We start from the raw sequence: 65,709 nt of genomic DNA, 5'->3' as shown, positions 1-65,709 counted from the left end.
CCACCTCGTCCCTGGAGGGTAGCACAGGGTGGAGCCAAGCCTGAGCTGCTCTGCCACATAAGCCAAAAGCCAGTTTCTGGAGAAGGGAATTCTCTGGGGAGATCTTAGAACACCTTCCAGAGCCTAAAGGGGCTCCAGGAGAGCTGGAGAGGGATTTGGGACAAGGGATGGAGGGACAGGACACAGGGAATGGCTGCCCACTGCCAGAGGGCAGGGATAGATAGGATACTGGGAAGGAATTGCTCCCTGTGAGGGTGGGGAGGCCCTGGCACAGGGTGCCCAGAGAAGCTGTGGCTGCCCCTGGATCACTGGAAGTGTCCCAGGCCAGGTTGGATGGGGCTTGGAGCAGCCTGGGACAGTGGGAGGTGTCCCTGCCCATGGCCAGGGTGTGGAACTGGATGATCTTTAAGGTCCCTCCCAACCCAAACCTTTCCATGATTCCCTGATTCTGTACAACAGCCAGAACTACACATTCAAGGCCAGAATTCTCCTCTCTCTGAGTGTCTTGGTGGGATTTTTGTTCATTTCAACTAAAACCCTCCAAAACCTAAACCATTGCAGCAGGGATTCCACCTCTCTCCTGCTGCACTGCAATTCTTGGGAATCACATCATTCCTGACTTGTCCAATGCATGAAAACTCAGAGGTGCAGCAGTTGCCCAACAGATACCACAGTTTATTAATAATATCAACACTGCAATAATGATCCAAGAACGAGGGCTAATTACATGTAAATTTGGCAACATACCTGAGTATTCTTTCCCTGTGCACTGCACTGGATTTCGGCTTGATGATATAATCATTTTCTGATAAAATGAACTTTCATGTCATTGTGCCTTTTACCATTACAGCCTGTGGTGTATTTTCTTGCTTTTCCCCATGGATAAAAAAATGGCACCTTCACCCAGGGTTTCCATTCTGGACAGCATTCCCAGGTGGGTGTGAAGCTGCAGGATGGGTCCAAAATCCAAAGGCAGACTGGATTTCAGCAGACTTAAGGGAGCATCAACTCTGCTTCTCTCTGGTAACACTGGTGCATCAAAAATGGTGCAAAAAAATGGTGCACCAGTGATATTTTTCTTTCCAAACCCAAAAGAGGAGAAGAAGAAGGAGCAGGATATTCCTGATGGTAGAAGGAAATTAGGATCTTTATTTGTGCAGCCATAAGAATCCCAGTGGCATAGTCTGAATTCCTGTTGCCCTGAGAGATGCTGGGGAGGGCTGCAATGTTCGCTTGGCTGGAGAACAGCAGTGCAAGGGGGATTTTCATGGAATATTTCTGGAAAATTGGGTGGATGTTAATTAGGAAATGAAAAAAATCCCATGTTGCTGCCTCAGCTCCAGAAATTGTTGTGTAGATGACACAGAAATTAAACATAATCTGAAGGAACTCTGGCAGCACTTAATAGAACCATGGAATTTCTTAGGTTGGAAAAGCCCTCTAAGACCACTGAGCCAAACCATTCCCCCAGAACTGCCAAGGCCACTGCTGAACCCTGTCCCAGAGTTCCACACCCACACACCTTTTAAATCCCTCCAGGGATGGAGATGCCACCACTGTCCTGGGCAGGGCTGGGCAGACCTTTGAATCCTCCTTTCCTTTGCAAAGTTGAGGCCAGGGGATCTGGGAGAGGCTGAGTTCCAGCCCAGTGTCCAAAGTTCAGGGAATTCGTCTTCTCAGGGGATTCAACCATTTGCAAATCTAGGTGAAGAGAGGAAGATTCCCAAAAATTCCCATCTGTACCTAGTGTCTCTTGCTGGGGGATATTGCCAACCTCAGATCACAAATTCACCCTGCAGCAGGGAGTTTTTTTCCTTTTTGAAAAAGACCAGACATATTTTCACCTTTTTTTTCAAGTTTTCCTTTTTAAAATTGTCAGTATTTTGTGGTTTTTTGACTGGCATCTCGTCCAAGGTCAAACCATCCTTCTGCATTACCACTCAATCCCGCCAGCACTGCCTGCACATGAAACCCTGCTTGTCCTTTGCTCATGTGAGTGCATTTCACACGGATTTCGGCTTGGAAATTCAGTGCTTGGACATTTTGGCATAAAAACTATTTTGGCATAAAAGCTATTTTAGCTTCATGGCTTTGCTTTTATGTGTTTATTCACCTTGCTTTTCTCTCCAGAATAACTGGATTAATTCAACCACCGATACATCAGTGCAGAGAGAGAAACAATTTTTTCAGCCCGCAAGGAACTCAGCCACAAAACCTCTGTCCTCACCCTGAATCTGCCACCCAGGGGCGGAAGATTTGGGTCAGGACTGGCTTTTATTTTATTTTTTTTTTTTTTTCCATCACCACATCCAAGCTCGGCGCTGCATCTCGCAGCAGCCGGCGGTGCGCGATGCTCGGAGGGAGCGCGGGGGCATCTCCTCGGGCTCCGGCCCTGCAGCCCTTCCCTTCCCGGCGGCGGCGGGGCTGCCCGGGGCGCTGACCCCAGCGCCGGGGAGTCTGGAGCGGAGCCGGCGGCCGCCGCTCGCCGCCGTCAGCCCACACCTCATCAATAGGGGCTGACAGCCCCGGCCCCGCCGCCCCGACGGCACCGCCGCCGGCACGGCACGGCTTGGCACGGCCCGCAGCGCGGGCTGCTAGCGGGGAGACCCCCGAAAGGTGGGGATGGAGGCAGCGCCATCCAGCCGGGATGGATTTGGGGAGAGAAGAGGCAGAGTCGGGGTGTAGAAAGCCCCACGGGGGTCAGGCTGCAGGTAACCCCAGAGGATTACCAGGATTATCCAGGGATCCCGGCATGGCCGCATGGGTCTGGGATAGACTCAACATCATTGTGAGGGGCTACAAACATTCCAGAGGGGCAGTTTGAGGGGGTGAAGGGGGCTGGAAGGGGGGTACAGGGGTGTAAGAGACCCCACAGTGACAGGTAAGGGCACCCAGTGAGTGGTACAGGCGAGTAGGAAGGTAAAACACGCTGGTGAGAGAGATGTAGACACGTGGATAAATAGATGGATAAATAAATGGATATTCTGGCAAAGTAGATGGGCACCAAAAAAAGCAAGTAAGACATAGGAATGAGTTACAGACATGCATGGATATAGGGATATATGACTAGATGATGGATATAGAGATATATAGATAAATGATGGATAAATGGATATATGGATAGATGATGGATATGGGGATATATGGACGAATTATGGATATAGGGATATATGGATAAATGGATATATGGATAAATGATGGATATAGGGGTACATGGATAAATGGATAGATTAGGATATATGGACAGATTAGGGATATATGGACAGATGATGGATAAATCGATATATGGATAGATTAGGGATATATGGACAGATTAGGGATATATGGACAGATTAGGGATATATGGGCAGAAGATGGATAAATGGATAGATTAGGATATATGGACAGATTAGGGATATATGGGCAGAAGATGGATAAATGGATAGATTAGGATATATGGACAGATTAGGGATATATGGGCAGAAGATGGATAAATGGATAGATTAGGATATATGGACAGATGATGGATAAATCGATATATGGATAGATTAGGGATATATGGACAGACGATGGATATTAGGGATATATGGACAGAAGATGGATAAATGGATATATGGATAGATGATGGATATAGGAATGTATGGCAACATAATGGATATAGGGATATATTATATGGATAGGTGATGGATAGATGGATATACAGAGAGATGATGGATATAGGGACATACAGATAAATGATGGATAAATGTATATGTGGACAGATGATGGGTGGTGATACTGGCTGTGGTTCCACATTCCCAGGGCTCCATCCCAGGCATTTCCAGGCACAGCAGCCTTCCCCGCCTGATGCGCCAGGCTTTTCCAACCTCTCCAAGAACGGGAAGGGGTTTTCCATCACCGCTGCTCTTCCTTCTAGACACGCGGGGCTCTGCCGGGGCCGGTCAGTCCCCCGCAGCCGGGATGTCACGGCAGGTGCGTTCCGCACGGGTGGCTTCACTGTCACTGCGTCAAAGGGCGGCGACAATGATGACAGCAGGACCGAGTGCCGCGAGTGGGCGACAGGAGCCCGGCTGGTGACGCTCCCCCTTGTCCCCAGCGGGTTCCCCCCACCGCAGGTGATGTTCGCCCGCTCGTCCCCGTGCTGGTGGCCCCGGGGATCCCCCATCCACGGGTGACGTGTGTCCGCAGATGCCACGCAGACTTTGGTCACACCTCCGTGGCACAGCCCCTGTCCCCCCGGGGAAGGTCCCGCTGAGCTGGGCTTTCACGTCTCCCCACTAATCCAGAGAATCCCAGACCGGGAAATTCAGAGCCCTGACGTTTTAGGTTCAGTTCACTCGATTTTGGCAGTAAAGCTGACAGGAACGGGCGCATTGATCGACGGTGAATATTCAGTGTTCTCTGGGACACATCTGTCCCCACACACACACACGCAGGGCACCACATGTCATGTTATTCCCGTTTCCTAGAGATCCCCGTTTCCTAAAAACCTCCGTTCCAGGTGGATTTTGGATTTTCCCTGTCCCCCGGCACTGACCCTCACTTCTCAGCCTCTCCCCTCCTGCTGCTTCACACACCTCTGCATCCCATGGATTTGTCCCTGAAGAAATCACTTGTACTTATTTCCACTGGTAAAAAAAGGGGTGTGTGTGGGGGAAATCTAGGGGAAAAAAAAAGCAATAATATAATATTTGGAGGTAGAGGGGGTGGTCAGAAAGGATTTAGAATTTTCTGAAGCTCCGCTGAGCCGTGATGATGCTTGGCCACCCTCCTGCGAAGGGCAGTACCTGGCCTTTGGGATGGGGGCGGAGGCGGGGGGTTGGTGGCATTTTAGGACCACTGCCGTCCCGTAAACAGATGTGACGTTTGTTTGGGAAAGTGTCTCTGAAAGGCGTGACAAGAGCTCCGGTGAAGCCGGGGCGGGGGTGGCAGCCACAGCAGGGTCCCTCTGCGCGGGGCTGTCCCACTGTCCCTGCCAGCCGGGCTCTCCACAGCGTCCCGTGGGTTTTCCTTGCGCTGGGGTGTCCGCAGAGGGGTCTGCGGACAGCGGGGTGCAGAGGGGTCCCAGAGCGGGGACTCCCAAGAAGAGGGTCCAGGATCTGCCCCCTAGGAGAGCAGGGGGTCCATCTCTCCCCCCGCATAGCTCCAGGAGGGGTCGGCGCTCGGGATTTTCCCCCTTTTTGCTGGACCGGGAGAGGGCTGGAATGGCAGAGCCGGGGGCAGCACCCCCCTGTCCATCCCCGGCCCCCCAAACGAAAGGGAAGAGGGCGGGAGGAGGCGACGCCGTCCCGAGACCCCTCCTGGCTCTCAGGGAGCCTCGTCCCCAACTCCCAGCAATCCCCCACTCCCAAACCACCGCAGTCCTGCCATGCAGCCCCAAAAAATCGGGGGTGCAGCCGTGCCGTGCCCCCGGCTTGGAGCCCCCTTTCCCTTCCCAGTTGCACCGGCTGCTCTAACACAAGGCAGGGACAGCCTAGAGACACCCACAGATAGACACCTATGGATAGACAGCTATAGATACCTATAGATAGATACCTATAGCTGATCCATACCGCCCGCAGATGCCACCCAGCCGTAGGCATCGGATTTTTTGGAGCCGATTTCTCCCCTCTCCGCTGTCCCGGGGTGGCCGATCCCCTCCCAGAGTCTGTAACTCTCAGGTTTCCCCCCAGCCCCCTCCTCCAGACCCTGCCCGGCTGTAGCAAAGCAAGGGATGAATAAAAGAATTAATGTAATACTAATAAAAACTCCAAATAATCCCAAATGCCCAATAGGCAGAAGCCGCCGGCCGCATTTATCCCTTTTGCTCGGCTAAAACCACATTTCCCCCGCTGGTTTTTTCCCCCTATTTTTAACCACTTTTCTTCATGGTTGTTTTAAAAATTCAACTATTATCACAGATAAAAATTTAAATTAACTTCCCCCCTCTTCCCCTCCGCTCCCCGTTCCACTCCAGTTCCTAAAGTGGTTTTGAGTGATTTTTTTTTGTGTGGTTTTTTTTTTTTTTTTTTTTTTTTTTGGAGGGGAAGTTTGTTTTTGTTTTTCCCCCCCATGCATCAGCACCCGGAGCTTTAACTCTAAAATCACCGCGGAGCTAAGTTCGATACGGGGAAATAAAAAAAAGCAAAACAAAAAGAAAACTAAAAAAGCAGCATCATCTCGATAGTTTTCCCTGCCTGGAACAGAAGTGGAGGCTGGAAAGAAGAGAGGCAAGGCCAAAATTTGCTTCTCTGGGTTATTTTCACACAGATTTCGTTAATCGCAAGGGGGGGGGGAAAAAAATCTAAAAAAAAAAAAAAAAAAAGCTTCATGGCGTGTAGAACAGAGTTTTGAGTTTGGTTGGCGTGTAGAACAGAGTTTTGAGTTTGGTTTGGGTTTTTTTGGGGGTTTTTTGGGTTTTTTTTTTTTGTTTTTTTTTTTTTTTTTTTTTTTTTTTTTTTTGGTCGCTGCGCTTTGCTGTGTCCCATCTGCTTTTTCCGGGAGAAATTGTGTCCTAAATCCATCCTCTCCCTGCCGGCTGCTGGGTCACGCCAGGCTGGGCTCTGTGCGGTTCCTCACCTCTCCGAATTTCGGGATGTGCATCCCCGCGATTCCCGGCTCCGCCGACCGATAATTCCTCGAAAAAAAGGAAAGAGACTGGATCCGGCCACACGCAGGCGAAACAATCCATGGGAATTGCTTTTGTACCTTTTTTCCTGCAAGTAGTAAAGCCAAAACAGGTCCTTGAATCTTCTCTGCTCCCGGGATTGCTGCTTTGCTGCTTGGGCGGATTTAATCAGTTTAAATTGGATTTGCGTTTTTTGCGACTTTTTTTTTTTAATTTCTTTTTTTTTCTTTTTTTTTTTTTTTTAATTTTAGTAATGAAAGAGCTGCTTTTCTGTAGGAATTCAACCAATCTTTAGGAAATCGCTGCTTTGAGAGAGAAAACCGTCAGAGATTTTGCAAAGGAAGGAAAGATGAGTGTCCAGAACCTGGCACCTCTGGATAGGCAGCTGCTTCAAAAGAGATATCGATATATTTAATTCTCCTTTCTTTCCCTCTGTGCTGCTAGTCCCGTGTTCATAAGCGTATTTTTATATATACTTGTATTCATGCATATTTTTAAATATACGCGTTTACATGTTTATATATTGTATGTGAATTATTAAACATGATCTGTTTATATGTTATATGTCTTTTTATATATTTCATCATTTACATTTATACAAAACCAATACCACAGGGCGTTATAAACTATAAACAATAAATTATTTCGGTACGACAGTACATCTATGTTTGCATGTAACACACATTCCTGTGAATTATAACATACATTAAGTCCCGTCTATACTTAATTTTTCTATCAATCTGTATGAAATTACACACCTTTCATAAATTATATTTTTTCCCCCGTGTGCTGAAAGAACAAATACACACAGAGACACCGTTGCTGATGTTTATTTCTTATGCATTTCTGTGCCTATAACTTTTATATAGGGCTCTAAATATTTTCGTCCCGATATTTGGGGTTATCTCCAACTGCGTTTTCCCACTTTTGGGGGTTTGGGGAGTCCCTGTGCTCCCTGGGTATTTCAGAAGAACATGAGGGGATCTCACATCGCGGGGATTCATTCCCAACCCTGGAGCACCCCCCAAGCGCTCTCCTCACCCTCCATCCCCCTTCAATAAATCGCCTTCCCCATCCCCTGTTCCCCCTCACCTCGTCTCTTTCAAAAGGAGATCTGAAATTTTAATTCAATATTTTTATTTCCAAGCACCAAAATCCGCTGACATCTCCCCCCCCCCCCAGATTTAGGGTAGGAACCCCAGATTTCCATGGGAAACTCCAGAGTGTAGGAAATGTTAATGGTGTGAGACTTATTCCCGGGAAACAGGGCAGTGGGACCCCCCGATGTCTGGAGAGACTCCAGGGCGAAATGAACCCCTGCGGAGGGGGGGCTGTGGATGGTGGCTGAACCCCAGGTGGGATGGGGACCCCAAATTGCAGAGGGGTGCAGCACCCCCGATGCAATTCATCATTAACCTTTAAACCCATCAGAGCATGGAGGGACAGAAAAGGGGTGTCCATTCTGGGGGGAGCACACCCAAACTGGCTGGGACAGAGAGGAGAGCAGCTGCCACCTCCTCACTCTGCAATTTGGGATCAAATTTGGAGCAGAAGCACGGAAAAGTTTCCCTTGTGCAATATCACCAACGAAAGGGGCTGACTCCAGCGGGATTGGGGGGGTTGAGGGGTGTCTGTACCCCTCAGAAAATCCCTCTAATTTTTTCTGGGAGCCGGGCATGGGCATCCCTGGGGTGCGCAGGCACGCGAGGCTTCCCAGCTGGTGATGCCATGCCCACGGGGCTGGTTTGATTTTATTATTTTGTTTTAATTCTTTTTTCTTTTTTAAATCTTTTTCCCCCTCTCTTCTCCACAGCCATGAAACCTGGCGCCCGGCTGATGGTGCAACAGATACCGGCCACCCCCTTCACCCCCCCTTCCCTCCCTTCGCCGCCCATTTCCACGTGACGTGGGCAAACCAGTCAGCGAGTGGGACTGGGCAGCCTGGCCATACTGGGGAGCCGGGAGGGGGGCAGCGCTGCCCCTAATCCCCCCCCCCCAAGGAAGCAGGAGCCGGGCATCTCTGAGCCCTCTGCCTTCCCCACAGCGAGGGGAGGGGTTCCTGCCCCACGGCCTCGCCCCCCTTCACCCCTGTGCCCCCCCCAGCACTGAAGGTGGGTAGCTCTTCTCTGTCCCCTCGCTCCTCTTCCTCGCTGTCACGCCGGGACCCCAGCGACCTCCCCGAAAGCTTCCTCCTATTGTCTCCTCGGGCTTGAAAAGTGACTAGATTTTGCTTTTTATTTTGGTTATTTTTTTTTTTTTATTATGACCACTACTATTTGTAGGGCAAGAGGGAAGCTCGCTCCTTCTTCCCCTCCTGTGAATCCTGCTCCTTCGTTAGGAAATTCCGTGGAAAAGCTCCATCCTAGGCCGGTTACACGCCAACCATTCCCTGGGAGTCTGAGGGACACAGATCTCCCTTAAAGCCCCTTCTTCCCGGCTCGCTTCCATCCTTACCCCTTCCCAGCGCTGCCTCCGGCTTCTCTCCCTTTCCTCGGCCGCCTACCAGTCTCCCGCTGTCCTCCCAGGGTATCAGTCCTTATCTGCTGGTTATCTCTTCTGCTGCTAAATTCAGCCCAGCGGAGGGGTTCAGCCGGGGGAATCTGTTGGTTAAACCTAAAGCAGTCCCAAGAGCTAAACTCTCCGGCCATAATTCCTCCCCCGCGCCCCATCCAGCTCTTCTCCCGGTGTGAGGTGGTTTTCATGGGATCCTATAATTCCAGAATGGTTTGGGTTAGAAAATACCTAAAGGCTCATCCAGTTCCGAGCCCCCTGCCGTGGGCAGGGACACTCCACCAGACCGGGCTGTTCCAAGCCCTGTCCAAGAGGCTCCCTCCATGATTTGCAGAGAAAACAGCACCTCAACTCCTCTCACCCCCTTCCCGGACCCTCCTTGGGAAATGGGTTTCACCCTGGCCCCTTTCCACAAGTGGGTTTTGGGGTCTTGCCATTGAAAGCCATGCACAAGGCCCCAGTGTCATCCCAAGGCCCAAACCCACTCCAAATTCCCCCAAATTTCCCCAAATTCGAAACCAACCCAACACGAGGTAAAGCACCCCTTTCCCCCACCCTATCCCACGACTCTGGGACATTCCTCCCCACCCAGACCTACAGCATTCCCAATCCCCAGTGAGTCACCCCACTGTGCTTCCAGCTTCTCCCACTTCCCCACACGGCAAAAACGGGGGAGAGGGATAGAAAACACCCGGCAGCGGGAGTTTTGTGGGCGCTGCCAGGGGTCTGCTCCCCACTTTGGGCAGCACTAATGGGGCTGCAGTGGGTAATGTCTGCCCCCTCTCCTTTAACCCCCCTCGGTCACGCGTGGCCGGGCATTAGGGGGTGCGGACACGCGTGGGGCAGGAGCGGGGTGGGAGGATCAAGCCATCCTTCCCCTTTTCCCTCTTTCCCCCCAACTTTTCCCTAATTTAACTCCCCCCCTACCCCAGTCCTCCTCAGCCGCCTCCCGCCGCCCACATCAAACGCCGGCCCCGGGGGCCATTAACAACTTAAAGCACCGATCGTACCTGCGGGACAAAGGTTTTTGCTCCGGGCCAGAGGAGAGAGCATCGCTGTCTCTCACCTTCCCGGCTGTGTCCCCCTTCCTTTCACCTCCCCCCCTTCTCTAACCTCCTTATCTCCCCGCCCGGGGGGGTCCCGGCCCGGCCGCCGCCGCATCCCGCATCCCGGCAGCATCTCCCCCTGCTCCCCCGGGGGGTGTTGGGGGGGCGGGAGGTGATGGATGGAGCCCGGTGGGAGCAGCTAAATCCAGGCGGGAGCTAAATTTCCCCTCCGGAGGGACCTGGACTTCTTGCTCGGGGTCTGCAAGAGGCGGCGGAACCTGCTGAAGGTGGGGGAAGGTGGGCGGTGGGGAAGGGTGGGGGGGTTCGGAGGAAAATCGCATCGCTGGTGGTGTTTTGGTTTTGGCTGGAAGGCTGCGCCCACTGCGAGACCGCTCCGGGGAAAAGTGGAGCCGAGGGTTTTCCAGGCGCTCCCCATCGCTCTGGATCGCGGCCGGGGAGCCGGCTGGGCTTTGGGGAGGCCCCGCACGAGATGTACCAGAGCTTAGCCATGGCAGCCAACCCCGGCCCTCCGGCGTACGAGGGCGCAGGTGGCTTCATGCACAGCGCGGCCGCAGCGTCCCCCGTCTATGTGCCCACCACGAGGGTCACCTCCATGCTCCCCAGCCTGCCCTACCTGCAGAGCAGCGGCTCTTCCCAGCAAGGCAGCCCCGTCTCCAGCCACTCCATCTGGACTCAGCCCGGAGCCGAAAGCGCCGCTTACAACCCTGGATCTTCTCACCCTCCCGTGTCACCTCGGTTCTCCTTCTCCACCAGCACCCCCATCCCGGCCACCTCTTCCCGGGAAGCGGCGGCGGCTTACAGCAGCTCCTTGAACCTTTCTGCTAACGGGAGGGAGCAGTACAGCAGGGGCTTCGGCAGCTCCTATTCCAGCCCCTACCCGGCCTACATGAGCCCCGAAATGGCCACGACCTGGACTTCCTCGCCCTTTGACAGCCCCATGCTGCACAACCTGCAGAGCCGAGGGACGCCCGCGGCCGCCCGACACGCCAACATCGGTGAGCACGGGGCTGGGACACGGGAGGGGAGGTTTCACCCCGTTATCCCTCAGATTTTGGGGCACGCACCCCTCTGTGTGTAGGCACAACGGGCATGTAGTGGTTTTGGTTTTTGGAGGGAGGAATTTGGAGTATTAGTGTTGGCGCTGAGTGGCCTCTCTGGCTGGAAAACTTCGGGGTCCTTATTCTTACTTATTCTGCAAAATCACCGCTCCAAAACATCCTCAAAGGCCACAGTTTCCAAAAAGTAAACGAAATTTAGGGCAGACCCGGAGCGGCAAGGAGTGATGAGCCGAGATCTGGAGCAAAGGCCTGCTGGCTCCTCGAATAGCTCAGAGGGGGTTTAGGGGCTCTGATGGGGATAATTTTGGGGTGCAGGACCACGATGTTCCATGGACACGCAGGCGGCCCCTTCCTGAGCTGGCTTTAGGTGCGAAACTGGGAGCATTAAGAAATCAAAGTTGGGTCCATGAATTCCAAATCTTTCCTTCGGGCTGTTTTACATTCTGGTCTTTTAAAAAATTCTTTTGGAAAGGTCAGTTGGGCTACAAAAAGAGAGAGCAAAGAGAAATTTAGAGCTGAGGTGGGAGAGATGATGGAGAAGGATTAAAAGAAATGCGTCCGCATTTATAACAGTGCTTTTCGGAGAACTCAGGCACATCTGAACTACGCAACCCTGGTATTTCAGAGTCTCCTTACCCAAAAAACTTCACCCTGATCTCTTGTGCCGAGTCCAGTATCTCGGAGCCGTTCATTTAATTGAATGCCTCTGGTTCCTACAATGAAGAATGCGTCCAAATGGCTTAAAATACTGTTTTCATATTTCGTGAGGTGGAAGAGGGATAAAAGGAGAGAGAAATGCAGGCACATCTTTGCATGGTGGTTTCATAAACCCTTTTTTCCTTCCCGCCTCCTCTCCACGAAGGTATTTCTGTCGACTTTGGGGTCGGGATTAACAAACAAAACACCTCAAATTTGTCTGCAGATCTATTTTACGATTGTGTTCTCTGACCCGAATTTTGGAGGGTGATTTTCCCATCGTATCCATCAGGATTTGCCTTGTCTTTAGCATTATTTTAAGATGTTAAAAGAAGGAAAGTTGGGCGTCGGTGAAGGCTTGGCCTTGCCAACACCTTGTGCTTTTCTTTAGGTGCTAGAAAATTTCTGAAGACGAGGAACAGATTAAAGATAAAATTTTAGCTAATCAGGCAATGTTTTTTTGGAAGCCATGAGAAGACAGATCGTAGAGGAAAAAAATCAGGCTGAATTAAACGATCAAATATGAATTGAATATCAGTAAGCACATATGAATATTTGTATTTTACCATGGTGCCATCTCTTCCTTGGGAAAAAAAAAATTTAAAAAAATCACCTTTTTGCGGTGATTTCAGAAGGGCTTTTAATAATAAAAATACCCTAAACCCAAAATAATGCAAATGAAGAATTGCAGTTGCAGAAACATCCATCTGCTTTTAAACTGCCAGGGACTGAGCGTGGAGATTTGGGGGTTTTGAGCATGGTGGTTTGTGCTGCAGCTCCGCATTTTGATGGCAAAAAAAAAAAAAAAAAAAAAAAAAAAAAAAACCAAAAAAAAAAAAACAAAAAAAAAAAAAAAAAAAAAAAAAAAAAAAAAAAAAAAAAGGTTTTAAATAGCACTGGGAAGAAGAGATGAGTTGAGCCAGTGCAGAAAATGTTTTTTAATGAAGGAGGAAAGAGCCGGGACTCCACGGTCCTGACTCGGGTGCCGGATTCTCGGCAGCGCGGCGGAATCCGCGGGATTCATTAGCATGGGGCTAATTACGCCTCTGCCTTAGATATGGAAAAGCGTTCGAATTTTAAAATATGAGTTCTTGGGTTTTGGTTTAAAAAAAAAAAATTAACTGCCTGAGAGCCGGTGACTTTTAAATGGATTTTTGGAAGGCAGCTCCTCCGGGAAGTAGTTTAAGGTCCAGACCTGCCCCGTTCCCGCTTCTCCCTGAGTCGGGACGCGGCCGCTGCCCGGTCCCTCCCTGAAGCCGAGCGATGCTTTGGGCATCGAGGGGGTTGAGTAAAGCATGTAGAGGTTGGCTGTGGAGTTCTGAGCTGGGAAAGGGTTTTATTTGAATGATTTTAAGGGTAAAAATCCCTGAGAAACTGAAGGCACTGAAAGATGTACTGGGCGGGGGGGGGGGGGGACACCGTTGTGGATTATTCCCATCACAGACCCACTTTAATTCCACATCCGAGCCTGGTCAGCACCTGAGAAATCCCTGGAACGGTGGAGTTGACTCCTTGTTTGCCTTTTCTTAGGGCTAAAAGTAATTTTATTCTCTGCACAGCGAGGAACCTCAAGGTGGAAACGCAATCCTTTTAAATGTGTGAGCGGTATTTGCAGCGCTCTCATTTTCTTTTCCCAGAGAAATGCCGACCACCCTCGGGTAACCCTAAATGCGGAGCACCCCTGGGATCGTTACAATTTTAATTACTATGATTTTTTAAAAAGAAAGATCAAGTATAGGCAGCTACAGCCGAATATGCAGACACGAATTCACAGTCTATACAATTGGGCGTGACGTTTTCCTCCCTGTTTTATATAAATATATCCCTGTAAGAATAAAGCAATACACAGGGAAAAGAAGATTAGTGAAAATGTATTCGAAGAAAATAACACTAAAAGAAATACAAATCTTCTTGTTTTCCTCTAAACTGAGGAATTTTTGCTTGGGTTAAACCGTGGTATAAAGCACTGGGAAGGATGGGTAAAACGCACTGGCCCGTTTGGAAAACTTTCCCTGGTGTGAGTTCAAAATGCTAAATTTGGGCTTTTCAGGGTAAGTTTGGTGACTGATTTCATTACCCTGAAGAGCAGGATCAGACCCCGTGGTCGAGGCAGTGAACTTGCCCCAGGCATTGCCTGGGATGGAGTTACTGTGAATTCCCGACTTAATGAGGCATGAAAAGGACCAGCTGCAGAATCCCCTCTCAAAAGACTTCCCCGCCAGCACCAAAAATCTCTTGAAATCGCTCCCAAAATTACCCTAGATGGTCAGTTCGGCTCTGGCCCCTTCCCCAGGCGAAGGGAAGCGGGATGGAGGGCGGCACGGGGATCCGAGCGCATCCATCTCTCAGCTCCTCGCTGCCTCCCGGACCTTTCCAGGCTGGAGAAGGACGCTCGGATCCCAGATTGTCACAACGGGGATTTTACTTTCGCTGTGGCATCGCGAATGTATTGCTGCGGCTGGGGATAAATCGGGGCTGTGGGCATTCCTGGTGGGTGCCTTTTTTTGTTGTTCTTTTTTTTCTTTCTTTTTTTTTTTTTTTTTTTTTTTTTTTTTTTTTTTTGGTGTGTGTGTTTTTTGTTTGTTTGGTTTTTTTTTTGTTTTTGTTTTTGTTTTTGGTTTTGGTTTTTTTGGATAAATTGAAGTCAGGGCTCCTCAAACAGGCGCTGCTGGAACACAGCAGCAGCATCTGGGAAGATCAAAGCCTGGAGCAGACACTGGGTTGGAAAATGTCCTTTCTGCTGCTGGTGGGGGAGAGATTGGGAAACAGATCTTAAGCTTTGCCACAGGGATGCTAAGAGATCTGCCCTGTCGCATCCCGGGGCTGACATTTCCAGTGATTCATTGGCATTTGTTACAACCCTCTGCCCTACAAGCAGCCCCTGACCTTCCCCACGCACCAAGGGACAAGGTGGCTGGTCCCTGTGGGGTGGCAGGCGATGAGGGGGACCCAGCATCGCCCTGTCCCTGATCCTGGAGGGATGGAACCTTAGGACGCAGGGATGGGGCCATAGGACAGAGGGATGCGAGTGGAGGATGGCAGAAAAGGCTGTGGGACACCGGGAAGGGGCTATGGGACAGGGAGCTTGGGTTTTGGTTTATCGGGAAGAGGCTGTGGGACATCGGGATGGGGCTGTGGGACATTGGGAAGGGGCTGTGGGACATCGGGATGGGGTTGTGGGACATCGGGAAGGGGCTGTGGGACATCGGGATGGGGCTGTGGGACATTGGGAAGAGACTGTGGGACATCGGGAAGGGGCTGGGGGACATCGGGATGGGGCTGTTGGACGCCTCTGCCTTTTCCTCCATCCCCCGTTTCGCAAGCGGCCGCATTTCTCACCCCAGCCCCGCCGGCGGGGAAGGTTCGCCCAGGGCTTTGTTCCCCCCTCCGGGTTTGAATCCATCTTCTGCTCTCCCTCCTAATTTAATTGTCACCCGTCAGTCTGGGATTTGGGATGAAACCCACAGAATCAGGGTTTCTAATCTCTGAGCAAGATCAAGCTTGAACACGCAAGTGTTTATTCCCCCCTCCAAGCCCCCAAGCAGTAGAATTTAAATTGTAAATAAATCAGTGATAATAATAAAAATAACATCATCACAGGTACTCTGTCACGCCTATTAATAATTAAATTATTTACCTAAAAATTGCACTGTATTACCAAGTGCAGTTCATTTTGCACAGAACAGCCATAGGGTAGTACATAATATAAATGTTCATAAATTTTAGTAAAGCAGTAAAACTTAAGGCAGTGGATGGTGGTGCTTAATCTAAGACTTTATTAAACCATGATTAATTATTTTTCACCCATCCATGTTCATTTCTTTGTGCCTGTAACAATAACAGCAATGTAATTTTTTTAAGAGACAACTTATATTTTGCTCTCTACTTTTTTTTTTTTTTTTTTTTTTTTTTTTTTTTGCCAGAAATTTTAAGGGAAAGAAGCGAAATTCTTGGAAACAGATGAGGGTTTATCAGGCAGAGTACTCCAAAGGAAACCAGGCCCAATCCTGACATTTCTGTGATCTTCTGATGGTGGGAAAACCTTGGCTTGGCCAGCAGAAAGGGGCTCCCCAAAATTGGTTCTGCCAAATGCAGAGGGGTATTTTGAAAGGGCAAACCATTTCTCTCTGAAAATTTAAGGTGTATGGAAAAAAACACCAACAAAGTGCCAAATATCAAATAAAATTCCAGACTGGGTGAAAAAGTGGCTTTTTATGTGCCTGAAGGTTGGCAGCCTGTTGTTTCTGAGGAAGGATATTAAAATAAATGTGCAATTTTAAGGAAAATTCAATTTAAAAAAATTGTGTTGTCCCAAAACCTTCAGAAGTTTTGTTTCTCATTGGCACAGGGCTCTGGGCTGAAACATTTTGCTCCTTGAGCCCTGCGGAGCTTTGCAAGCATACGGGAAAAAAGGAATGCAAATATATCAACTTTGGGAGCTTTTACTCCCAAATCTGCACACCAGCCTGGTGTGTCCTTCCCTCCCTGCATTTTCCTTATTGGAAAGGAGGTGCAGAAATGGGATTTTCGGGGGTCTCCCCCTGCTGAGCGACGTTCCTGGGGATTCATGGGGCAGAGGAAGCCGAAATCTTGGGTTCTTCAAGGCTTTTGCAACCGAACTATAAAAAACTTAACAAAGAGTCTGCTTCCCCTTTGGGGCTCATTGCTGGCTGCAAAACCAGGTGGGAATCTACCTCAAGATCTCAGTCCATAGGCTTAGGAAAGAAAGTTTTGCTGATGCTGGGAGGGAAAGGCAGAAATGCAGATTTTTGCTGTGCCAGCCGCACATTTCAGGGATGTGGGATCCCGAAAAATACAACTACGCTGCCAAAACCCTTTGGTTGTAATGGCCAGGTTGGGTTGTTACAGGTCTGAGTTGCTTTGGAGTGGAGAATGTGTGTAATTATGCCTGCCGGATTGCAAAAAGGGAGATGGGGATATCTGGAAATGCCAAATATTCACCTTGTCGGCGGGTCGGAATCCTCGCTGCCGTCTGGCAGGAAGGTGTAAATTCGCCTTTGGTGTGTGAGTGTGAAACGCTGCTTAAATAACCAGGGAAATAGGTGAGAATTTTCTCTGACCTCCCAAATTAACCCAAATTATAGAAGCAAATTTCATTATAAGGTCAGATTGAGGGCTTTTTTTTAAAATTTTAAGAAAAACTGGTCTTTCTCCTTCATGGGACAGAACTCTTGCAGCTGTCTAGGATCACATCCCACATTACGGCAAAATATGAAAACTTCTGCCTTCCCAAGGCTTCCCCACATCATCGGTCACGGTGACCGGGCCTGAGCTGTAAATACATCTGTAATAACAAATTAAACCCAATTATCTGCCAGGCCTGAGCACTGAGGTCTTCCCACACACGGGTGCTTGCACTTGTGGGACAGCGCTCGAAAATAATCCCAGCACCGTTGGCATGAGTGGCATTAAATGCTCTTCTGAAAACGCCCGTTTTCAAACCTACTCCAGAATGTTGGGGGTTTTTCCATTTTTTCCCCTTTTCCCCCTTTTTTTAAATTTTTTTCCTTTTCTCCAGGAGCTCTTTGCTGCGGGGTGCGTTGAGTTCGCAGCATTCCCCGCGCTCTTGCGCCTTTCTAAACGCTCGCGGCGCTCGGCGGCGATTTCTTTTTCAATACGATAAGCTCGGGCTGGATTTTCTCATCCCCCAAAAAAAGAACTGGCGGGTGCTGGGTGTGCTCCAAAAGAAGAGCCAGGCAGAGATTTTCCAAGCTGGATGCAGATCTGACCCCGTCATCAGTGCTGAAATGTTTCAGCTTTGGGGTTTTGGCAAGACCTGGATTTTAAAGCCAAATTTGGGGCAGCGTCAACTGGAAGCAAAAATAATTTTTTCTTTTCCAAGAAGTGCCCAGTGATTAATTTTTTTCTCAATTATTTGCTGGCACAGAGGGGTCTTTTTGCTTAATGAGGTGGGTACCTAATTGTAGAATGAAGTCTTTGCTGGGGGGGAGCAAGTTGGGTATTTCCAATCTCTTTTTGCTTTCTCTGTCTTTTTAAGGCCAAACCTGCTCAGGTTTTAGGATCAGCCACCCCCTAAAAAACCAGAAAAAACAGTGACAAAATAAAAAACAACCTCAAAAATACCCATGTTTCTTGCTCAGAGCTGAAGCCATCCCCGAATTAAGGCACAGGGCAGTTTTCTAGGAGCTGGTGCAGGATCAGACCCATGCAAATAGATTCCATAGGGAAGAAACAGCCCACTGAAAATTACATGGGAATTTACATGTGTTCTCAGGGAGGTGAAACCCCAGAATCCAGTGGGACCTTCCTTTTTCTCCTGAGAAGCGGCGACTTCGTTTATATACTGCAGCATGAAGGAATTCATGATTTTTTTTAATTATTTTTAGTCACCCCTAAAGCTTGTGAGACCCTTATCGGAGCCAGCTGGGCTCGAACCCCTCACACCAGACTTGGGAGAGACTTGGAAATTAATTTTGTTTGTGAAAGAGGAAGAGAAATAACTCCTGGAAAGCCAAAAATTAATAATTTTTCCAGCAGAGGTGGGGCGAGGGCAGCCGGATGAGGGATCCCGCAGGGCTGATCTCCCGTCTCCACCAGGGACTGGTACTGGATTGCTTCTGAATCTGGGATAACAAAATCACCGCCTGGAAATGCTTCCTGCTAATCCCTGGGAATTAAGTTGGTGTCTGCTGGGGGAGCATTTCAGGAGAGGTCCCGTGGTGGGACGCCGCTCGCTGCTCCTGCTCTGCTTCCCAGAGCTCAGCCCTTTGCCGCTGGACAATGCTTCCAGCACGGTGGATTTACAGGGAGATGGGATGGGGCTAGGTTCCCATTGCCATCAGACTTTCCTAAAAGATTAAAACCCAAATTTGGGGACAGAGCTGAAGCAGGGAGGGAGGACGAGGCCACACCAGTCCCTCCAAGCAAGACTTTGCCAATTCTTCCTGGTTTTTCCACATGGAGCTCCCTGTGTTCATAATATTTAAGCAAATTTCAGGCTGTCCTCTGACCTCGAGGGCCTCCTTTGGCTCTGCAAACACCTCCAGACTGTTCAGAAGACATCTCCCTCTTGCTGGATTCCCAGCTACCCACCCCTGGCTGTTGCCAGTCCTTGTGCTTTGGTGCACCTAAATTTTCCTTCAAGCTCCAGCTTCCAGAGTCCTGTTATCACATATGCCAGGCTCTGCTCTTTCAGAGAGGGAAAGAACAGCTTCCCTGGGCAAGGGAGAGGCTGGAATACCCTGATTCCTTCATGCTGAAATCCTAGACGAGGCAAAAAAGAAAAAAAAAAAAAAAACCCCAAAAAAAAAAAATCGACCCCCCCAAAAAAACAAAACAAAACAAAAAAACCCCCAAAAAATACCCCAACCTAATATTTATTATTCAAACTCCTACGACTTTCCAAGCCAGACTCTTGGATTTGCAAGTCAGGGAGCCACTATTATTCAACATCCAGGGCTCACAGTGCTGGAGCTGTAAAAAAAAAAAATCAGTGAGGCCCTGAGCCCCAGACATCAGGACTCCTCCAAATGACGTGTGGTCCCAGATGTCTGAGATTATTTTGGGAAAGAAGTGCTGGCCCCAGGGGCTGCCTGCCCGGGGGGCTGGCTGCTGGGAAGGACTCTGGGTTGGGGCATGCCTGGGTGGTGTGGAGCATGAGAGGGGCAGCTGCTTTGGGTGTGGGATGTCTCTTCCTCACACTCCCCTGGGCTGGGATGATGCTCTGGATCCTGGGTATGACTTTTCCCATGTTTCAGTCCTTCATTACTTCCCTGGGACAGATGAGTGATGCTGTAATTTATCCTGCCTCTCTGGACATGAAGATCTGCGCTTGAGGGTCTTTTCACTTCTGAAAATAAGTAGGACCACAAGCAGGAGGGTGAAATCCCCCTTGCACCCCATTCCCTTTGCCTCGAGCCAGGGAAGGGTCTCACTCTTGCCTGCTCTCCCTGAGCACTTCTCTTCCCAAACCCACATCCCAGTCAGGCTCTGGCACCTCCCTCCACACAAATCAATAACAACGGGTGAGCAGGTTAATTATAATCACAGAATAAACGCCGGCAGTCTCAAAGTTCACCCAACTTCAGCAGCATTTCAAAACGAGCGGACGGCGCCAAGAAACTTTCATTGATTCCTCTGGGGCAGGTGTGGGAGTTTGAACCTGTCCCCAGGCTGATCTTGATTCGAGGCTACTCAATTTTCTTCCTTATCTCAACTTTCGCCTATCTTATAATGCCTGTTATTTTAGATAAAAAGTCCAATCAATTGAGTTAGAAAAACTGCAAGTTATATGTGGCCCTGATAAGTTCGGTACCTGCCGTTTTATTGGCCTGGGCCGCGAAGTGACCTTTGCAGATGCTTTATCATCCCCTCCTCCCGCCCCGCTCGGGGGCTGAGTTGACTTAACATCCAGAATAACTAATAAAAGAGGAAAAGAGAAGGGCCAGAGGTTAGACAAACTCACTGTCCCCTCTAACGTGATGAGCCGTAGCAAACACCTTTTTGTTTGTCCCTGGCTGGAGTCCCGCTGGGAGGTTGGGATCTGGCCTGGCTTGTGCTGGTGCAGCTCCTCTGAGGGGGATTTATCAGTGGAACAGCTCAGAGATGGAGGCAGAGCCTGTGTCTAAATCAGTGAAATTAGAACAAAACTGGGACAGGGGTTTGGAGTTCGGATATGTCAGTATTGGTCGGTGCTGTCATGCTCAGGGAGGGACTGGACATGTGGAGCAGTCCAACATATTCCATATATTTCTACACATGGTATAGACAGGTTTTATATTTATAAAGTGAGGTGTTTTAATATATCATATGTGTTTTAGACATATAAAATGAATTTAAAAAAATATATATATGTGTGCACAAATGCACCATTCTGTATAGCTAAGTTTTATACAGTCACAGAATAATAATAATTTTAATAGTAAAACCAGAAAGAATTGATTGGAGATGATTCCTAACTTGCTACAATGGCATTCTCAAGGGCATCCCAGGCATCCCTGCCTACGGAAGAGGGTCTGGAACTAAATGATGTTTAAGATCCTTTCTAACCAAAACTATTCTGTGATTCTAGGACATGCTATGTATATATATACAAATATATATGTTTATATACATGTATACCACATGCCCATAAATACAATAACAATAATAAAATTGTATTATTGCATTTCTACAAGAAAGATTTTGCATGTTTGCTTTAGTTAAATGTCTACCCTGATCTGGGGGAAAAAACCCACCCTAAACTTGGAGTTCCTGGAGTAGTAGGATTGTAGAAATGCATGTTTTAAGATCCCTAGCAGGACAACCAACTCAGCAGTGGCTGAGGGCATGTGGATGAGGCTTTGAAATGCCCAAGGATGGACAATCCCCCATCTCCTAATGAAAACCCAACAGACCATAATCTTCAGTCACTAGTGAAGAATCATCTTAGGGCTGTCCTGTGCAGAGGCAGGAATTGGACTGAATGCTCCTTGTGGATCCCTTCTGGCTGAGGATATTCTGTGATTTTGTGATAATTGTTAGCCCCTGGCATGGTCCAAGCACAGACCTTCTCAGCCTGAGCCCAGCATCTCCTGGTGCAGCTCCTGGGAAGAAGTTTGGATGTGAGTGGGGTCTCAGAACATTTGAACATGGCCAGACTCTGCTGGCTGGGGTTAGGGTCAGGCTTCACCACCTACCCAGGAGCTGGCCCTGGCTCCCTGGTTACCCCGTAGCCATAAGGCCAATTCCCATGGATCAGCCATGGAGCAGCAGCTTGGCAGGACTTCACAGCACACCTGCTTGTGTCCCCTCTGGGGACACCAAGAATGGCTGCACATGATCCATTACCTGGTCCCAACTCAGAGACAGCTGCCCAGGAGGGATCATGGCACGGTAAATCCCAGGTTTTTCTGATCCTCTTCATTTTTCCCCCACTGTCCCTTCGCTGAGGCCATCAAAGAAGAGTCTCAACGGGCACATCCACTTGGAGATGGGCCAGATTTCAAGGAAGGCAAGCCTGTGGCTCTTTTTTCTTTGTCAAAAGAGAGAAAGACCATTTCCAGGTGCCTTCTGCCAAGCAGACCCCAGGCTGTGGCTGACCCCATCTTGCCCATTCCCTGGGCTCTCCATGCTAATCTGAGATTTGTTAAAAAATATTTGGACAGTCGATAAGCGGAGGAATCTTCTGTTTATCAGAGGAGCCTCGGATATTTACAAGTGTAAGAACTGCAAGGAGGAGTAAGGAAGGGGAGGTCACCTTGGTGGGTGGGAGTTCACTCAGGCACAACTTGACAGTCAGCAGAAGCTGCTGTTGGACACCAGGCTGGTCTCAAAAAGGTGGCCAAGAGGCTCCCACCAAAAGACCCTCAGGGATGTCTGCATTCCTGCCTCCTTCAGAGCAGGCTGTGCACCTTTGGGATGTGGGACGTGGTCCTTCAGTGTGTTTGCGTGGACTGTCTCTGCACTCAGCTCTGGGACAACCACAGGGCTGGATTGTTTGGGCTCTGGTGGTTTTTGTGCTGAAGAGCTGTCAGTGCTTTTCCAAGCAACCAGGCTGGCCACCCCCCCCAGCTCCTGCCCCTTCCCAAAGTACTGTTTAGATCTGGTTTGGAGGAATCCAGTTTGTTTCCACCCATCCTTCTTCCATCCATTTCTTATCTCCAGCTCTGGCTTTTGAAAGCCGTCCTCTTGCCCCCCTCCAGTGTCATTCCTTGTCACGGGGAAAGGACAGCGTCACCACGAGATGAAAAGCCTTGTTCAAGGGCATCCTGTTGCAGAGCCAAGACTCAGCTCTAAGCCAGCCCAATATTTGCCCAACCTTCCCATCGTGGCCCTCCTGCACATGATTTCAGCTGGTCCTTTGGCTGCTTCCACCTCCACCGTCCTTCAAAGCGCGCAAAACATATCCACGAAGGAAAAGGAGTATTCCTGGCTGCTGGCAATGGTGTGTGCCACAGACCTTGGCTTGCTGCAGGCAGAGCAGGGAGTGCTGCAGGGGAGGGACACAATGTTCCCTTTGCCTTGACGTGAAACATTTGGCCTGGGAAGGGTTGCACGGGAAATGTCTCGCCGTGGTGTTTCACGAAGCAGGGGAAAAGCAGATTTCTTTGCCTTCTGGAAAGCCAGACTGTAGGGTGAATGTTTCCTCAGCAATAAGTAGGGTCTTTATGTTTTCAGAGGGAAAACTGTTTGGCCTAGGCAGCTGACTGGGTACACAGTTACCATTTTCTCCACCACAGACCTGTCAGACAAACCCTAAAACTTTCTGGGATGGCACCAAGCCATTTCTGTGAGGCTGCACAATGATGCTTTTTGCTTAAAACCATGTTTCTGGCTAAGTGTGGGGAATTTACCTGGTTCCCCACTTCCTGCAGATCCTCAATCACATGGGTGATGCCTTCTGTTGACCCAGACCAGGGGAGAGCAGGGAGCCACATTCCCACAGCACCCACTGCCCAGAGATAGGCACTGTCCTGCTCTCCCTGTGTTTAGATCACATTAATTTCTAAAACCACGGGTGAATTTTCCCCAAATTATGTCTGAGAGGAAACAGGACGAGAAGAGGGAGCAGAGGGGAAAAGCCAATGAGCAAAACCTGTTTTTACAGAAACACCCTTGGCTCCCTTAGCTTCATCCTCACTTTCTGATCCCAGCCTGTGTGCCAGGACAGTGACGTCCCCATGGAAAAAGGAAAGGCTCAATGACAGCTTTCCTTTGGCTACAGAGCTCCCCCATGCATAATTTTGGGGTTTTAAAATTTGTCCAGTCACTCCCTGCCCATTCCCTTTTTGTCTCTCCCTTATTTTTTTTTCTTCTCTGCCACAATCCTGGACCAACCAGCCCTTTTAACCGGGATGTGATCTGACCAGAAACCTTTTGGTGCGTTTTTCCCCTTGAAACTTCAGGTTCTGGAATCATGCCATTCATGGATACACCTCAACCCATTCAAAAGAAATAAAATATGTGACTTTCAGCTCCTCTAGCTGCAGCAAAATGCTGGTTTAAAGGACCCCAAAAGGCTTGAAGAATAGGGAGGATTTCCAAACTGCCACTTTTTGATGGGAACAATTTTGGGATTTGGGACAGAGTGGCTGGGAATGGTAAATCCCGTTTTCCCTGCCATGCTGTTGTGGCTGTCCCTTGAAGCAGAAGGTGAGGGTGTCCTGGGTGGGATTCCAGGGTGTCCATGTCCTTTGCCTCAGCTGCGAGTGCCCCTGAGAGTCCATTTGGGGTTTGTGTATACACAGGATCGTGGCTCTCACCTCTTATCATAACAAATTGTTTTAGGAAACTGCTTCTCTGCTGGGAAAACTGCTCTCAGGCTGTGTTTAGAGCCTCTAAGTGGCCTGGCTGTGTTTGAAGGACAGTTCCTCCTTTGCTGAGTTGCTTCATTGGGTTGAGAAGACACTTCTGCAGGGGGAACTGTTGATATCAAATATCTCTCCAGCTGTAAACAAAACTCCAGTGCTATATTAATGGAAGTCTCTTTCCATCCAGAGAGGGTGAAAGCAGGAGGGGGTTGGAGGGAAGTAGAAGACAACCTCGTTGTTTCTCATGCAGGAGGGTCTGACCCAAACCAGGGTAGGGAGGGCTCTTTGTCCCCTTCCACAGGATGGTTTGGGAAGAGAAATTCATAAATTGGCTGCTGGCTCTGAACTGAAGGATTCAAAATCCTTCCTTTTTCTGTTATCATTCCTTAGGTTCCTGATCCATCAGGTTTAGGCATTCAAAATGATCTCTCCTGTGCAAACAGATTTAACCACAGAATCCCAGAATGGTGTGGGTTGGAAGGGACATTAAAGCTCATCCAGTTCCACCCCATAAGTTTCACTACCCCAGGCTGCTCCAAGCTCAATCCAACCTGGCCTGGACCACTTCCAGGGATGGGTTCCTACAGAAAGCCCAAAGGTCTGGACTTAGGAATGGATGTAGTGCCAGGCTGGCAGAGCTGGGGTTTGCAGAGATGGCAGAAAGAAGCCACTTCAAGCCACACTCTAGGCTCAAGCCTTGGGTTGAGTTGCAAGTGGGTATCTGGTTCTTCTGTTTGGGAAGGAAAAATTCCTCAGACTTTTGGTGAGCCAGATGTCCTGGAGGTGCGTGCTGGCAGGGAAAGCTCCAATCTGCTTTTCTGATCACCTCAGCATTGTCTGTATATGCTGATCTCAGTGGATGTGAAGGACCTCTCCCAACGACCAAGTGTCACCAAGGGCCACATCCAAGAATTATTTTTTCCCTACCAGACCCCTGTGTCCCACTCAAGAGTCACTCCTGGCTCCCTGTGGACTGGATATCCCATTGTGGAAAGTATTTCTGACATGAGAGTACTCAAGGCCTCACCCAAGATTAGCAGGCTGTTGTGCAACACAAAAATGACATTTCCTGCTCTGGGGACCTTGCAGTGCTCATAAACATTAGATGTGAGGGGAAAAAAATCTCATTTTACACAGCAAGTTGATGACCAGGATAGGGATGGGATGCAATTCATCCTCTCCGCTGGTCATTCAGTGAGATTTCACGATCTGCTTTCATGTGAGAAGCTCCTTCATTGACTAAAGGCAGGGTTTTATGAAGAATTAAGTAGAAGGCCATCAGGATTAGCCAACACCAGGGACCCAGCCCATAAAAAGGACTGAATGATCCCAAGATACAAGATAAGGGCTTGGCAAAGGCACGTGGGGAAGCTGAACGTTCAAAGAGGAAGATGAGGCCACTCAGCACACATGAGGCTCCCCCAGCCGTGGGCTGACGTCCTCCTCAGCCTGATCAGCAAATCCTTCCCTCAACCCTGTCCCAGTGCTGGCTGTACCTGGCTTTGGGAGAGGGAGTAAATCTTTCCAGCAGAAAGGCCATTACAGAGGTCACCGGATGGACCCATAAATCTCCATTATCAGGCAGCGGCTCCTGTGCCACAGAACGGAAATTATTGCCCTGAGTGCGACTGGGGGAGCCTTTCCTTCCCCCCTCATTGTTCAGAGCCCTCCAGGAGCCGCTTGGGCCATTTGCTGCCTGAATAAACGTTTCCTTTCCCGGCTGCAAAGTACAAGGAATAAGTGTCAGGGGATCTCATAATGCCAGGATTTAGAGCTCCAGCCCTGAGCCAGAAGCCAAGGAAACATTTTGCTGCTTTTTCCTGGGGAGTCTCCTTAATCCCCATTATTAATAACAGTGACAAATTAAACAATTAGTGCATTTGAAGCCCAGTGACCTCCATGCCCAATTTAGCTCAGCCTGATGGTAGATCCCAGCTCCTGTGGGCTCTGAGCCTTGGGAACATTCTGGTTTCCTGGGTCCTGAACACCCACCCACATCAAACTGCACAGGCTGCGGGTCTTCAGGTGGCCCTTTCTCATTATTTTGTACATCTTCAGGGTTCTTCAGAGCAGGTGAGATGTCTGGCCAGAAGGACAGCTCAGAAAAATCCCTGTGACGACTTAATCCTGGAGTTCAGTGATGTTGTGAAATTATATATATATATATATATATATATATAAAATAATAACTATTAAAATATAATTTCTTCTAGAAAGAAATCCAGTTCCTTGTTTCCCCCCTTCCTTAGGGCCCAAACACCCTTTGTTCAATAAATGACACACACCAAGCCCATACAATCATCTCTAAACCAACTTCCAGCAGTTTCAAGACACCTCCTGTGCCATCCCAAAGCATTCCTTGAAGCAGGTGAGGATATCTCTCCTCCAGGTGATATCTCCCCAGGTCAAGGAGCTCTCCCTGCTCTGTCAGGGCTGCAGGAGTATTTTTAATGAGGTTGAACTCTGCTGGTGTCATCTGACTCAGCACTGGGTGGTGCCTGGAGGGGACACACCCATCTGATAGGGGCTGTGATTAAGGAGAGCCACCCATTGCGTGGAGCCTCAGTGTCCCCTGGGAACAAAGTCTGTCCCTGCCCCGTCTCAAACACCAATGATTCCTGTTTATGAACGTTCACAAGGATCACCTTTGCCTGCTGCTGAGAGGGGAAAGTCTCACAAATGTTATTGCCACGGAAGCAGAAGGAGACTTTTGGAAACTTCAACCAATGAAAGTTTGGATGGGGCTTGGAGCAAGCTGGGGTAGTTTAAGGCGTTCCTGCCCATGGCAGGAGGTTGGAATGAGATGGGCTTTAAGGTCTCTTCCTACCCAAACCATTCTGTGATTCTATGGAAGTCCCTTGAGAGAGATGTTCCAGACCAAATCCCAAGGAAACTGGGAAAAAAACCCAAAAACCAACCCAAAGGCACCAAAGAAAAAGGAAAGACTATCAGTCCAATGCAGATGGGAAAGGAGAGGTCTCGAGGCAAGGTTTGCACTCCTCTTTTGGATGTCGATGAGAAACCAGCACTGAAAATAACGTGGCACGGGAGCTGGAGGTGTCCCCCTCTTGGGAAACAACACTCAACACTTGGCAACTAATTATTTATTGCCAGCAGATAGGAGACTTACATTTTTCTAACAGCAGAAATATATCCATACTTGACATTTTTTTGAGGGACTTTCTTATTCAAGAACTAGTCCAATTCTTAACATTTCTGAAGAACTGTTAGGAATTTTCTCCTTTGTCTTTTATTAAAAAAAACCCAAAACTTTTCTATCTTGGTTTCCTGGTGGAAAAATCTCCAAGAAAGACCATATTTTTTAATTAGTCACAGGCAGATCTAAAATCACTCAAGTTTTAATTGTTACCTTTTGATTACCTCTGCTCTGCTAAATTCTCCCTGGATTATGTCCACAACTCTGTATTTAATTATTTTCGAAGAAGAAGGCATTTTTTACAGGAAAAAAATTACTTCAAAAATACTTTGGCTTTTTCTTTGGAAAATTATAATCAAAAACCTCAACAACTTCTAAGATGAAAAAAAAAAAAAGTGAAATGTTTTCCTTTCTTGAGATTTTTCAAGGAAACGAGTTCTTTCCTGACCAGCTGTTCCAACCCCCTTCTCTTTTCAAAGGAAGTTTATTTGATCTAGATTTTGGCTGTGACTCAATGGTCATTTTAAGGGTGAAAGTGAGGGTTATGGTAGCACTGAATCCATATGGACAAAAGTCACCTGGAGGGATTCCCATCTTTTTGAAACCACCAGAATTGCCCCAGGGTAGTGAGATTTTCCTAAGCTGCTGGGAAGATACTGGATTCCTGCTTTTCTGGCTCCAGAGCTGCTTGGGTACAATAAATTAGTGCTCTCTACCATTTCCCCATGGGCACACGGTGTAATCTCCTGCCATTTTTAGCCTGATTTTCTAGGGAGAATTATGCTCACGTGAATATTTGTCTCTGTTAACTGGCGCCACTTCATTAATTTTTTTGTCCTTTGGCCGCTTCACGGTTATGCAGTTTCCTGCAGAATTTCCAAAAATAGTCTGGGGAAAAGAGAAAATAAGGCCATGTCTGAACATAACCCTTGCTAGACATCAGAGAATTCACATGGGACTGAGGCACAACTCAGCCAGAAGCCAAATTTTGTTGGTTTGCTCCTTGGGGAACAATTGTCTTCCAGCAGGAAGCTGAGATTTTTGTGTAAAAAAGCAGGTGGACGAGCAAAAAATACAGTGAAGTTCTTGGTTTCTGGAAGGGTTTGTATGGAACGGGGAGGGAGCTGTGTCTTTCCAAAGGATGATGTGGTCGAGCTGTGTTGTGCTGACCTTTGAACCTCCTGGTTCTGTCACAGTCAGAGGGATTGGACTGGCCCAGCCCAGGGCAGTTCAGAGAATGACAGAATGGTTTGGGTTGGAAGAGACCTTAGATAGTTCATCTCATTCCATGCCCTTGCCATGGGCAGGGACACCTTCCACCCTCCCAGGTAGCTCCAAGACCCATCCAATCTGGTCTTGGACACTTCCAGGGATGGAACAGCCACAGCTTCTCTGGGCAGCCTATACCAGGGACTCCCCACCCTCACAGAGAAGAATTTCTTCTAACATCTGACCTAACCCTGCTATCTGTCAGTTTAAATGCATTCCCCCTTCTCCTATCACTCCGTGCCCAATTGTTCCTCAAATCCCAGCTGCAGCTGAGCCACAGTGCAGGATGTACCAGGAATGCAGTGGGTGAATGCAGCAGGCCCTGGAGTGTGGCATCGAGCACAATAGAGATTTCCATCAAAAGCTGAGCCTCTAACAAACATAAATTCCCAACAATTCCTGTTATCAGTCAGCCTGAGCTGGGGTTTGAATCCCAGAACCATGGAATGGTTTGGGTTGGAAAGGACCTTAAAGACTACCCCTTTCCAGCCTCCTTCCACTGGGAAGGGAACCTTCATGTGGATTGCTGCAACTTAGGAGATGTTTTCTGTGCAGAAAATTGGGTGAAGGCACACGAACCTCCCCTTGGTTCTCTGCAGCCATTCCCCCCAGCAGAGGGGCTGGGTGAGGAGCATTCCCATGGGGAGCAGGCACATGGAATGGTTTTCCCTACCCAGCTGAGACGCACCTGCCTGACCTCTGGGTAGTTCTGCTCTGTGGGGTTTATGTTTATCCATGGTCTCAGGAATCTGCCTTGATTGTAACCAGGTTGTTCACCTGCCTGGATCTGCTTGCCCTGGCTATGGCCAATCTTGAAAATTGGATAACATCAGAGCAGAAGGGAAAGGTTTCTATTTCTGTCTCCTGGTGTCTGTGTCCCAGCACATCCTTGCTGCCACAGAAGTCCTATAGCCACGGCAAGGAAACGAGTCCCTCTTCCCAATAATCCGGGGGGGCTTCCTTGGGGAAGGAAGACCTGTTTCTTGCAAAAGATTTCTATAAAATCTGAATATTTGTGATTTCTTGAAATACCCCTTCTGGGCTAAACTGAGAAGCAGAGCAGCAATTAAAGGTATAGCCACATAATTAATGGAGTCTTTTCCCTTCTCTCCCATCTTGGCAGCAGAATTTTTTGATGATTATTCCGAGGGGCGAGAATGTGTCAACTGTGGGGCCATGTCCACCCCGCTGTGGAGGAGGGATGGCACGGGGCACTACCTCTGCAACGCCTGCGGACTCTACCACAAGATGAACGGCATCAACCGGCCCCTGTTCAAACCCCAGAGGAGGCTGGTAAGTCAAGATCACACACGTGGGAGGAGGAGGAGGCAAAGAAATCTCGGCCAGCTGGAGATGCCAGGGGTGTTTCAACTCCCATCTCTCCAGCTGAAGTCCAGACTTTCAAAACAAGCCAGATTTTCTCATGCTTGGGTTACTCCAAGCCCTGGTACTGCCTGGAGCAGTTCTCCAGACACTCAGCCAGGCAAGTGTCTGGAGAAAGGGGCTGTAGGACACAGGGTGATTTTGGGATTTGTGGTGTCAGTTCAGCAAAAGCCAGTCTTTGCTTTAGTATCACTGCAGGTATATTTGGAGGAATGGCAACTCTTTCTAGTTCCAGCACAGGACCAGTCCATCTTCTCTTATCCACAGGGGTCACTGCTGGGTGAGCCCCTCACTTCATGGTGACTTTTCTGGATACTTTTTTTTTGGATACTCTGCTCCCAGATCCGTTGGGTGAGGTGAAGCCTCCATTTTAGGGCAGGTCAGGGCATCCCAAAGCCTCTGGGCTCAGGGTGGGGTATGCACAAGGAACCTGGGAGACAGGAACAGGATTGTTCAGCCTGGAAAAGAGAGAGCTTTGGGTTGACCTAATTGCAGCTTTCCTGAAGGAAGCCTGTAGGAAAGATGGGGAGAACACTATTTACAAGGATGACAGGACAACAGGGAATGGTTTCAAACTGAAAGAGCAGGTTTAAATGGGATATTAGGAAGAAATTCTTCCCTGTGAGGGTGCTGAGACCCTGGCACAGGTTGCCCAGAGAAGCTGTGGCTGCCTCTGGATCCCTGGGTGCCCAAGGCAAGTTTGGATGGGGCTTGGAGCAACCTGGGATAGTGGAAGGTGTCCCTTCCCATGGCAGGGGGTGAAACTTGATGATCTTTAAGGTCCCTCCCAACCCAAACCACTCCATGATTCTGTGAGCTCAGTGTTGATAATCTGCTGCTCCCTGTATATTTTAGTGAGGGGTTTTGGGAAGGTCTCTGTGGTTCCAATGACATGAGTCCATCACCACAGGCTGAGAAGGTTGGGACTGTTCAGCCTGGCAAAGAGAAGGTCTTGTGGAGACCTCACAGCCCCCTCCAGTATCTGAAGGGTCCTACAGGGAATCTGTGACTCTTCATCAGGAACTGGAGTGACAGGAAAGGAGCAATGGGTACAACTTTAAAGAGGGGAAATTTAGGTTAGATATTAGGAAGAATTTTTCTCTGTGAGGGTGGTGAGACTCTGGAATAGGTTACTGAGGGAGGCTGTGGATGCTCCAACCCTGAGAGTCAAAGCCAGGATGGGTAAGGCCTTGAGCAACCTGGTCTAGTGAAGGTGTCCCTGCCCATGGCAGGGGACTGGGGCTAGATGAGCTTTAAGATCCCTTCTAACCCCTTAAAATTCTATGATCCTACAACATTCCGTGATTCCATAACATTCTATGATCATGAACCAAAGCTAAAAGCCAGATTTCCACACTCCTTGTTTTCCACGAGGCTCCATCCCCACACTGCCCTGCCCTTTGCATCGCTCAGCCCTGTCTGTGCCCAAACCCAGCCGTCCCCTACGAGTGACAAAAGTGACCCGGGCAGCCCGAGCGCTGCCAGCAGCCACAGGCACCGAGCGCCCTCTTGTGAAACGCCTTTCCAGAGACCGACTGATCCAGGCAGGATCTCACCCCGGCACCCAGGACCTTCCCTCTCTCATTTACTGGCCTCTAAGGCCTGAGCTTTGAAGGATGATAGCAAAAGTCAGGGAGGTGTGGAGGATGTGGCTTTTTCTTCCTCCACCTCCCACTGTTTCCCAGCTCAAAACTTGTATTTTATATGGCTTGAAGCCTGTTGCTTTCTCCTGTTGCCTTCTGAGCCTGACTGAACCAGTTCACCCAGAAAAGGAACTTTGAGTCTGCTCCCTGCACTAATTGATTAGTGAGGCTTCCTATTAATTATCCCTCTTTATCAAGAGGAGGAAAACGCTGCTGGAAGCTTCTCTTTTTTATCTTCCCCTTGAGCTCTATAAACAACATAGCACAAAGCCAGCAAGGAATATGTAACATTTATGGTATTGATGACATTTTATTGGGTAGCCATGATGCCTGGAAGGGCTTGGGAGCAGGAAAAAGCAGGATGGTCAGATCCAGACACCTTAGTGTAGGTGTGTACACGTACAGGGGCTCTCTAAGCTGCCACTTGAGCTGCTGGAGATCTGGGGCTCTGTTCAAGGGATGTGGGATTCTGGAGAAAGGACGCTTAGGAGGGACCTTCTGGCCCTCCACAACTCCCTGACAGGAGGGTGCAGCTGGGTGGGATTTGGGCTCTGCTGCCAGGAAACAGGGACAGGATGAGAGGACAGAACTTTGAGCTGTGTCAGCAGAGGTTCACTTTGGACATCAAGAAGAATTTCTTCACTGAAACAGCAGTCAGGCATTGTCAGGGGCTGCCCAGGGAGGTGCTGGAGTCCCCATCCCTGGAGGTGTCCAAGGAACAACTGGATGTGGCCCTCAGTGCTCTGGGCAGGGTGACAGGGTGGTGATCAGTCACAGGTTGGACTCGATGGTCTTGGAGGTCTTTTCCAGTGATTCTATCTCATGTCCCTGGTGCCATCTGAGATGATGACTCCTGGAGTGAGTGGAAAGGCAAGAGGGGCAGAAAGAGGCAGCTGGACAACTGCAAAGGGGCAAAAAGATAAAAAGCCAGAGAAATACGAGAGGCAAGAGGAGAGGGAACCCTGAGGCGTGGTGGAGCGAGCTGGTTGGGATGTGGGGCACTGCTGGTGAGGGCATTGCAGGGCTCACTGTTTCCTTGCTCTGTTGTCCCCACAGTCAGCATCCCGCCGTGTTGGGCTCTCCTGTGCCAACTGCCACACGACGACCACCACGCTCTGGCGCAGGAATGCCGAGGGGGAGCCCGTCTGCAACGCCTGCGGGCTCTACATGAAGCTCCACGGGGTAAATCCTTGCTGTGGGAGGTTATTCATGGCACCAGGCTGGGGGCTGGGTTCTTTACATAGCTCTGTGCTCTTCTGGAGCTGCTTTTCCTGCTGTCCTTTTGGGTTTAGTCCCCCTCAAGGTTACGTTGTGTTTATACCTTCAAAGGGGTGTACATGCTGGGTATTGCTCACTTACTAATTAGGTCCTCTTTGCAAATAAGTCTTAAAACCTAATAAAAAAAGGCCCAGATTCTTCCCACATAAATTCAGGCACTTTAGCAAGAAAGCCAAGTCTGAAGCACAAACACATGAGCTGTAGTTCCCTTCTGGCCCTAAAACATTCAATACCATGGTGGGATTTGCCTTCTTATCCCCATTTGGATGCACATCTTGAATCTCTTTACCAGGGAATTTGGGCTCCATCCTGTTGTTGCTTTCAATTAAACCAGCTCGACCACAACTCAGAACTGGAATTATGTTCTCTTAGATGATCTTAAGGACATTCAGAAACCCATGTGCTTTTCTCTTTGGACCCACAGGTCCCAAGGCCTTTAGCCATGAGAAAAGAGGGAATTCAGACGAGGAAACGCAAGCCTAAGAACCTTAACAAAACAAAGGCACCAGCAGGTAAGTATTGAATGAAGGAATTAATTTTATTATGTGTATTTGTGTGTGCACTTGTATTTCTGACCCTAGTGCCCTTGAATTAGAGATATCCAATGACAAAATAGGCAAATTTTTAAAAAATGGGGGATGTCTAAATACCTGAATACCCTTCCAACTATTTTAAAACTTATTTTTACCACACACTTCTGTGTGAGTGAGCATAACTCTGTACTGAAAGGTCTTTGGAAAGAGCCTGTTTTACCCTCTGGTTTCTCCTAGGCCCATCCAGCAGCGAGAGTCTTACCCCGACCACCAGCTCCACCAGCAGCAGCAGCAGCAGCACCACGACCACCGAGGAAATGCGCCCCATCAAAACAGAACCTGGGCTCTCATCTCACTATGGGCACCCCAGCCCTGTTTCTCAGGTACTGAGGGGAGGTGTTGGCAATGGGAAAAAAAAAAAGGAAATAGGATGGTAGACATGGGGAGAACATCCTCATAAGTTTATTTAGGCACTTAAAGACAAGCACCTGAAGGGAGGCTGCAGGAAAAGATGGAGAGAGACTATTTACAAGGGTCTGCAGTGATAGGACAAAGGGCAATGGCTTCAAACTGAAAGAGAGAGGTTTGGATTGGATCTAGGGAAGCAATTCTTTCCTGTGAGGGTGGGGAGGCCTGGCACAGGGTGCCCAGAGAAGCTGTGGCTGCCCCTGGATCCCTGGAAGTGTCCAAGGTCAGGCTGGATGGGGCATGGAGCAACCTGGGATAGGGGAAGGTGTCCCTGTCCATGCCAGGGAGTGGGAAGGAGATGATCATTAAGGTCTCTTCAAACCCAAATCGTTCTGTGTTTCTAGAATTACAAAGAAAGGGAGACAGGAAGAAAGAGCCTGCCCAAAGTATCCCACATAGGGTGCAATCTCCAGCCCTGCAGCAAATCCAGACACATTTTTATAACAGCACCAACCCACACTAAAGGAATTTATATGGTCCTCTAAGTTTTGAAGGTTTTTTTTTTTCACATTCTTCTTTTTCCATAGGCATTCTCAGTCTCTGCCATGTCCGGACATGGATCATCCCTTCACCCTGCGATCTCAGCTCTGAAGCTTTCCCCCCAGGCTTACCAGTCAGCCATGAGCCAGTCTCCCCAAACCAGCTCCAAACAGGACTCCTGGAACAGCCTGGTGCTGGCTGAGAACCACGGGGACATCATAACTGCATAACCTGGCCCTTTCCCTATGAACTCCAGGCTGATCTGCTTGAGAGATGAAGAAGATGCCACGTAATCACCAAGTCAATGTTGTCTCCACCTCCCCTGCTCTCCTTCCTTCTCTTCCCTTGTGACATGTTCCGGTAAAGAGAACTTATCCGAGGTGTAGGGGAGCTCTTATGAAATGAACAGAGAAGACTCAAATCTCAGAGTAACTCAAGGATTTGAAGCCTTTTTTCCCCACTTTAAATGAGCCTCTCTATTTGACTGTCACCTCTTACTATGAAACAGCCAGAAACACAGAAATGGACACAGTGCTTGAGTTTTATTTAACAATATCTGGCATTTTAAGGCTCAGACAATGGTGGAACAGAGACTCTTCTTCTGTCACCACCCATTCTTTTCCCAAACAGAAGAAAATGCCGTTGTCTTCTCATGACCTAAATTCAGTGATCTTCCACCAAACAGAGCCAGTTCCAGGACAGTTCGCTGAACAGACTTCACTAGAGATTCTTTAGTGGCTTCAGTGGATTTGACATGATGTAGGGCAGAGAAAAAAAGAGACATCCCCCTTCCTCCTCAGCTCACACATGTAGAGCATTGTCTTCATTTTTCTAGATGGTCTGGAAAGCTCATGAATGTCTGTATTTAATAGTAACTCCTTTCCTATTTATCACTACGAAATCATGGGACTGTGTTTCCAAAAGGTTGTTGGCTGAGCCTGGAGTAGGTCTGTCCAAAGTCAAAGGAGGATTTTGGAAGAAGGAACCTTCTGGAAGAAGGTAGATGAGACCCATGCTGGTCAGCAAATCCTGGAGGAAATGGCTGGGCTCTTCCCTGATGGATAGCGACAAGCCAGGTTTAGAGATGATTCAAGAGCACAGCAAGTGAAAGATGCTCTTCTAACACTGCTGGGCCACTGCTTTGCAGACAGATAATTTAATTATTTTGCCTATTTTTATGTTGGTTTGGATGCCACTGATGAAATCTGACTGTCACTTATTTTTGGCTGTACTGTGAGTGCCCACTTTCCCCCAACAGCTGGCTCGTGACCATTTCCCACATCTAATCCTTTAGGATTTCACTTTTTGCAACAAGCAGTGGCTTCAGCCCCTACTGGAGATGACAGGGGCTGTTTTCCTTATCAAATATGTGCACAGACTTGCTTGCCTGCAAGAGAAGCACAACTCCATTAAACAAGACTCGACTGTTTGCTTGCCCATAAGGCTCTCAGCTACCAGGGAATCCTGGCAAATGGAGTTGGAAGAGATGCTAAGAGCAGGACTCATTCCCTTTTCCCAAAGGGATCAGTCCTGCCTAATCCAGCCCTGACTGCTCTGCCTCTGGTTTAACAAACTCAAACTCCAGCACACCTCCCCTGGGCAGTCCAGGTGCTTCACCAGATGCTTCCCATGATGTTTGCATCAACATTTCCAAGGAAGGACAGCTTTGCCTGTCCACCAGAGAGTTCTTGGGAGACCTCATCCTGCAAGATTCTTCACTCTGGTTTCTGTCTGCTCCCAAGCTCTGTTACCCTCCTTGCCTTCCCAGCTCCTCTCTTTTCCTCCCCCGCATCCAGAACTCGAGTACAGAACCACCAAGTGAAAAATCTCTAATGGGGATTGTGCAACCCTCCCAAATGTGCCACCCTCTGCCTCCCACTGTTTAACACTCCCACAAGGAGTGTTCTTCCACACAAACTAAGGCACATGACTTGGTGAAGAGGAGAGCCATGGACAGGTTTGAAGCAAAAGAATGGCATTGTGTTGTCTTTGCTTGAACTCACCCTTTTCCTCCCTGTGGTGTAAAAGCTTCTCTAAGGAGAAGGATTCAACTGGACTGGTTGTGACTGGAGAGTCCTGGACCCTTCTGCATTCACTGTTCTCTCCATAGCTCATATTTGCAGGGTTTTGTGGGGGTGACAGAGCCTCGACACTCCCCAGAGAAAAACACCATGGCAATGGTGCCATGGGAACAGCTGGGTGGTGTATGCACCAGTTCCCACTGTTTTGTGGAGCTAATGCAGTGTTTAACCTCATTACAGCTAATTACAGATGAGGGAAAGACATTCTTGAAACATGAATATAAAGAAATTAAATTCTGTGATTTAGTTCAGACCTGCTAGGCTTTAGAGAAGAGGCCAGAAATGGCACTGAAAAATATGAATTTGAGGTGAAAACACACAGGTGTTTCTCCATTGGCAGGAAGGTCTTTAACTAAACTCCTCCTTGAAGTAAATCCCTTTGCAAATGGCAGTCTCCGGGGATCTGGCTGTGAATTCCTGGCCATTACACAGCAGCCTGCACCACAAAATGCCACGTAGCTCATGCCAACTTCTGAGACATCCAGAACTACCCTGGAAAGCCCCAAGAGGGAGTGGAGCCTCCTGATGAGGATTAAAAATCCAGACCAACCACACCCCCATTTCTCCTTCCATCTGGAGGCTCACACTGGCTCTACCTTCCCTTCCCTATTGCTGTGCTCCTCCTCCTTCCCTCAAAGCCAAATTCCCTGGTGGGATTTTTCTCCTGCCCTTAAAACCCATTCAGAGATGCCAGAAAGAACTCTGCTTTTATAATGCCAGAAGGAAAAATCCCTGCAGAACATATCTGCCTTATGTCCCCTTGATAGAGATTTATTAACTGGATTTTAGCCTTCCTCAAAGCCTGAAAAACAATTCTTGAAACAGAGTGAGGAGCATTTACAAGTCCCTGATAACAGGCAAAGCTCTGGGGGCTGTGAGGACAGCTTTAGGGGTAGAGGACAACTCTTTAGGGGAAGAAATTAGATTTTTTGTTCCCCTTTCTGCACCAGAAACAGAAGTTTGGATACACCAGGCTCTGTGGTTCTTTTCAATCACCCAAAATTGTTGTAGAGCTGCTAGTGGCCCAGGAGGTTTTGTCTTTTTCAAGCCAGTGCTTATATCAGGATGGTGAGAGACTGACCTCAGATGCAGCATCACCATTTCAGGAGGGGTACAAACACACCATAATTGATAGGTCCCTTTCTTCAGGGCTTCTGAAGATCAAATTACAGAATAATTTAACTCAGAAGGGACAAGATCAAGTCTCTCAAGGCCTTATTCAGGCAACTTCTGAATATTCCCAAGGATGGAAATCCCACCACCTTTCTGGGTACCTAGTCCACTGTTTGACCGCTCTAATGCTGGAAATGTTTTCCCAAGAATCACTGGCTAATTAATTACTCACATTTGGGGATTCCCATGTAAGGAGTCATTGTGGGAGCTGAACGTGGTCTCCAAGGCCAGGAATCACTCAGAGCCATGTCTTGCAGGGTTGGCTAAAGCAGGATGGCAAACTCCAGAGGTGACAGACCAAGGGATACTCACAGGACAAGAGGATTAAAGTGCTGCCACTGTCAGGACACTCAGCTCCTTCCAGCAAGAGGAGCCAATTACAAAACTACAGGTTCCACCTGAGCTCTGCTTTCCTGCCTGTGATGGGGGAGGCAGTTAGAGCCTGCTTTGGTAATGAATTAGATACAATTATTAGAGACCTATTAAGACAAAGTAATTATTGGTTTTGTTACTGCTTTTATTGTTGGAGAACCTAATGAGATCCATACCAGGTTCTACACAAATGCAGGACTGAGAACTATCCCTTCTCTGAGGAGCAAGAGGGAAGGGCCCACTCCTCAGAACACCTCAGCACATTTAAAACTGCATTTGTGGGATGTGTTCCCCTTGAGATCATCCCTAATCAGGAAAATTTGGATGCTGAAGGGTTTATAGCACAAGGTTTGGGCATGTCAAACCAGACCTCGGCACTGGCCAAGTGGCCACTGAAGTGAGATGGGCAGATGAGAACCAGGACAGGGAGCCAAGGAAGGTCATTTAACCACTTCTAAATGTCTTTGCTCTTTGTGCAAGTGCAGTATCTTGATTCACTTCAGATATTCTTTGTAAATCGATCGGACAAGATCCACAGATCACTTGCAATCTTATGGGCTTGGATGGAGAGGGTGCAACCAGGAGGAGCTCAGGAATATTGCAAGGGAGCTTTAAAACCAACCAACAACTCTCAATGTAACATTGAAGCTGTGACTAAGTCAGGGGTGGTGTTTTGTTTTGCCTTTTTTTTTTTTTTTTTTCTCCCCATGTATAAAGTTTGAAGCTTCCCAGGTCTTCTGGGAAGGTCTCACAGAAACAGACACTTATTTGTAAGGGGGAGAGGGAAACCAACCAACTGAACAAGCTGTAATTATTTAAAGATGTAAAAAAATATCTATTATGAAGTAGTATGGCTACCAATCCACGTAACTTCTACACCTTTAGAACTAATGGAAATAAAACAATGATAATAAAACCAGAAGGTTTCTGCTTGATTCTTTTCTGCTTGTCTACCCTTGTAGGCTTATTGGAGAAGGCAGGGGGTAAATGATCAAATACTGAAAACATGAAATGCACCCAGAGAAGAAATGGTGAAGTGGGTCCTGTCCCAGAGAGGTCACAATATAAAAATTACAGGGAATTTAAAGTCAGAAAAGATGAGATCAGTTTTCTCAGAGACCTGTTCAGTCAAGTTTTGAACATATCCCAAGAGGGAAATCTCACCACCTCTCTGGGTTCCTGTTCAGTGTCTGACCACCCTCATGGTGGAAATGTTTTCCCAAATCACAGAATGTTAAGGAGTTGGAAGGAACCTTAGAGCTCATCTAGTCCCACCCCCTGCCATGGGCAGGGGCACCTTCCACTAGACCAGGCTGTTCAAGGTCTTATTGAACCTGGCCTTTGACACTTCCAGGAATGGGGCAGTCACAACCACCTTTGGCAGCCTGTTCCAGTGTCTCACCACCCTCAAAGTTAATAATTTTTTCCTAATATCTAATCTAAATTTCCCCTCCTTCAACTTGCACCCATTACTTCTTGTCCTATATAAAATTCCTATTTAATAAATATTAAGATTATTAATGATAAAAATCTTTGGTAAATTAATTGCCTAGACCTGGGAATTCCCAAGCAATGAGTTATTGCAGGAAAATCAATGTTATCCCCAAGCCCCAGAGCCACACAGGGCCCCCTCCTATACATAAGATTTGGAATGGCCAACACAGGATGAAGAACTCAGAGGTGACAGACCCAGCTTGGAGCAACTCAAAGCCAGGCTGGACAGGGCTTGGAGCAACCTGGTCTAGTAGAAAGTATCCCTGCCCATGGCAGAGAGGTGGAACTGGATGATCTCTAAAGGTCCCTTCCAACCCAAATCAGTCTGTGACTATGATTTTAATATAAACGAGGAAAAGCCTCAGTACATAAGGAAAAGCCCCCAAACACAGCAGAGAGGGGAAAAGCCCTTGGGGGCACTTAAAAACCATCATGACTTAGCTTTTTGGTCTTCTCACTGAGTTTTACTTGGTAGGCCTTGTTTAGCCTGAATGCTTCCAGCCGAAATCAGGCTGTCAGCCAGGGCTGTGCTGAGCCACCTCCCACTCTGCAGGGGCACAGCCCTGCTCTGAGTATCCAATCACCCTGCCAGGTACTGCCCCGCTTCCTTCCCAGTCCAACCGGCTTACAAACCGGTACAGCTGGTGGGGTGAGTGAGGCCAACACCTGGAACCCGCCCACCCCTCCTCCAGCAGCCAACTGGGGAGCTCCCCTGCTTTTTGGGGAGGGGAGGGAGGATCTTCCTCCCTTATAAAAAGAGGTGGGTGGAAGAGATTTGTGTGCAGTCCTGCTGAGGGTGTGTGAAGGTGCTGTGGGAGGTGGCTGAGGGCAGAGGAAGGGCTGTGAGGAACAGGGGGGGAAGGCTGCCTAGGCTGCTCCCCAAATGGATGCGCAGGGTGGGCGTGGGGAGAGCAGTGGATGAGAGGTGGATGCAGGAATGTGGGGCTTGGGGGAAAAGCAGTGGGTGCCTTCATTGCCCTGGGATGATGTGGGTGAGAACAGGGTAGGAACTCAGTGCCTGTTTTCTGAGGATGGCTGCAAACTGATACTTGGCTGAATGTGAGAAGATGGAGCGCTCTGCGCCCCCTGACTGCAGGGGGAAGGCTGCCTAGGCTGCTCCCCAAATGGATGCGCAGGGTGGGCCTGGGGAGAGCAGTGGATGAGAGATGGATGCAGGAATGTGGGGGCTTGGGGGAAAAGCAGTGGGTGCTTTCATTGCCCTGGGACGATGTGGGTGAGAACAGGGTAGGAACTCAGTGCCTGTTTTCTGAGGATGGCTGCAAACTGATACTTGGCTGAATGTGAGAAGATGGAGCGCTCTGCACCCCAGCTGCGTGTGGAGGGTCAGAGCTGTGCCTTGAAGTCCCTGCAGGTGCCTTGCCCAGGGGTGTAAGATCACAGGGAACCTTCCTGCAATCCCTGGGTGCAGGCAGAGCTGGGGTGAATTGCATGAGCCTTGTCCTTGCTCTGTTCTGCTGTGGGTGCTGGGCTTTTGTCTGGCCTCAAGGACTGGGAATGAGCCCATACAAGGGGAGGATTTGTCCTGGAGGCCTGGTTCCCTGTCCCAGACCTGCAGAGGTACCAGCTCAGTACCATGCTCATGGTGAGATGGGTGTCATGCCCTGCAGAGGGCTGGGGATGGTTTTCCTTCCCTTCCTCCTTGGAGAGGGGAGTGCTTTGGATGAGACTGAAGTGGGTCTGTAGTAAAAAGCATGAAATAAGGAGGTACATGGAGATAAGGGAATCAGGTACATGGGATAAGGATGGCAGATGCTGGTGGTTCTGATGTGCTGGGGAACAGGGCAGTTTCCCTCTAAAGGAGTGTTCCTTTGCTGTCAGACAGGCTACAGCTGGGGCAGTGTGAGCATTAATACCTTACAAAGCTGCTGGCACTTCCAGTCTCTCACAAGGAGCTGTGAAGAGCTGACTTAGCAGCAGTCAGAGCTCTGCAGGTGATGAAGTTCCTTGGGATGTGAGCTCTGGGCTCCCAGGGCTGTCCTGGTGCTCAATCTGTGCTGCCTGACATGAAACCAGTGCCTGGAAAATCAGGGCAGACTTTCTTGAATGGCCTGTGCCCAGCTGTTTCCAGGGATCCAAACTGCTGCTGGTGCCTTTGGCAGCAGAAGCATCCTTTAGCTGTCTTATGATCAACATAATATGAAGATTTTTTGAATAAAACTAGAGCAGGCCTGTGAATAATCATCACATGCCCTTGAAGGCAGAGGACTAAAGCTTAGTCTCTTACGCTGCTAAATCTAGTTTTGATGACCACTTAATATCTGTACACGGATCTAAGACATTAATTTATGTTCCCTAACATGTTTTCCTCTTGTACCCTTCCAAAAGGGATTTGGTTTGTGCTGCAGCACAGGAAAGGCTGGCATGAGGTGGGAATGGCTCTTGTGGTGGGGGACTCCAGGGTTGCTGCTGATTTTCTCATCAGGCTGTCTCAGAGCTGTTCCAGGTGCCTCAGAGCCCTGTACCGAGTGCTGTGGAGCTTGAAGCTGAGCCTCTGATCAGTGCTGGTCTCTGGGATTAGTCTGCAGGGAGAACTGGTGCTGTGGGATGAAAGCCAAGCTGAGCCTTCCTTGTACAGCCACAGCCAGCAGAAGTCCTCAGAAGAACTGCAAGTGACTGGGGCTTCATGCCAGAAATAACTCCTTATGTATTGGTGTGGCTTCCTGGAAGGAGCTGCAGGATGGTGCTGCCTCATCTCCCCCTCATCCCTTCTGCTCCCAGATGCTGTTAGCAGAGTGTAGGAATGCTCCCCAACTGGTTCCATACCACTGCAGTCAGTGGGGCAAGCAGTGGGCAAAGCCAGGGGTGGGGATGTTCTAATTCCAGGGCTGATCTTTCCATTGGAGCAGCACCTGCCGGGGTGTATAGAGGAAAAAGATGGGTCACTGGCCTGTGCTGGTACTGGGTCACTAATCATAAAATTACAGAATGGAATGGGTTGAAGGGACCTTAAAGATCATCTGCTTCCAACCCCTGTGATGTGGGCAGGGAAACCTCCCACTGCCCCAGGAAAAAAAGGACTTTGGGAGATTCCCCAGGCCAAATTCCTGTTTGCAGTGTGAAAACTGCAATTGGAATATGTTATTCAGGGCTGTGTTGGATTAAATTATATATATCTGCTAGGATGGAAGCTCCTCCACCATCCTGGTCCTATTTATCTTCATGGACTTTTCCACAGGAACTTGAGGAAAATTAGGAGAATATTTTGTGTATTTCTGAATTGCAGCTTCCCTTCAAGTCTAGGGCAGAGTGTGACAAGGACCTGCTAATCCCTCTGCAGCTGCTGGAGATGCCAGAGGGCCCGTCAGTGAGGAAGTTCCAGCTGCTGACCTCCCCTTTTGTGGGACAAGTGGTGGCCAAGGTGGGGGGAAGCAGCCGGAAGCTCAGTGTGAATGACCTGAATGCCCTGAGGCTCCAGGACTCCCAGGTGCGTTGAATTTACAGATCCATGACAAGTCTGAGGGCAGAAATCACCACTGTCCTGCACCTGGGTGAGAGAAGGTGCAGAACCTGTGAATGTTTCCCACAGGGTTTCACCTGGCTAAGTTGAGATGTCTGTGCTGTGGGTACTTGTCAGAAGTCACACTGGATTGGTCCTGCTGGGGCTTCACTAGCCTGACACCCCCAGATGATGATTTGGACCTGACTGGTCAAACCCTAGTGCAGCCTCACCTCTGATTAAAGGTGCGGAGCAAAATTAAAAGCACAAAATGTGCCCAGCACAAAGTGGGAAGATGAATTAGAAGCAATGATGACAAATTTCAAACCCCTGAGTGTCTGTCCTGGTGGGCCTAATGGGAATCTCTGTGAGGGATTCAGAATTGAATGGCGTCTAAACACCTTCTGCTTCAGGCAGGCAAAGAAAGGAATCTGCAAGGATGACCCCAGCTCTGATGGAATGGCGTGGATGCTGATGAATCCCATGTTCAGGGTGGGCTGATGTGCCCTCTAATAGAGGTTGTGGAAAATAAGTCCCTTGTATGGAAAGAGACAGAGGTTTTATCCCTGGAAGTGTTCAAAATCAAATTGGATGAGGGCTGAGCAACCTGGTCTAGTGGAGGTTGTCCTTGCCCATGGGTGGGGGTTTGGAATGAGATGAGCTTTAAGGTCCATTTGAACCCAAGCCTTTCTAGAATGTTATGATCCTTTATTGATCACATCCCACTTCTTTTCTCAGGTTCATGGGAAGAACTTGTACCTGGCATTTGTGGCAGCTGAAGGTCCTGTTGGATCAACTGCAGAAGAGACAGCGCTGCAAAGCGAGGCTGCTTGTGGGGCACACTGTCCTGCCCAGGGACAGCAAGGACAGGATGATACTCCGCATTCCCATTCCCAGGATGAGGAGCTGCAGGAAGCCCAGCACTCAAGATCTGAAGGCCCAGAGGCAGCAGAGGGTCGGGGCAATTGGCTGCGCATCCACTTTGGCATGTTCGGCAGCGTCCGGGCAAATGAGTTCTCAAGGGCAAGCAGAGCCAATAAAAGGGGGGACTGGAAGGATCCTGTGCCCAGGTATTTCCTCTTTTCTCCCACACCAAATCTGTGTGGGAATGCTCTTAGCCTTGATTTTCTCTGATAATTTTTAAGGCATGAGTGAATGTGGGGTGTGTTCAACCAGAGAATCCACAGTGGAATTGTAGGATGCAGTTGTCTGGGGATTATAGTACCAGCTCTGCTAAGATTTTTATCTTGAAGAGAGAAGTTTTAGGACGCCAGGCTGAATCATGCCCTAAAAGTGCCAGTTTCTCCCAGTTACGTGTTTTTTAAAAAGCCTTGGATAAATAACAAATGTCTCTTTCACCTGGATTCACAGAGTGAAGTGATGCTGTAAAAGGCAGCAGTGAATTGAAAACATGGCTATGGTTTGTGTCCTATATCCCACTGGAATTGTACAGAGCAAGGAGGAGCAGCTTCCCAGAGAAGCTGCGGCTGCCCCATCCCTGGAAGTGTCCAAGGCCAGGCTGGACAGGGCTTGGGGTAGGGGAAGGTGGCCCTGCCCATGGCAGAGGGTGGCCCAAGATGATCTTCGGGTTCTCTTCCAAACCATTTTATGATTCTGTGATTTTTTTGAAGGATGACTTTATTTCTATACAAGTATTTTTAGACACAGTTTTTTGTGCTACTTTTAGCATTCCTTTCTCTGATTTGTGGACTGTCCTGCTGAAGGCTTTGTCAATCAGGGTCACAGGGCAGCAGAAGGACAAACTTTTCACCAGCTGTGTGGGTTTACCACCGAGCTTCATGGCTGCCGTTGTTAAAGATGCCACCTTGCCTTGAGACAGTGGGCACCTGCAGAGTATAAAAAGTAGTTCAGAGATGTTTCTGATGAGAGACTTCAACTTCCCTGCTTCTCCCAGGCTGGTTCTGCATTTTGAGAGTGGAGGCTTCCTTGTTTTCTACAACTGCCGGATGCTCTGGTGCTCCTCTCCGAGGGCTGATCCTGCTTCTGACATCCTGTCTGTGGAATTCCACCGTGGCCGGGCGCTGCGTGCCCTCTGTGCACCCGATCCCATCTGCTACACTCTTCTAGACCAAAGATATTTTTCAGGGCTGGGTGAGTTCCAGGGAATAGGGGCAGAAGGAGAAATGGAGGAAGGTGGGTGGGATGTCTACAGATGCAGAAGTGCATGTCTGGGCAGTTTTCTCTTTAGTTTAAGTGCTTCTGGTTGATCCAGCTGAGGACGTGTGGTCATCCTCAAAGTGTGTAACAATGGCAGAGGGAAGAGAACCTCTTCCAGTCCGATCCCAGCTCTAAGTCTACTCTTTGGATGCCACCTCTGGTACAGGGAATGGTGTTGCTGGCTGTGATCCTTGAGGCAGGAATCACAGGTTGGAGCCAGCAGCCTGCATTACCTTGATGAGAAATATCCTTAGTGTCTCTTTGTTTTCAACCCCTTCCAGGGAACATCATTAAGAATGAGATCTTGTACCTGGCCAGGATCCACCCGTTAACACCAGGCTCCCTCTTGGCTCTCTCGGATCTGGAGCGTCTGCTGGACTGCGCCGTTCAGTTCAGCTCTGAGTGGCTGCACAACAAACTGCGTGGCCAAGGGCTGCACCCCCAGGTGTACCAGAAGGAGCAGTGTCCCCTTGGGCATCCCCTGAGGAAGGGCACTTTTGGACCCTCAGGTGGCTTCAAGAGACTGACGTGGTGGTGCCCTCAGTGCCAGCCTGCAGTGCTGCCAGGGGATGGGGACCCTTCCCCAGTCACTGAGTGACCTGTCCTGCTGGGTGGTCTCTTGATCCCTGCTCTTTATTGTCCTAGAAGGTCTCTGTGGTTTCTTTTAGGCTGTTGAGTTTGGTCCTTGTTAGGGACTTGTTAGGTCCAAGTTAGGGACTTGTCAGAGTTAAGTGCTCAGTGGAGGTGCCAGGTCCCCAGAGTGGCTGCAGAAAGGAAAAAGTGGCTGTCCATATTTTTTTAATTTGTCACAATGGCACCACAGTGTAAAGAGTTTGACCAGGTTTGAGGTGCATTGGTCACCCCGTTCAGGTGGAAGTGGATGGGAAGTGTAGAAGGTTGAGCAGGGGATTGCTGTGGTCTGAAGTGACCCTGTCACTTGACCCCGGAGGAGTCAGCAAAACAGAGGATATCCCTCTGCCTAAGCAGCTTGATTAATTAGGAATTAAATAATCCTGCCTCTGTTTGGAGCTGAATACCTGTGTGCTGGGCTGTGATTTGGTATGGTTAAACATGAGGGGCTGTTCCCTGTGTCAGCTCTGACAGGAACAGCTCTCTCCTTCCACATCGACATATACAAAATGTATGTCAGCAGTGCTCGGTGGAGCTCATCTCTGCACCCACAGGTTTCAGCTTTGTGGCAAACTGCCAATTCTAGATCACACTGTAAAAATTAAAAAAAAATTACAGTGTGTGGCAGTGTTGCATAAAACTCAGGATCTCCAAGGAAACCTGAAAGCAGGAAGGTTTGGAAATAGAGCTGTGTCGCTGTATACTAGGTGGGAACTGCTGCTGTCCTCTCTCCCTGGATTTGAGTTTATTTTAATAATAAGTTGTTTACTTGAGCAAAAAAAAAAAAAAAAAAAAAAAGCTGGAATTAGAATCAGTGATGTTCATCTCAAGTGTGTCCTTTTGGTAGTTTCTTGGTTAAAAACTGGGCTGTACATGGAAATTCCAGCTGCCTGGAATTGTTTAACAGCTACCTCTTTGGTGCTGCCTCTACAGAGTGGTACCAGTGACTTTCCTTGGCTGTGTAAGTGGTCTCATTAATGGGAACTGGATTTGAAGATGGATTGCAAATCAGCTGGGAATGCTGGAGGTAAACACATCTGTTTAGGCAGCTGCTTCCTAGGCAAGACTTGCACAGCCTCTCCCATGTGAACTGCAACACCTTTGAGTGGTTGCAGATTATGGGATTGCTGAATTAACCAATTAATGGCGTTATGGGGCCAAAGAAGGTGGTTAATGTCCCTTCTGCAGGGTGTTGGCCAAAACAAAGAATCACAGAATATCCTGAGCTGGAAGGGGCCCACGATGATGATCAAAGCCCAACTTCTGGAAGAAAACCACTCACGAAAAAAGAACCTCAAAAGCCGAATCTTGCACTTTGAAGGATGAGGATGGAGCTGGGTATGTGTTGGGTTCTCAGCACAGGAAAGGTTTGGACTATGGAAGCAAGTCCAGAGGAGGCCATGGAGGGTGCTGGAGCCCCTCTGCTGTGGAGACAGGCTCAGAGCTGGGGGTGTCCTGCTTGGAGAAGGCTCCAGAGAGACCTCAGAGCCCCTTTCAGTGCCTAAAGGGGCTCAGAAGGGCTGGAAAGGGCCTTTGGACAAGGGGGAATGGCTTCCCACTGCCAGAGCACGGGGTTAGATGGGGTACTGGGAACGAATTCTTCCCTGTGAGGAGGAGATGGGGGTGGGGTGGAATTCCCAGAGAAGCTGTGGCTTCTCCACCCCTGGAAGTGTCCAAGGCCAGGTTGGACGGGGCTTGTAGCAACCTGGGATAGTGGAAGGTGTCCCTGCCACGGCAGGGGGTTGGAACTGGAAGGTGTTCACGCTCCTTTCCCACGCCAACCCTCCCGTGCTTCCATGGCGGCTCCGCTCCCCTCACGCTCACACGAGGGGGTTCGGGGCCGCCGACTCCTTCCCGCTCCGCCTGTGCCGACGCGCGCCTCCGCCAATCAGCGCCCGCCGCCGGCCGTCACACCAGCCGCGCCGCCTCCCTACTGGCTGGCGCTGCCCTGGTGCGAGCGCGCCTTCGCCAATCGGCGCCGCGCCCGCCCCACCGAGCGATGTGCGGAGCGCTGTGATTGGCTGCGGGGCGGGGCTGAAGCGGCCCCGCCCGTGCCCGGTTAAGCGGCGGGTGGGAGGGGGCGGCGGGAGCGCGCGGCGGCGGCGCTGGGGTCTGATCGCGGCCCCCATGGAGCTGCTGCGGAAATGGCTGGGCCACCCCGAGGACATCTACAACCTGCTCCGCTTCAAGATGGGCGGCTACCGCGCCGTCATGCCGCGGATGGACACGGTGAGCGGCGAGGGATGCGCGGGCGGCGGGAAGCGCTTCGCTGTCGCCGGTGCGCGGTGCTCCCGGCGGGGAGCGGGGCACGTGAGGAGGAGGTGGTGGGGGGCACTCTCATGTCCGGACACGGATACGGTGTTGCCATCCCATATCCAGCGTGTATAGGACTTTTCCCGGCTTTGTGCGCTTCGGTGCTTCCCGGCTGTACCGGCTCCGGGCATCCTATCGCATTGCTTGTGTGTGCATCGGTTCCGGGCATTCCACCGGTTCCGGGCATCCTGTGCATTGGTGCATTCCACCGGCTCCAAGCATCCCTGCGTTGCCCGGTGCCAGTACCTTGCGAGCTTCCCACCGGCTCCGGGCATCCCCTTGCGTTGCTCCGTGCCGGGACCAATGCCCAACATCGCAAAGCCCCGGTGCTACCGGAGCATCCCGCGGCTCCGGCCATCCCTTGCATCGCTCGGTGCCCGTACCCGCATTCATCCCACCAGCTCCGAGCATCCCTTGCATGGCTCGGTGCCGGTACCCTGCCCGCATCCCCGGTGCTCTGGACATCGCACTGCCCCGGCGCTGTCCGTACATGGCAGCGTCTCCGGGACGGGGCGGGTTAAGGGGCGGGTTTCGGGCGCGGGGCGGAGCGGCCGCGGCCCCGCCGCCCGCCGCCCCCCGCCTCCGAACCGCGGCCCCGCTCTGCCCGCAGGACTCGCTGGGATGCGGCCTCCGCACCTGCTACCGCTACCTCAACCAGACCAGCCGCAGCTTCGCCGCCGTCATCCAGGCGCTGGATGGAGAGCTGCGGTGAGCGGGGGGACACCGGGGGGCCGGGGAGGGCACCCCCGGCACTGGGGGTCTTTGGGGCGTGGTGGGTGGGGTGCCACCCCAACGCTGGGGATGCTCGGGAGGGGTGGGCACAGCTGGTTCCTGATACCGGGAATCCCCTGGACATGGTGGGGGTAATGCTCCTCCTTGGGAGGTGGTGGGTACAATGCCACCCCGACACTGGGGATCCCTGGGAGCTTAGTGGGTGCAGTGGCCCCCCCAGTTTCAGGTCTCCCCAAATGCTGGTGGGTGTGATGCCCCGCAATACCAGAGCTGAGCACATGCAGTACTCCCAAACTCCATTTTTCTCTAGTGGAGCTGCTGGGACACACTCCCTCTCCCATCAGGAGATGACTGGACTGGCTCAGCTCAGCCCCACCCCGTGCAGCAGGACGTGGGGCTTTTCACGTCCCAGCTGGCTGTACCACATCCCCCCTCCGCACCACATTCCCCCCCCCAAACTGGGTCTCTGGGCTGAGCCTCCTGGCCAGCAGACTGTTAAACACAGGGCCAGGCAGTGTGCCACGTGTGACACCCTGGGAATGTGTCCTGGCACTGCCAAGGCTGGCACTGGACAAAGGCTGGAGGGAGGAGGAAAAACCTGGGGCTGACCAAGGGTCTGGGCCTTGTCTGGGAGGTACTTTTGGAAGCAGCTGCTTCAAAAGCTGCGCAGTTGTCACAGGGGGTTTGTTGCACACCCACTTTTTGCTGTGCAGATTTTGCTGCCCTGTGCAGAAAAGCACAGGACGGGAATAGTAACAGAGAATGTAAAGCTCAGCTGGCCAGGGTGCCTCGTGCAATGTAATTATTCTCCACATAATTCCTTATATTCATTTGACAATTACTGATTTCAGTTTTTAAATCCCCAGTTAATTCCAAGATGGGTTGATGATCAAATTTAGGGGTTCTGGAAGTTGTTCCAGACACATATGATGGCTCTGATCTGAGCAGTTGCAGGCACCATCCCAAACACTTGGTGGTCTGTGGGGTTTCTGAGCCCTGGTTTGGCATTTTGGATGGTGCCCCATAGCTGTGTCCAGTGTTTATGAAATGCTGTTTGCAGCCTGGTTGACAGGAAAGGCAGAGAAGTTCAGTGGTTTGGCTGAAATTGCATGGAAAAGTACAAGTAGGGCCAAGAATTAAGCTTTTTATTTTCCATGTTTTTTTCTGTGCAGGAATTAAAAAAAAAAATTAAGAAAACACTATGAAACCTGTTAGCAATGTGTCTGCCCTGCGCTTGCCTCAAACTTCCTGCAGTTTTCTTTGTCTGTCTTTTTTGTCCTTTAATCCTTGCCCTGCAGCCTGCTGGGATCAGGATCACCCTTCAGGGCACAGAAACTTCTTCCTGGCATCCTAAAAATGCTCTTGCCTGATCTTTGCAACCCAGGCTGGGCAGGGATAGTGGTTGGATTACAGCTGGCTCAGTAGTGGATCAAGAAAGACTCATTTTCAAAGCCCAGGAGTTCCACCAGAGAATTTAGGTACAAACAAGGGAAATACAAAATAGGGAGGATAGAGAAATAGGCAGAGCCACAGCCTTACAGAAGGAATTAATTTTTCTGGATAAAAAAAGTGCTTGTATTGATGTTGACCCCATCAGGGAGTTCAGCTGAGCCCCTGGTTACAGACAGGCATCCCACAAGGGCTACTGGAAAATGGGGAACTTCTGGAGGAGTGCTTGGAGCAGTGCTTCCCTGGCCAGACAGGGTATTGGTAGTTGAGCTGAAATGCCTGGTTCCTCCTTTCTGGTATTTTTTTTGGCCCATAAACCACCTGTTTTGCTGGCCAGAGCCCTGTCCAGCTCATTGCTGCATGGTTAGGGCGTTTTCTGGGAGGATGGGAGGTTCAAAACTGCAGTTTCATCCACGGCTGAGCCAACAGCATCATAACTGCTGGTGGAGGAAAAGAGTTATGATCCAAGCTCATAGCTGCTCTCCTGGTGATGGAGAGGAAAAGAGGGATGCTCCTGCCTCTCTGCTGCCAGTTCCATGGTCCTGCCTGTCTCTGGAACTCTTCAGGATCTATTCCTGAGGTTCCAGCACAGGCTGTATGTCCTGGCAAGGAGAAAGGAGACCTCCTCACCTGGGCAGGAGGGAGCTGCATCCAGGACAGGGCTGGAGCTTGAGCTCTGGAAGATCCAGACTTGTTCTTTGCAAGTGTCTGCTTCCATTTGTGCCACAGGTCTAAATTCAGTGTGTGGTGGAAGTTAGGGAGGCAGGCAAGGTCTGGATGCAGAATTGGGGTTAAATAAGTGTTTTAACTCTGCTGGGTTCTGGAATTACTGCTGGCTCTTCCCTGGGCATGATGCCCATGTGAGAGGTGCCTCTGGGATGGCATTTCCAGGTTCTGCTCTGCCTTTCTTGGTGGCTCCTGGAAGTGGGTTGGAGCCTTGGGCACTTGCATCCTGTTGGACGAACATTTACAGCCTGGCTGGAATGGAAAAACTCAGTCATGCAAAGGAACAGGAGCACGGGAGAGCTGCTCATGTGGTTTGACAGAGGTTGTAGTTACCCTTTTAATCAAGGAAAAAAAGCCAAATTTAACAGTATTGGCTCTAAGAGCAAGTCAGTTTCCCCTGGGTGATTAATCACTGCTTGCACATTGTCATTCCAGGAGTACAGCACTGTCACCTGGTAATTAGCATTTAGGAAGACCAAGCTACTTTCCATTTGTTAAATAATTAACAAATACCTTGTCTCCTTGGCATATATCCCTGTGCTCATGGAGATCTGGGATTATTTTATATAAATCCTGGAGTTGCAAACAGCATTTCTTGCCATCAGGACTGGTTTTTGGTTTGCTTTTTTTTTTTTTTTTTTTTCTTCAGCTGCAGAAATGTGGAGGCAGGGATGGGGAAGGAAGCAGGGATAGGGAAAACAGGGGTGGTGGGAGCAGGAGGGGAGGTGGCTCTCCAGCAGCTTCCTGCTGGGGCACATGGGCTGCCTCCAGTGTCTTGCTCCTGGAGATATAAAATACAGGGTGATGTTGACTCTTTTTGCCAGTCCTGATGTTCCTGTTGCACAGTGTGACCCCTTTTTTCCCTCCAACAGAGGGGGGAATATTTTACCCCAGCAGGGTAAAAGGTGTGCAGAGAAGGGGGAATGATGGGGAAACACACCTGGTTTTTCCCCCCTTCCCTATTTGACATTTGCTTTTCCCAATAAGCTGTCCTCGGGCTCTGTCCTCTGCGTCCAGGTGAGCGCTGCCCTTGCTTGCAGGGTTGGATCTTCCCTGCTCAGGGAGCTCCCAGGCCTGACCCTTCCCTGATACACATCTAAGAAACCCCCAAAACCATGCTGTAGTTCTTCTCATGAGGGAAAATCCTGTATTTCCTAACCTGCCTGGTATCTTCCAAAGGCACCTGTGTGACACGCTGAGCTCAAAGTGCCTCTGCTGAAGGCTCTGTGGTTAATCCCACCTGCTTGTCCTGGCTCCTAGGCACTCCCAAGTAAGGGATTACTGTTTTTTCTCCCCTCCCAGACATGCAGTGTGTATATTCTACCTAGTTCTCCGTGCCCTGGACACTGTAGAGGATGACATGAGCATCCCCTTGGATGTCAAGGTCCCGATGCTGCACGAGTTCCACTCCCATCTCTACCAGCCAGACTGGAAGTACACAGAGAGCAAGGAGAAGGACAGGCAGGTGCTGGAAGACTTCCCAACGGTAAGGCAGCCTCCTCCTTGCTCCTGGTGGCACCTCTGGGTGCCTGGTTGCCTCCACATGGTGCCTGCAGGGCTTGTTCAGTGCCACAGATCTTCCCAAGGGCTCCAGCACCTGCCTGTGCTGAGAAACCCAAACATTGTGCAACGCTCTGAGGCAGAGGGGATCTGGCTGTGGAAAAGTGCCAGCCATGGAAAGTGGCTTTTTTGCCTCCTCTGCTGGAAGAGCAGATGACCATTGTCTCGTGGGGAGAGATTTGGGGTTGTTACCCAGCACAGTGGGAGGTGTGCCTGCCCTCAGGTAGGGCAGAGGGTGGAATGAGAGGAGCTTTAAGGTCCCTTCCCACACAAACCATTCCATAATTCCGTGATAAAAGGCAGAAAGCACCCTCACTGTTATTAGTAACAATATTGTGTTGATTTTTTTATTATTGAGTTGATTTTTAGGGTTTTTTCTTTGCTCTGTTTAAGGAAAAATGTAATAGTTCTGGTGAGGAGCATCTCATTTTCAGAGGATGTTCTGTTTTGTTCAAGTTTTTACCATTTTTAATTTATTTTACCCTTTTCAGGCTTTCCATAGCAGTGGGAATGGGATAGTTTTGTGGAGAACTGAGGTGTGTTGTGAGTTTTGATGTTCAGGTTTGGGGTGACCATGGCTGGGGCCTGTCAGAGTGTGGAGTGCTATAGGGGATGTCTGTGTTGGGATTCTTGGCAAGAAGAATGTGGGTAGGGATACAGTAGGTATGTCAGTGGCTTGGCTTTAGAGGAGCTTTTGAGAAGGTGTTTGTGGCACTTTGCTGTTCTCTCTTGATGTATATGTTATTTATTTGAGGAAATCCATGCTCTGGTATGATTTTAATAATCATAAAATTGTAGAACCATGGAATGGTTGGGTGTGGTGGGAGCATAAAGCTCATCCCATTCCATCCCCTGCCAGGGCAAGGACACCTTCCACTAGACCAGGTTGCTCCAACTCCTATCCAACCTGACCCTGAATTTTTTGAGGGGTATTCACAGCTTCTCCGGGCATCCTCTCCCATGCCTCACCACCCTTATAGTAAAAAACTTCCAATAATATTTCCTAGAGGTGGATTTGCAGGCTGTGCTCCTCTGTGTAAGGGACAGAAGCCACAGAGAAAGAAGCAGAGTGGATACATTTATTTTTCAGACAAACCCTTGTTTCACACAAACCCTGGGCTGGCTGCGGTCGCCCACTGATGGAGAATAAAGCTTAGCAGAGTAAAACACGGTGCTCCACAGTTTTGGGAAAAGGAGGATGCACTTTTTAAGTTTTTTTTCAGTGTGAGAGTGATGGAGATACTGCAGGTATCCCTGCCCATAGCAGGGGGGTTGGAACTAGAAGATCTTCAAGGTCATTTCCAACCCAGCCCACTCTGTGATTCCATGATCACGTTACTGGAGATGCAGTAGAAGGATTTCACACTTCCCTCACTGCTTGATGCCTTTCCAGTTGTGCCAAATGTGTGAAGCTAGAGCTAGGGAGAGCAGAGCACCAGAAACCTCCCATGGGTCTTTTCCCGTGGCTGGTGTGATGGAATGCTCTCAAATTACAGAGGAAAACAGCTCTGCGTACCAAGTGCAGTCAGTTTTGTCCTGCAGCTCCCAGATGATACCAGTCCAAGGCCACAGAGCCTTCCCAAAGATTCTGCTGTGTCTGATCTCCTGCCAGAGACCATCCTGTTTAGACTGGGAACAGGCTAAGCCTGAGCTCCAGGGACCTTGAAAGAGCTCAGGTTGTGAGGAAGTTGTCCCAGATCTCCAGACAGAGCAGGATTAGAGCCTGGTAAACAGTATTTTTCTGATTTGTTAATAAATGTTGAGCTGTGCTGCTTTTTTCTTCCTTCCTGAACACTCTCTTTCTGTTTTTACCACACTACAGATCTCCATGGAGTTCAGAAACCTGTCCAAGGTCTACCAGGATGTGATTTCGGATATTTGTCACAAGATGGGGGTTGGGATGGCAGAGTTCTTGGAGAAGAAGGTGGATTCTCAGCGTGAGTGGGACAAGGTGAGTCAGCCCAGACTGAGGAATGGACTGAGCATGAGTAGGGTCATGGAGTTAAGGTTGGAAAAGCCCTCTGAGACCATGAAGCCCAAATCATTTCACCAGCACTGCCAAGGCCACCACAGAACCTTGTCCCCAAGTGCCACATCCACAGGTTTTTTTGAACACTTCAAGGTAGGGTCCACCTTGTCTCTATGAAAGGAGTAGACAGAGCATCCCTGTTGGGAAAAAATGTTTGTTTTCATGGGAAAGCTGAGACATCCCAGGGAGACCTTGCATCAAATGAACTGTCAACTGCTTTTTGTAAAACTCACTGTGGCAAACAGGCAGCTCTTTGTAACTGCTCCTTTTATCTTGTTTTTTTTCCCCCCTTTCCCAACTTGGCACCTCCTTGGCAGTATTGTCACTACGTTGCTGGGCTGGTGGGGATTGGCCTTTCCCGTCTCTTCTCTGCATCAGAGCTGGAAGATTCCATCGTAGGGCAGGACACAGACCTGGCAAACTCCATGGGCCTCTTCCTGCAGAAAACCAACATCATCCGTGACTATCTGGAGGACCAGCTGGAGGGAAGGGAGTTCTGGCCCAGAGAGGTGAGGAAAAACCTCATAAAATTGCTGCTGTTGCTGTACATCTTCTTGGTAATGAAAGTTCTGATGACAGCTGGCTGACATCTGTCTGCAGCTCTCTGGGTACAGATGTGGGGACAAGGTGATGTCACCATGCACCGCCAAGAGCTACTTAGGCAGCTTTCTCCTCAGCTAGGTTTTCTCTAGGATTGAGGGAGGATAAAACTGGCTGAGCTCCCAGGAGGGTACCCAGTAGCTCCCAAAAAGCAGGATCAGCTTTGCCTGTGCCTGACATGATGTCCAAAAATTTTTCTCCCCCTTTTCCATGTGGCTCAGCTGTCTCACAGGGCACTTCCTGATGTGTGACTCGCCTTTTCCTTGCCCTCCCTAGGAAAGATGTGGAGATGAGTTGCACCCTCCTCCTTTACCATCTCTTTGTGTACGCCAAGGCCACTGTCACGTGCCCACAGCCTGCCCTTCCTGCTTTTCTTTACCCCAGCCATGCTCCGAGGCTGTTGTGTGGGCTTTTTTGGGGGTTCTTGTTGCTCTCCCAGACCTGCTGTCTCTCTGATGACATCAGTGCACCCTCCAACTCACAAACGCTTATCTTGGTGCGTAGGTTTGGAGCAGATATGCCAAGAAGCTCTCAGACCTTGCCAAGCCAGAGAACATCGACGTGGCCGTGCAGTGCCTCAACGAGCTCATCACCAACGCCCTCCACCACGTCCCCGATGTCCTCACCTACCTGTCCCGCCTCAAAAACCAAAGTGTCTTCAACTTCTGCGCTATCCCCCAGGTGAGTTGAGCTTCCAGGTGGTTCCTCATCCTCTGCAGCCTAGCTGGTGAGGAGTTGGAGGTGGAGAATGTTCTGTGTCCTTGGTTTTTTTGCTTATTTCTTGGCTCCTGCCATTCCTGCTGTTGTTGAAGTTGTGGCTCCACTCCGTGGATGTCACTGTGGACAGGGTGATCCCTTGGCAAGTTCCTTGCAGTGCAAGCTCCTGTCTGTCCTCAGGTGATGGCCATTGCCACGCTGGCTGCCTGCTACAACAACCAGCAGGTGTTCAGGGGGGTGGTGAAGATCCGCAAGGGCCAGGCCGTCACCCTCATGATGGATGCCACCAACATCCAAGCTGTCAAAGCCATCATGTACCAGTACGTGGAAGAGGTAGGCTCAGCAGTTTGCTTTGGGTCATTTCTGGCTGTTCCTGTCCCCGTTCTTGGGGTGGAGTTGGGAGTACATGGGGATCTGTTCATTTTATCCTTGGCTCAGGGGTGGTGGGGAGTGGTGACCCTGATGTGGTTTTGGCCTGAAGCAAACTGTGCTTGATGTGTTCTCTTGAATGTACCCTGGGTCTGGGTCTGTGTTGAGAAGTAAGGACTGGGGCCAGTGGCATCCTGGCTTGGGCCAGCAGTAGTGTCCAGCAGGACCAGGGCAGTGCCCGTCCCCTTGACCCAATTCTGGGGTCAGTTTTGGGCCACTCACAACACAAAGGACATTGAAGGGCTGGAGGGTGTCCAGAGAAGGGAATGGAGCTGGGGTAGGGTCTGGAGCACCAGGAATAGCTGAGGGAGCTGGGGAGGGGCTCAGCCTGGAGAAAAGGGGGGACTTTATGACTTCCTCCTGACTTCAGAGTCCTATGGACTTTAAAAGTTCACGTGGAGAGTCAACTGGTGGGGGGTTTTCTGGGAAAAAACACCTCCCTCCGCAAAGCCCAATTCCAGTGAGGGCTATTAAATAAAAAGACTTCACTTCTGCAGCAGGGAGACCCTAAACCATGGGTTATTAGAGCTGCCTTTGTGAACTGGCCAATCCCATGGCAAGGGACTGTGACACTGCAGGGCTTTAACCCAGGAGAGGGTCTCTGCTTTTGCCCACCTTGCTCAGACTCCTGCAGAGGAGCATCTCATAGGCCATGAGAAGAAAACCCCAAATGCCACAGCATCAGGTGATGATGAGGCTGTTTCCAGGCAGGAATGTTCCCACCAGTTTCGGGTGGGCTATACAGCGAGTGAGGATTGCAGGGTGAGAACCCCTGATCCCAGTAACACCACTGCTCCCAGTAACGCCTCTGGGGCTCGAGGGATCATGTGCCAGGCCATGTGGTCCATGTCCCATCACGGGGTGCCCTCAAGAGGCAGTTTGGCTTAGTGCACTTCCCAAGGGAGATGGCCCCTGGAGCCATCCAGCTGTCCCTTGCTTTGTGGCACTCCACCACCGACCTCACTCTTGGCCCTTAAAACTTCAACCTCCTCCCGTTTTCCTCCCTAAACTTCCTGTGGGAGCCATAACTCGTCCCTCCTCCTCCAGATCTACCAGAAGATCCCGAGCACGGACCCCTCATCCAACAAGACGCAGCAGGTCATCGCCTCCATCCGCGCCATCAGCCTGCCCGGCAGCCCCATGGCCTCCCGCCACCACTACTCCCCCATCTACCTGTCCTGTGCCATGCTGCTGGCAGCCCTGAGCTGGCAGTACCTCAGCACCCTCTCCAAGGCCACCGAGGAGTACGTGCAGGCAGGAGACAACTGAAGGGCAGTGGCCGGCTGGGGGGACAAGTGGTGGCAGATGGGTGGCAGGAGGCTCCTCATCCCCTGCTGTGGGGATGGTGACAAGTGCTCGTCCCCAGCACTGGGATGGTGACAAGGATGGGGCACTGGGGAGCTGCAGCCCCCGGGGTGACAGTGTGGCACTGCTGGGCTCCATCCTCACTGCCCTTGCTGTCTGCTTGGATGGCTGCAAATGCTGACTGGAGTCTTAGTGTTTGGGGTTGGGTATCTTTTTCCCCCCTTCTTTGCTGTTTACCTGAATATTTTTGGTGATTTTTTTTTGTTTCTTTTGGGGTTTTTTTTCCATTAGGATGGTTTGAAACAGAAACTCCAGTTGTTTCCTTTCTTCCTTGAGATTTGAGGCATCTTTCCAGCTCAGAGCTGAGCAAAAACCTGAGGGTTTTGCCTCCCCTTCTTAGGCAGCCTCTTCTCCCTCACCTCTGGTGCCTGCTCCATGCTGGAAAGATGCTGCTTCAGCTGGGAGAGGAACATGTTTCCTTATCCAAGGAAAAAGCTCTGGCCACTTTCTGGCCCTCAGTGATTGACATCCTGCAGCCTTTATGCAGGCAGAGGCCGTAGTCACATTTCTGTTGTGCTGAAGGATGCTGAAATGAGCCCTTTTCATGTTAAACGTATGGGAGGTGAGGTACTCTGTCCACCTGAATGTGCCCCCAGCTGACAGGCAGCTGTGCAGCTCCCTGCCCTGGGGCAGATGGCCCCTGCAGTGACACAGCTCTTGTTTCAGCTGTGGGGAAGTGGTTAAAATGAGCAGGGAGCTGCCAGCACAGCCCTGAGCTCATAACCCCAGGCCTGAGTCCACAGCAGGCTCTGGGCTGTGCACTGACCCAGCCCAGGGGATGGGTGGTGGTGGCAGAGCAAGGCAGGGGAGTGAGAGTTTGCACCCTGCTATCCCTCATGGGATGCTTTTCTAGGGGGGCATTGGTCACCGTGGAAGGCAGGAGTGATCCCTGCCAGGAGCTGGGAAGGCTGGAGCCATGGAGGGGGTGACCAGGGCAGGTTTCCCTGACCCACTTGGCTCTGGCTTTGGGTCACACTGATACGTGAGCTGCAAGAGGCTCCCACTGCTGTCTTCAAACAGGCTGGACTTACAAGAGGAAACAGCACTCTGAAGGCAAGTCCTGTTCTCCTGGGGTGGATTGTTGTTTTCAAGGTCCCTACCCACCCCCTTCAAATGCTGCTTTGCTGTCCTGAAGGGAAGGGGAGTCCATATCCTGGTCTAGGACAGAGCTACCAGGTGCAGAGTGGTGGCTTTTGCAAGGCCAAGCCCCCGTGGCCAGGCTGTTACTCAGAAGAAGAGCCCCTACTCCACAGTTCCTGGTGTAGATTTAAGCTGTTGTTCTAAAGAAACTCGTGGTAGCTCTCTTTGTGCAGCTTCCCGTCTTGTTGAAATTAAAAGTTTTCTTTGGGAAAAAAAAAAGTGCTGGATCATCTATTTTTTTTTCAGCTGCCATTACTTTTACAGCAGTAATTTCTCCACAAGTTACAAGCTCTCAGCTCATAAAGTTCCAATGGTCCCTTGGTGCCAAGTCTGGGTATCAAAGTACAGCCCCATGTGCGAGACCTGGGGGAAGAATTTTAACCAGAGGGACAGCTGAGGGTCCATAAATTCACCTTGAAAGGAATGGTGGCACAGCCCTGGGCTGCAGGAACATGCTCCAGGGCCTGGTGCCTCCTCAGGAATGCTGGGGACAGGTGCTGGCTGCTCTCTGCTCCAGGTGGAAGCACCTTCCCCATCCCCAGCACACACCCCACGGGCTGGCTGTCACCAGCAGGGCCACAGGACAGGGCTGGCAGTGATCACACCTGCACAAGGGAGGGGATTCTGCCCCTCTCAGGTGAGACCCCACCTGCAGAGCTGCCTCCAGATCCGGGGCCAACAGCAGAAGGATGTGGAGCTGCTGGAGAAAGTCCAGAGGAATCCACAGGGATGCTCCAAGGGCTGGAGCAAGGCTGGGAGAGCTGGGGGTGTTCACCTGGAGAAGAAAAGGATCCAGGGAGAGCTTCCAGGGCCTACAGGGGCTCCAGGAGAGCTGGAGAGGGACTTGGGACAAGGGATGGAGGTACAGGACACAGGGAATGGCTTCCCACTGCCAGAGGGCAGGGATAAATGGGATATTGGGAAAGAATTCTTCCCTGTGAGGGTGGGGAGGCCCTGGCACAGGGTGCCCAGAGAAGCTGTGGCGGCCCTTGGATCCCTGGAAGTGTCCCAGGCCAGGCTGGACAGGGCTTGGAGCAGCCTGGGATAGTGGAAGTTGTCTCTGTCACTGGCAGGGGTGGGACTGGATGAGCTTTAAGGTCCCTCTCAACCCAAACCATTCTCTGAGGACAGAAGGGTCTCACTTGGCTTCCACTCCAGACAATCATCTGAGGTGGCAGAAGCCAAGCAGAAGCAACCAAGAGCCAGGAGTCAAGACATTGGAGAAATCATTTATTGGCACAGGTGTTCCAGCCAAATACAGCACAGCTCTGCCTCACTGGTGCCTGAGCAAGCAGAGGGAAGGGGCTATTTTACAGTGCATGGAGAGCCTGCTTCACACATTTCAGACCCATTCCTCAGGTCACTAATATATTTTGTGCTTTAAAATTAAAAAAAAAAGCTCTTTGCTATATTAGTGTTGGCAAATCGCATGATTCCTCCTATACACAACCTGTTACCTTTACCCAGTAACAAAAATAAGGGGTTTTACCTTCCTTAATGCCTGTGGCTCAAGAAAAAAAAGCTTTAATTGTGTCCAAGTTAATGAGACACCTCCAAGCTTGAGCTCCCTGCAGCAGACTTGGGAACCATCCCTCAGCTCAGCACCTGCAGCTCCACAGCACCCCAATTTTGGGTGCTGCACCCTTGCCCAGGCATGACCTGCACACACCAAGCTGCTCAGCCGTGGAGGAGAAGGGCTTTGCTCTTTCCAGCTCCCTCCCAGATGTTTGCAGGATATTTGATCAAAGGCTCATGGAGCTCCAGCCAGGCCCTTCGCCAGCATCAATAACCCCAGACTACAGCAGGTAAAAAAGCCAGTGAACAGCTGAGGAAGAAGTGGTTTGAAAAGCCAGAAGATTGAGCAGAGCAGGCAATGCACGAGGGACTTGGTGCAGACAGCTCTGGCCAGAGCCACCCCCACAGCAAGTTCATCAGTATTTTCTTCATTAATAGGTCTAAATTTAGCCAATTCAAGGCACACACTCACAGGAAATCCTTCCCTGCTTGTTTTGGGTGCTAACAGTCAGATCAACCCATCTGGGGGTGCATAAATCCCTCCTGGCCATGGCTTTCCAGCAGCCTCCACCTCTGCTGCCCCACCAAGTCCCTAATCCCGGCACAAAGCTGCTGTTTCCTGCCCTCCCAGTAGCAAACTGGGCTGGAAGAGGTCCAGCCTAACCAAATTCCAAGAGGCCAGCGAGCTCTCCAGCAGTCCTCTGAGCAGGGAATGCCCCAATGTCCTGCTGTGACCCACCAGAAAAGCAGGAGGTTGGCAGAAAGCAGTTCCACCTCCAGCTCCACCGTACGATTTAAAAAACAAAAACAAACCCAAAAATTTTTAAAAGGAAAAAAACCACGAACAAAAAATTGGAAAAAAAAAAAAAAAGATAAAAAGCTTTAATAAAGTAACCTGAACTAGAGTCTCTTTTAGAAGGGAGGGTCTCTGCACCCAACCCACTATCAGTTAAAAGCATCAGGGACTCGGGATTATTTGTGGTTTGATCAGAGTTACATCCTCTTCCAGTACTGCTCCGTCCTGGGGATGCCAGCCACAACCTCGGACTCAATGCCACAGTGGTCCTCTCCTCGCAGGATTTTGAAGAAGCCTGGGAGAACACCAAGAAACAAAAAAAAAAAGTCACCGTCTCCATCCATGGGAGGGAAATGGGGCGGGGAAATGGGGCGGGGATTCCCGGTGGCTCTCACCGTTCTCCCCCCAGTCGGTGTTCCAGGAGTTGGCCACCAGCCAGTAGGGAGTGTTGTTCTCCACGCCCCAGCCCAGGATGCGGATGGCATGGCCTCCCACCTGCTCCCCAGACACGTGTTGGTAGACCCCTGCAAGGGAAAAACACCCCAAAATGTCAACAGGCACCATCTGTCCACACCACAGAGTGCCCACAGGCTGGGGGCCACCCGGTATCACAAACCCCAGAGTGGCTGAGATTAATAATATATATAAATTATATCATCATTAAATATTATTAATTTGGGGTTTTGGTTAAATGTGACACTGAAACTTAGTGCAGAGCCTGGAGGAAGGAGTTCTGCATGGGGAGATAATGATAGGACAGAAGGGAAAGGTTTTAAACTAAAAGATGGGAGATTTAGGTTGGGTATTAGGAGGAAATTCTTTCCTGTGAGGGTGGGGAGGCCCTGGCACAGAGTGCCAGAGAAGCTGTGGCTGCCCCTGGATCCCTGGAAGTGTCCAAGGCCAGGCTGGACAGGGCTTGGAGCAGCCTGGGACAGTGGAAGGTGTCCCTGCCCATGGGAGGGAATGGAACGAGATGATTTATTAATCATTATCTTCCCACCCAAACCATTCCATGACACTGTGACTGATGCTCAGCACACAGGACACCCAGAGACATTCCCCAAGGGGCTCAAACGCAGTTCACAACAAGTGTTTTGAGGTCCTAAAATCCAAGCTGTTGTTGTCAGCTGGAATTTGGGGTGCTTCCCTTAGGGCTCCTTCCCTGATCCAATCCCAAGAACTGATTCCCCTTGCTATGGATACAGGAGGTGGCATCTGCCCATGTCCCTGCCACACCATACTCAGGCGTGAGGTTGAGATCTCCAAGACTGGAGAAGACAGACCAGGGCCACAAAAGAGGGACCCTCTGGTTGAAGCTCCCCCCCACAGCCCCCGTGGTGCTGCTCACCAGATTTGTACATCAGGAAATCCTCGTAGACAATGAAGGCTCCTTCCACTGGGCCGTTCTTGTAGATCTCAGCCATGATTTCCTTCTCACTGCGAGGGACTCCGTAGGATGTGATGCCTAAAAGGAAAAGAATTCCCACCATTAGGATGGCACTGTCAGGCCTTGGCTTGACCAAACCTGCTCAGTGTGACCCTGCAGGAGGCCTCTTGCGCTTAAATTCAGGTGGAATCCAAACCCAGTAACTCCAGAGGGACTGACACAGCCAAGCAGGAAAAGTGGGCTCCAGCCACCCCTCTTCCAGAGGGAATTATTTAATCTGAGTCCTATTCTGTACCCAAAGATATATTCCAGACAGCTTCAGTGGGAAGGGATATTTTTCCCGGGTACATTCTGCTTTTTAAAACCCAAAATACTCCAAGTGAAGACAAATCTCCAAGAAACAGATGGATTATGCTAAATGTGCAGGGCCGGCTGCTGCCAAGGAGACTTGGAGGTGGCTTTGACACCAGATGGGGCTCAGCACCACACTCCTGAAGCCAGCCACGTGCACCAGGAGGACTCAAACCAGTTCCACCAGTTCCCCCTTCCCAGCTGAGTCTCAGCAAACACAAACTCTGCATCTGCCACACTCAGGTTTGCTCCAGGACCACCAGAACGGAGCCTCCGGGGACAGGAGAAAAACACACCAGGAATGGGTTCAATCCTGCCCAGCCCTCCCAGCTGCCACCAGGAGCAGCTCTGGAGGCCACCTCTCTTACCATAGTGCTTGTCCTCCTTGTACGAGGGTGAGTAGCCAGGCTCACAGTGCCTGCTGCACCTCGGGGTGCCCCCTCCCTCCCCGGTGCAGGGGGGCCGGCTGCCGTTGACGTGGTGCTCGCAGGGGGGGATGGAGTAGGGCCGGCAGCCTGTCCAGGACAGAGGTGACATCAGCTGCCTGTCCCCAGAGATCCCCACAGCCACGCTGGAGAAGCCCCAGGAAAGAGCCTTTCTGCCCCAGGAACCCCAGAAATTAGTGGGGTGCAGGAGATCTTCCCCCCATGAGCAACGTGTTTCCCACCACGCCTGCTTCCCACCACCTCCCCCTACAAATGGTGATGGGAAAGGTGGAAACATGAACCAACTGATGGTCACGACAGGGGGAGGCAGAGGGTTCCAGTCTGGAAGTTATTTTTTGAAGGGGGAACATGTCAGGAAGACTCCTGACCTCATCCAAAGCGTAGTGAACTGGTTCAAAACCAGCAACAACACAAAATTCACGGCCTGATTCATTCCTGCTATGGAAACAGGAGCCTTGAGGGTGTGTTGAGGGCTCCTGGCTCCCTTCCCAGATGGGCCTCCTGCCTCTGGGTGCTCCTCAGGGACCCTTGTCCCAAAGGAAGGAGCCATGGGGGCAGGAGCAGCCAGCTGGGACTGCAGAGGTGCTCGAGTTGAAGGAGGGAGCAGCCACAAGGATGCAGACCAGGAGAGAAGGGTCCCAAAAAACATGAACTTTAACCAAGCAGAGATGCTCCTCCCTGCTTCCCCAAGGGTTATCTGCCAGGACTTACCCACGTGGGAATCATAGAGACCCCCGGACACGAGGCCCCTCTCTGTCCAGTACCTCCATGCACCAGAGGGGTAACCACCATTGCACCTGCGGGGAGAGGCACCAGCTCCAGCCCCAGCCATCCCATTTTGGGAGAGGCAAGGGAATGGAGCCAGCCTGGGATGGTTCAAAAGAAGGTTTGGGTACATTAAGCCTTTTTTCAGTCTGTTCTTTTCTTGCCCAGGATCTACCTTCAGACACCAAGGACTCGGGCAAGGAGGTGAGAGCATCCATGGCCCCAAATCCCAAAGTGCCTCCTTACCAGGTCCCTGACCAGCTTCTGCTGCCAGGAGCAACAGGAATTGGACCCTCAGCTCCTTACCCTGTGCTCAACAACTGGGTAATCCACAGGCAAAAAGCTTGTGCCTGAAAACCAAGGATCTGGGACTAAGAAAAGATCCTTCCTTTGGCTTTGGCAGCTGCCAGCTGTGTGGGAGAGCATCACTAAGTGGTTGCAGCCATCACCACCCTCTATGCTGGGGGCAGGAAGTGTCCCAGTCCCTGGAATCACCTTTATGTTCCCACCTAACTCCCTCATCCACAACACCAACCTCTGGAGGAGCTTTGTGCTCCTAAGGGAGGTAACGAAGGCAGGGCTGAAGAAATCAGCACCTCCAGGGTCTGCCCCTGCTCTTCCCAACCACCTTCCAGGAGCAAAAGGACCAGGAGCAGCTCACCCCATGCCGCACTCAAAGCCACAGCACGACAGCAGGTCCTCAGCTGAGACCTCCACGCTGACCTTGGCGTTGGTGTGGACACAGATCCGGTCTGAAATCGCTTCCACTGCGCCAAAAGCCTGAGGGCAACCCCAAAACACCCATTAGAGCTCACCCAGGGGAGAGAAACGAGGAAACCTCCTGGAAATGAGAGCAGCAAGCATGGCCTGGATGGGACAAGCCACCCAGGATCTCAGACACTGCAGATCCCACAGTGTCCCCTCACAAAGGGCAACAAAGATGCCCCAAGGGCTGGAGCCCCTCTGCTCTGGAGCCAGGCTGGGAGAGGTGGGGTGCTTACCCAGAGAAGAGAAGGATCCAAGGAGAGCTCAGAGCCCCTTTCCAGGGCCTAAACGGGCTCCAGGAGAGCTGGAGAGGGACTTGGGACATGGGATGGAGGGACAAGACACAGGGAATGGCTGCCCACTGCCAGAGGGCAGGGATGGATGGGATCCTGGGAAAGAATTCTCTGTAAAGGTGGGCAGGCCCTGGCACAGGGTGCCCAGAGAAGCTGTGGCTGCCCCTGGATTCCTGGAAGTGTCCAAGGCCAGGCTGGACAGGGCATGGAGCAGCCTGGGACAGTGGAAGGTGTCCCTGCCCATGGCAGGGGCTTCAGCAGCAAATACAAAAGTGTGGGTTTTGCCCAGTAAATTTTATGAAGACAGCATTAAACTTCCCCTGTCCTTACCCAGCAGGAGCCGCAGGAGCCCTGGTCTCTTATCTCGCTGATGGTGGGACAGTTGGGCCACTGCGTCCGCGAGTCGAAGTTATCGGGCAGCTCCACGTCTGCAGCAAAATCCACCCTGTGAGGAGAGGGAAATCCCGTCTCAGGAACACCAGCCAACCACGACAAGGTGCACTGCACTCTCCAAACTCCTCTCAAGGTGGCCTGGAGGACATTTG

At 50.2% G+C, this 65,709-nt stretch overlaps 4 protein-coding genes across 8 annotated transcripts in view; 3 read left to right on the top strand and 1 right to left on the bottom strand.

Annotated features, from left to right (window-relative positions):
* Positions 1-10,323: 10,323 nt before the first annotated feature.
* GATA4 (GATA binding protein 4) lies at positions 10,324-38,805 on the top strand. Of its 3 annotated transcripts, XM_041426209.1 has the most exons (7): positions 10,324-10,430; positions 10,918-11,159; positions 29,740-29,909; positions 32,699-32,824; positions 33,345-33,432; positions 33,691-33,836; positions 34,449-38,805. In XM_041426209.1, the coding sequence occupies exons 2-7, from the start codon at positions 11,051-11,053 to the stop codon at positions 34,629-34,631; spliced, it is 822 nt and encodes a 273-aa protein (XP_041282143.1). In that variant the 5' UTR covers positions 10,324-10,430; positions 10,918-11,050; the 3' UTR covers positions 34,632-38,805. The 3 variants fall into 3 exon arrangements, with proteins under 3 accessions (XP_041282143.1, XP_041282142.1, XP_041282141.1); XM_041426208.1 differs by lacking the exon at positions 10,324-10,430 and having other exon boundaries at positions 10,437-11,159; positions 29,743-29,909; XM_041426207.1 differs by lacking the exon at positions 10,324-10,430 and having other exon boundaries at positions 10,437-11,159.
* A 3,109-nt stretch (positions 38,806-41,914) lies between these two features.
* On the top strand, positions 41,915-45,754 carry NEIL2 (nei like DNA glycosylase 2). Its single transcript, XM_041426210.1, is given in 5 exon segments — positions 41,915-42,147; positions 42,783-42,966; positions 43,717-44,048; positions 44,894-45,090; positions 45,438-45,754. Coding segments are annotated over 5 exon segments (1,263 nt in total).
* A 2,089-nt stretch (positions 45,755-47,843) lies between these two features.
* On the top strand, positions 47,844-59,065 carry FDFT1 (farnesyl-diphosphate farnesyltransferase 1). Its single transcript, XM_041426189.1, has 8 exons — positions 47,844-48,015; positions 48,710-48,807; positions 52,309-52,492; positions 54,389-54,517; positions 54,913-55,104; positions 55,700-55,876; positions 56,093-56,245; positions 57,389-59,065. The coding sequence occupies exons 1-8, from the start codon at positions 47,914-47,916 to the stop codon at positions 57,608-57,610; spliced, it is 1,257 nt and encodes a 418-aa protein (XP_041282123.1). The 5' UTR covers positions 47,844-47,913; the 3' UTR covers positions 57,611-59,065.
* A 998-nt stretch (positions 59,066-60,063) lies between these two features.
* The window catches only part of CTSB (cathepsin B), a 12,682-nt gene continuing 7,036 nt past the window's right edge, over positions 60,064-65,709 (bottom strand). For all 3 annotated transcript variants that reach the window (XM_041426105.1, XM_041426104.1, XM_041426107.1), the window contains exons 4-10: positions 65,495-65,609; positions 64,768-64,886; positions 64,053-64,138; positions 63,264-63,410; positions 62,506-62,622; positions 61,553-61,681; positions 60,064-61,452 (exon numbers count right to left, since the gene is read on the bottom strand). In XM_041426105.1, the coding sequence (XP_041282039.1) occupies positions 61,355-61,452; positions 61,553-61,681; positions 62,506-62,622; positions 63,264-63,410; positions 64,053-64,138; positions 64,768-64,886; positions 65,495-65,609 (811 nt within the window). In that variant the 3' untranslated portion in view covers positions 60,064-61,354. The remainder of the gene's footprint in view (positions 61,453-61,552; positions 61,682-62,505; positions 62,623-63,263; positions 63,411-64,052; positions 64,139-64,767; positions 64,887-65,494; positions 65,610-65,709) is intronic.

This window comes from Onychostruthus taczanowskii, unplaced genomic scaffold (assembly GCF_017590055.1).
Source record: "Onychostruthus taczanowskii isolate IOZ18803 unplaced genomic scaffold, ASM1759005v1 scaffold90, whole genome shotgun sequence".
Taxonomy (NCBI): Eukaryota; Metazoa; Chordata; class Aves; order Passeriformes; family Passeridae; genus Onychostruthus; species Onychostruthus taczanowskii.
The sequence above is the reverse complement of the archived record's forward strand: the minus strand, read 5'-3'. Positions and strand labels throughout refer to the sequence as shown.

Excerpts from the sequence above, each read along its gene's own strand:
- FDFT1 (XM_041426189.1), top strand. The coding sequence starts at position 47,914 with ATGGAGCTGCTGCGGAAATGGCTGGGCCACCCCGAGGACATCTACAAC. Across the intron at positions 54,518-54,912 it reads CTCAGCGTGAGTGGGACAAG|TATTGTCACTACGTTGCTGG; the intron begins GTGAGTCAGCCC and ends CCTCCTTGGCAG. Across the intron at positions 55,877-56,092 it reads ACTTCTGCGCTATCCCCCAG|GTGATGGCCATTGCCACGCT; the intron begins GTGAGTTGAGCT and ends GTCTGTCCTCAG.
- GATA4 (XM_041426207.1), top strand. The coding sequence starts at position 10,634 with ATGTACCAGAGCTTAGCCATGGCAGCCAACCCCGGCCCTCCGGCGTAC. Across the intron at positions 11,160-29,739 it reads CGCCCGACACGCCAACATCG|CAGAATTTTTTGATGATTAT; the intron begins GTGAGCACGGGG and ends CCATCTTGGCAG. Across the intron at positions 32,825-33,344 it reads TCTACATGAAGCTCCACGGG|GTCCCAAGGCCTTTAGCCAT; the intron begins GTAAATCCTTGC and ends TTGGACCCACAG.